Raw genomic sequence first — 71,021 nt, forward strand, 5'->3', positions numbered from 1 at the left:
TCCATTCTGGCATGTTGCTCTATCCGTTCCATCAGTTTAGCCAACGTGGCTACTGGATGTTTATTCAATGAGCGATGCAGCTCTCCCCGAACAGGCAAACCAGTTTTGAAGGTGGCAATTGCATACTCCTCACTGCAGCTTTCAATCTCGTTGAAAGTTTTCCAGTACTTCTTTGCATAATCCCTGATCTGCTTGTTCTCCTCCTGTTTCATGGTGGAAAGACTTTCAAACGTCTTTGGGGCTTTTCTGCTTGTCAAGAATCGAGCAGTGAATTCCTCAGCCAACTGCCCCCATCCTCGTATGGATCGTGGGGCCAGTTTATGAAACCAAGCCAAAGCCACCTTGCCAAGACTGGAGGGGAACATCTTGCTTAAGATGGCATCATCCCCCTCGTGCATAAACATAGCCTGTTGATAATGCTGTATGTAAGCCACGGGATCCGTATTTGTCTCGTAAATTACGAACGTACCGTGCTTCACTCTGCTCGGCAACCTAGCCTCTTGTAGCCTATTCGCAAAGGGGGAGGCTGCAATATTACTTAGGGCCTTGCGTGCTGCTTCTCGTGCAGTCACTGTCCCATCCTCGAGCTCATTCGATTTGTGGGCCGTAGCCTTGACCCAATCAGCATCAAGTCTCTCGTACCTATCTCGATGATGTTTCCTTGTTTCCTCTTCTAGGGTGGAACTTCGGTCTCTGCTCCTTCTTTTTCGTGAAAAAGCCCTTCTCTCCGGTGTTCGGCTTTTACTTCTGCTTCTCCTCTTTCGTGGAGAAGCTTCATATCGTCCAATGATAGGACTCCTGCTCTTTCTCCCTCGTGAATGAGCCTGCTTATGGATTACCAGAGTCCGTCTGTCCTTCTGGGAATTCCTTCGAGAAAGTCCAGAATCTTCTGGGTGCTCTTGTACCCGCTGCAACTCTTGTATCTCGTACTCTCATTTTCTAATCAAACGAGCGTACTCCTCGATTTCCCTTTTCTTTTTATCGAGGACATCATTATCATTGTGTATACTTCTTGAATGGGTGACTGATTCTTCTCGTCGATGAGACTTACTCCTTCTCGTGGAGCCAGTAGCAGTTTTATCTCCTTTTTCTTTGGAGTTGTCTCTGTCATGTCTACCAGTGGGCTTTCTCGGAGCGCCTGGTGAGGATTTATCTCTTCCCCCACCAAACTGGTCTTTTGGACTAAATGGCGTAACTGGATTTTCTTCCATCATGATTATTTTTCAGAAAAATTTAGTTCGTTTCCCACAGACGGCGCCAATTGTAGGGGGATGAAAACAATTGATGCTTCGGATCAATTAGATTGCAACGGCTTATTCGTGCCTTTTCACCAGAATCCTAATTCGTCGTCTGAACCCTAATCTGCAAAATAGACAGAGGGTGAGTGCACCTTTGCCTCTCGTGGCAAAGGCCCTCCGATGGCAAAGTTAGTATCACGTACTTGTCAATAAACCCTAATTATCAGTAGGAGATATCAAATTATGCAACGTATTGCGTACCTTTTGCCTTTAGGTTTTCCTCATATTTATAGATTTGCGTATGATTGCTGTCCAAGCATCCTTACTGCTCTAGGATTCCTATCTCATATAGGAAACCCCGGATATCAAGGATTCCCGTTTTCCTTATCAATTCATTACCTTTAGTCTTTTTAGGACTCTTTTCCATAACTGGCCGAACATCCCATTCTCGTTTGGGTATCTTTTCTAGATCCTATTTCTTCGGGATCTCATTCCTTTACGGGACATGACTTTTCTGGAATCTTCTAAAGTATTCCCTCTGCTCTTGCTCTTGATTAGAGTTCTTTCCTTGTTTTGGCTTTTATCGTAGCCGAACAGTCTGCCTAGACCAGCTACTTCACATTTAACTTGGTCCAATGTAATCGGAGTGTCTCTATCTGCCGAACAGTTAGTTTACACCAATAACTTCTCATGTTATTGGCCTTTATCGCTGTTCAACGCACTGCTCGGCAATAAGTCCTTTTAAATCTTTCACGTGTTCTCATACATCACGTGTTCGGCAACTAGATGTATCTGTTGGGAATACCTCCCTACACCCTCAATTAGACAACAACAAGGCTAGAGGTTGAGGGTAATTGAGTCTATTCGCTCTATCCTATTTTGGTAATTAGGAGTTCATTGGGGGGCAATTGAGAACGTTGCCTTGCCTTACACGTGGTTCACATGCGTCCAATTTCCCCTCCACTTTACTCCTCCTCCCCCACTGAAGTACGCACCAACGCCATTCTTCTTCCTCTTTATGTCTCTCTCTCTCTCTCTCTCTCTCTCTCTCTCTCTCTCTCTCTCAACACCATCAATCAAACGACTAAGAATCTCACCGGCACATCTCACCAAAACCCTTCATCTCCAAGCGCCATGAACGGCCTCCTAGCCGGAGAAGAAGACTAACCCACTACCATGGCCGCTTTCAAGCCATGGAGTAAAGTGCAGATGCATGTGCAGGACCTCGATCATGACGCAAAACGATTGGAAATCCGGACGCAATTAGGTCTTCATCATCTGGTTAATTTTTCTATATCCGTTTGATAAATCTCATATGCCCCTTATTTTGCTTTACATTTGATAGATCTCCAATATACCCCTTGTTTGCCCGATTTGCATGTCTTTGTTAGTGTAAATTTTTCTGGATTTGATGTGTATGTCTGTGATTTCCACTGGAAGTTGTCTTTGAATAAAGTTTGTATTTTTTCTGCTTGTTTGCCCGTGTGAACTGGTGTGTTACAGAAGTGCTCGATTAGGGTTTCGTACCTGTTGATTAGGGCTTCCAAGCCTTAGTGCTCAATTGGGTTGGCTATTTTGATAGGAAATGGAGAAGAACAAAACCCTAACTTTTGAAGACTCGCGTTGAATGTCAAGGCCAAGATTTCGGTATTTTTTCTCTCCCCCATTCGTAGAGGTCTCCCTTTTCGGCAACTCATGCCAATATAACTTTTCTTTTGCTGCATGTGAGTTTTAGGTGATAAGGGGGAAAATAAATGATAGGATGAAGATACTCCAAGCTTTTGTTCCTGGATGTGAGATTGAAGCAAATAGTAGAAATCACAACTTCAGCAAAGAACTCGTAATATTTTCTGAATGTATTTTGCTGATTAAATCTTCAAATGCAAATCTTTTGGATTTTGAAATGCGTTCTTACTTGTCATTTTACCGACAAGATAAAAAGCTTTACTTGTTTTGTTACTCTACATTTGTGGACATATGATTCAATGCATGAATGAAAAAGTTTATTCCCAAATCACTGACTATAGAAAGGATAGAATCAACTCTTAGGTCTTGTGCATTCTCTATTTTATCTTGGATTTGTAACTTTCTTTTGGGGAACTAAATTCACTACCAATTCCAATTTCTTTCTTTCTTTCTTTTTCCTCTTTTGTTCAATCTAATTATAGAAAAAGAATGATTGAGTTTGGTCACATTATTTAATGTTGGAGGTAGTTTGCCAAATCAAAGTAGTTAGCCTTCTATCAATAAAATGTTATTTTGCTTATAGTCTCTGTTACTATAAAACCCTTAAAATATATTCTATATATTAGAGGAATCAAATTATTTGAACTGGAAGTCTTTTATTGAGATAAAGATAAATTCCAAAACTAGTAGTATATGTGCATGTGTGAAGCAACGTGTAGGCTGGGCATGGAGCTAATAAAAAGATTTAAAATCTGTCCATTTCATGGCTTGTACACGTGGTCTTAATAGGTTATGACTTGTACACTTGGATTTGGTTTAAATAGACAAGCAAGACTTCCATTCTGCAGAAAGCTTTAGAGAAAGGAAACATAAGGGAGGCAGTACGTGGGTTTAGAGAACAAGTTCAAGGCTGTGGCCTTTGTTGAAAATCCTAAGATGAAATGATATCCGATTGAGGCGAGATTTAAATATGTGGTTAAGGATGAGTGTGAGATACATGTTTCTTGTACAACATTAATGTTGGGTTCTTGTTAGTTGTGTTATATACGGTGACTGTATGTCGTGAAACTGTTTGGTATGTGATGGGGCGACTAGGCTAATAAGCTATGCCAAAAGATAAGTTGGCCAATGGGCTGTGGTGAGGCTAGTGAGGTGGTACATCACCCATCATATACTGAGGAGGACCGGATATATGGTTCCATTTATGTGGAATGTGTTATATTCGTGGTTGGTGTTATATGCGAAAAAATATGAAAAGTTAAAGTGTAAAGTCATATAATTAGGTTTTGTCGTGGGTTTTTTTTTTTTTTTTGAAAAAACAAAATGAAGGCTTGCTTCAACTCTCACGTGGTATGCAAATGGAAGGCATTACGTATTAATTTTTCTTGATCCGAACCGACCATTCTTTAAATTGTAATTTTTACAATATTTGTAAAAAGCTTCTTCTTTTTTCGTACGATGTTAGTCTATAGGAAAACTGTGTTTGAAGGAGTCACGTAAAATTTAATATCCAAATAGGTCACCTTCCTTTTTCAATTAGTGGAAAAAATTACAAATTTTGTGGCAATTTATGGTCCAAATGGGTCACATTCCTCTCCAATTTGTAGGGGGGAAAAAATTACGACGGGAATTTATGCAAAAAGGAGGGAGAGATAGAGGGTGATTCAAAAAAAGAAAACACAAAAAGGTACCGAAAGAAAGTAGATGGGCATTTGTCAACCCAAAAGGCATTACTAAGAACTCATAGTGCCCTTCATGTATCCTAAATGCCTGTTTTAGGAATATCTGAAAGAAAGACTTTGATTTGGTGATAACCTACTCTGAGATCCAATTTAAAAAATATTTTACACCATGCAATTCATCCAACAACTCAACTATAGCTGGTATTGAAAATTTATCCTTCACAGTGACATTATTCAATGCTCTATAATCTACATACATTCTCCAGGTACCATATTTCTTTTTAACTAGCAAAATAGGAGAAGAATAGGTACTCACACTAGCTTTTATAATTCCATAATTTAACTTCTCTCCACCCCTGGCTTCAGCGGTATGTGATGATCATGAGTTCTTGAAGGTGGCATGCCTTTGGGTTCTTGGAATACCTCCTCAAACTTGGCCAATAATGTCTCTACCTCGGTGTTTGTTGGTATTGAAGGGGCTCGAACTCCCGTACGGCTCCCTAAAGCACCTATCATTGGCAAACTCCTTGGCCAGTCAGACAACTAAGAATTCTGTGTAAACCATCATTTTATTTAAAGCTTCTTGAGTACTAAAAGAAAAATAAAAAATAAAAAAATTGGTATTTTTGAAATGAGGGCGTGCCCCCCCCCCCCCCCCCCCCCCCCCCCCCCATGCAGCTAGTTTCACCCCTGCCTCGAACTCCTCACTATTTTACTCTTCAGTATTTGTAATAGAATACACAAATGCACACTCACAACTGAGCACCTTCTTTCCTTTTATAGTCGTACACCTCATTAATGAATGGTTCAAAATATTTTTATCAAGTGGTCCACATTCTCTTTCTAGAATCTTCCTACAAAATATATTTCATTTTTCACATATTCACGATATTTCAGAATTCTCTACAATACTAGCCTAGCATATACAATCTTGGAGAATATTTCAAAAATTTCGAAACTCTCTAACTTCCTTCTAGAACCTTCCAGAAGGATACAAAACACCCTCCAATATTTTAGACCGTTAGTTTTCTTTCTTCTTGAGAGTTCTTCACCATTCTATAAGACTTTGTAACACTCTTAAACATCCCTAATTTTTCTAGGATTCTCTAATCTATTATGGATGATTATTCTAGATCGAGGGAGAGTTAGAGGTGTTGACTCTCAACAAGAGGTACATATTTCAACGAATGTACTAAAACAAATCTCAAATATTTACGATCAACATATGCAATTAGAAAAGTGCAGACATACAATTGTAGATGCATACAATATTGTACCCCATAGCTATTTCAAAAAAATAAGATAGTAAACATAACATTGATCTTTTTATAAACGCATACAATCTTAATAGGACACTTATGAAACTTTTGAAAAAGAATTTGAATAGACAAGTTTTAGATTTTTTTTTTTAAAACGTTGAGCGAACGAACTAATATAATTTTAACATTAATTCTAAGATAAGAACTGATAATTCTAGAGGAATTTGAAGCTTGGGTAGGGCAATTGCTTGGTCTCATCCACCGTTTGGTCCGTCATTGCTCCTAAGATGTAGTCCGTGCGTCGTGAATGATCGAGGGAGCCTATTAGCAGTGTAAAACGTTAGCCCAGCTAAAATTTGCTTTTGATCCAGGTATCCTTTGACCAATTGATCCAAGCACATCTACAAAAGAGCCGAAAATGAAGAGTTGGGTGGGACCAGAAACTTTGTTTCTAACGATTTAAAACTGCACGTGTTATGATATACTTTTTTTTTTATCAGCAAAGAAAAGATTTTCATATTATTAAAAAATAATACAAAAGAGAAAATTTGTAGTGATACAGTAGGGTGCGTCATGCACAATAGTAGTACCTCATCTATCACTATACTTTAACTCTCTCTTTTTTTAAACATAAAAAAATTAGGAGTGAGCAAAAAATCCGTCAAACAGCGAATCCAGTCCAAACCGAAAGATTTGGTTTGATTTTTTAGTAGTATGGTTTGATCATGGTTTAAAAAATTAGAAACCGTGTTATATGGTTTGGTTTGTGGATATACGTTCACGGTTATGGTTTCAAACCGATCCGAACCATATAATACATACATACATAGTTTCCGATCCGAACCGTATATCGGGACGGTTCAAGGGACACCCAAAAAAACACCTAAAAAAACACCCCAAATCTAAATCTCATAATTTCTGATCAAATTTTTATGATCCGCGAACCGTTCAATGTGTGCAGAATGTGATTTTAAGGGTGCTCTCGAGAAATTAGCAAAAAAAATGACCGGAAAATGCTTGATTTGAGCAATTTTTATTTGAACCGTTCAATAAAAAACTGTTCGGATCAATCCCTTCCCGGTCATTTTTTTTGCTGATTTCTCACGGGTACCCTTAAAATCACGTTCTGATCACATTGGGCGGCTCGGATCATCAAAATTTGATCGGGAACTATGAGGTGTTTTTTTAGGTATTTTTTTGGGTGTCTTCGGAACCGCCCCGTATATATATATATATATATATATATATATAATTTAATTATGATTCACCAAATAAATATGAGAGCCTTAGTTAACTACTTTCCTAATTTTATTGATCCTATTAAATCCACCGCAATATTTATTTTTTCTTTCCTACCAAGATAATTTAGACTAAACTTCTATATATCAAGGGAAATGATATTGGCACTCTAAAAATTGATGCAGGCACTCCAAAATCAGTGTAACTCCAAAGCCACTTTCTTTTATTTTTTGGAGTGCCTGCATTAATTTTTGGAGTGTCAATATCATTTTTCTATATCAAACTCAATCCTAATTTCCTATGATTATTAATTTATTATACACAAAAAACATCATCAGATCAGTCAACTTCCATGGCCCAATTCCAAAATTTTTATACATGAAAACCAATTCGTATTCCTATGATTTCTTCACTACCGAGACTAATTACCCTAAATTTCTATACATGCAAACTGTGGTTTAAAACCGAAACCGAACCGTATTTTAATGGTTTGGATTGATTTGGTTCTCCAAATTCATAATCCATAGGTATTGGTTTGGTTCTTTGTTTACTATAAAATCAAACCAATTCACACCATGCTCACCCCTAAAAAAAACCCCAATATTTGGAGCACCCAACTTGAAAAAAAGGAATCGCTTTGGGTTTTTGGCTCTCTGGTTAGTGCTTAGCATGACAATCCTTGCTATATATCAGCAAGAATCACCATGATGTTACATGAGCAAAACAACATTATAAATTTTTAATAAACAATAAGACTAAAAAGAGAAACAAGTACTACACGTTTTTGGCAACAATTTAATACTATATTTCCTAGCTAGATGAAGGGTCTTGCCCTCGAAGTTAGTGTTAATTAACAGCTTGCTGCAACAATGACCGTGTTTACAGATGGAAAGGAAAGGACTTTATCAATACCAGTAAATAAAACAGCTGCAATGATTTTATTTATGTTAATTCGTAATTACCCTCTTAATCCTTTCTTCATTTTTGTTTTTGTTTTTGTTTTTGTTTTTGTTTTTTTATTAAGTTAGTGTTTAAAAGATGGATTGTAAAACAGTTACTAACGAAATTTATGATGGACAAGACTTAGTTATTGCAGTTAACAAGCCTAATTTTCCTATTTTATTACCATTTACCACCATTATGATTTACCCGTTAATAGGGGCTCCTGTGGAGTATATTAATAGTGGGGATTGTAAATACCTGCGTTTGAAAGTTTTACCGTTTCGCACACCTTTTTATTTTATTTTTTTTGGCATTCGTTAATTATAATCTACTCTATCCTAGGTGACTTGGGGAGAGGGGATGAGTACTTACGGGAATTGAACCATGCCCATGTGCATGGATGGATAGTTTGATGGATTAATTTTGTTGGTTATGCCTATGATATAGTGAACCATCAATAACATAAATAAATCTCCTAACAAAGGCTGTAAATGGAAATGTTAAATATGGCAATTTCTTACTGTTTATGCATATAAGACTAGCTTTAGTGTACCATCAATAACATAAATAAATCTCCTAACGAAGACTGTAAATGGAAATAATTACTATGGAAATTTCCTTATAAAAGTTACAGTATATACTCCCTCCATTCCAAAATGAGTAACCTTTTTGGAAAAATGTGTCATTTTCAATTGTTTATATCTTTCAATATGAGTGTTAAAAAAATATGCAATATAGATCTTGTTTGATAGATTTTAATTAGCTCTATTAAATAAAGTTTCCAATTAAAATCACATAAAACTTCATAAATCTTATAAGCATTTTAAAATGGCATAGAATCCCCAAAAGGCCACTCATTTTGGAACGGAGAGAATATATAACTGGACTAAAAATTAGGGTTCTACGTATTGAAAATGGATAATTCAATATTTTTTTGATCGGCAAAAATATTTATTTATTAAGAAGAACGGGTAATTCAATATTGGAAATGAGGTACAAGAAAAATATCATCTTCCTACAATTAATACTTGAATGATAAAAAATAATACTATGTGGGTGGAAAAAGTATTACTACAACATTAAGGGAAAACACAAATGAACATGAACACGAACACGAACATGCAAGTAAAAATATAAGATTAATGGCCGAGCAAAAAGAAAAAAAAAGAAAAGATTAATGTGATACCACAAACTGATACTATTACGAGCTAATAAGAAATCACACTGCCAATACTTTGGATAAGTACTACAAAAATTAAAAGTGTGCATCAAGTTTTGTTTGTCACCAACGACCTAAATGGAATAATTAATAGTTGTAATTTTCACGCCTGTTTTGTATATTTGCAAAAGTACAAGAATAATGTTTGAAATCTACATGATAAAAAAAAATAGCATTGAATATCATAAACTAAGCAGTGCTAAAATAAACTCACTAATTAATTTTTGTTTAATAGTGGGTGTAATCCACCCGAATTATTAGGGAACAAGATCTTCATACCATGCATGGGACAGATATTCACCTACAAATGTTTCACTGATTCTCTCCCTCTCTCCCTAAAATCTATCATTGAGATACATCTGTTAGCAAATCCCCCTCTCTCTCTCTACCAACCTCTACCTCTTGAACAATAAAATCACTTTAAAACCCATATATATATATATACATATATATATATATATACATATATATATATATATATATATATATATATATATATATATATATATATCACTCATAGCTCTAAATCCTTTAGTTTTAGTTTATCACATGCCACACCCCCACCAGATATACCTTCACCCTGTCTCAAACTCCTTACTATCTTCCGACTTATTAGAGCTTTAGTTTGTGGTCGCCACCAACTACCTTCTCCATGTCCCAAACTCCTTACTATCTTCCGACTTATTAAAGCATATATATATCTCACTCATAGCTCTAAATCCTTTAGTTTATCACGTGCCACAACCCCACCAGCTATATACCTCCGCCCTGTCTCAAACTCCTTAATATCTTCCGACTTATTAGAGCTTTAGTTTGTTATCGCCACCAACTACCTCCCCCTTTTCTCAAACTTCTTACTATCTTTTGACTTATTATTAGAGCCAACTACCTCCGCCTTGTCTCAAACTTCTTACTATCTGCACACTCACAATTAAGCACATTCTTTCTTTTTATAGTCGTACACCACCTTACATCAAGTGGCCCGCATTCTCTTTCTAGAATCTTCCTACAAAGTATATTTCATTTTTCACATATTCACGATATGAGTTCTCTACAGTAATTAGTCTAGCATATATATACAATCTTGTAGCTCTAACTTCAACAAAGATACAGAACACCCTCTAATATTTTAGACCGTTCTATTTTCCATTCTTCGAGAGAGTTGTTCACTGTTCTAGAATACTCTTAAACATCCCCAAATTTTCTAGGATTTTTAATCTATAATGGATGATTATTCATTCTAGATCTATAGAGAGTTAGAGGTGTTGACTCTCAATAAGAGGTACATATTACACCGAATGCACTAAAAAAAAATCACAAATATTTATAAGCAACATATATATGCAATTTTAAAAGTGTAGATCGACATATACAATTATAAAAGTATAGACTAACAATTGAACCCCATAGCTATTTTAAAAAATAAGATACTAAACAAAATATTAATCTTTTTCTAGATAGATCATACAATCTAAAGAGGACACTTATAAAACTTTTGAAAAAAGTATTGAATTAATGAATTTTAGATTTTTCTTTAAAAACGTTGGAACGGACAAACTAATATAATTTTAACGTTTCTAAGACAAAAACTAATATGATTCTAAAAGAATTTGAAGCTTAGATAGGGCAATTGTCTGGTCTCATCTGCCACTTGATCTGTCATTGCTCCCAACCATGTCATAAGATGTAGTCCGTGTGGGTCGTGAAGGGACGTGGGAGCCTATCAGCAGTGTAAAAGGTTAGCCCAGCTAAAATTTGCTTTTGATCAAGGTATCCTTTGACCAATTGATCCGAACGCATCTACAAAAGAGCCCAAACCGAATGAGTTGGGTGGGACCAGAAACTTTGTTTCTAATGATTTAAAACTGTCTTACCATATTCTTTTTTATCAGTAAAGAATTTTGTTTCATATCATTAAAAAATAATGCAAAAGAGAAACCTTGATACACAAGGGAGTATCATGCACAAGTATCTCACTTATTACTATACCTCGCCTCTCATGTTTTTTAAAAGAAAAAGACAAACCCCCCCCCCCCCCCCCTCTATTTGGTGCACCCAACTTGAAAAAAGGAATTGCTTTGGGTTTTTGGCTCTCTGCTTAGAGGATTTTGGGTTGGTGTTGTGCAGTGAAGTGCACACCTCCAAGTCGTCGAATCATGCATCCGACGGCTCGGATCTCATCTCAGCAATTAACAATCGACAGTCGTTCATTATCGAGATGAAATCCGAGCCGTCGGATGCACGATCCAACGGCTCGGAAGTGTACAGCATGCTGCACACACCACTACGCAACACCATCCCCCAATTCCATGACATGTCTCCCCTTACTAGTACCAAGTATCACCATGATGTTACATGAGCAAAACAAGATTATAAAATTTCCATAAGCAATAAGACTAAAAACAGAAACAAGTATACGTTTTCGGTAACAAATATTTCCTAGATCTTCGTCTTGCCCTCGAAGCAACAATGACCATGCTTACAAAAGGAAACGAAAAGACTTTATCGATCGATAACAATAAATAAAACACCTACATTAATGATTTTATTTATGTTAATTCGTATTTACCCTCTGACTCCTTTCTTCAAATTTTTTTATTTTTGTGTTTTCATTAAGTGAGTGTTTGAAAGATGGATTTTATTGTAAAACAGTTACGCACTAACGAAATTTATGATGGACAGAGCCTTAGTTATTGCAGGTAATAAGCCTAATTTTCCTATTTTATTACCATTTACCACCATTATGATCTACCCGTTAATAGGGGGCTCCTGTGTCTATTAATAATAGTGGGGATTGTAAAATACCGGATTGGGAGATGCTGCCAAGCAGAGGTGCTTGGCAGCGGTGCCGAGCGCATCTCGGCCGTCCAAAAGTGTTTTGGATGGCCCGGATGTAAAGGTACCGAACGGATTTAAAAAAAAAGAAAAAGAAAAGGAAAAAGATGTTTCGATTCGGGCCGTTGATTCCGAGATGAACGGCCGGATTGGCCGCTCGGCACCCGCTCGGCAGGGGTGCCGCTCGGCAGGGTCCCCGGGTCCGTAAATACCATGCTGTGTTTGAAAGTTTTACCGTTTCAGGATTTTGAACCAAGGACCGGCTTAATAGACATATCATTTTTTAGAATTGGGGGATGATGCTATGCAATGGTGTGCACCGCACTGTGCTGCGCACCTCCGAGTTGTCAAATCGTGCATCCGACGGTTCGGATCTCATTACGGCAATGAACGGCTCTCGATAATTGGTTGCCGAAATGAGATCCGAGCCGTCGGATGCACGATCTGATGGCTCGAAAGTGCGCAGTACGGTACTGCACAACACCAACCTGAAGTCCATTTTTTATTGGAACGTGTACCTATTAACATAAATAAATCTCCTAACAAATACCGTAAATGGAAATGTTAAATATGGCAATTTCCTGCTGTTTATGCACATAAGACTAGCTTTAGCGCACCATCAATAACATAAATAAATCTCCTAACTAAAACTATAAATGGAAATGTTTACTATGGAAATTTCCTTATAAAAATTATATTATATATATAACTGGACTAAAAAGTAGGGTTCTATGTATTGAAAAATGGATAATTCAATATTTGTTTTGATCGGCAAAAATATACTCCTATTTATTAAGGAGAACAGGTAATTCAATATTGAAAATGAGATACAAGAAAAATATCATCCTCCTACAATTAATACCTGCACGATAAAAAATAATACCATGTGGGTGGAGAAAGTATTACTACAACATTAAGGGAAAACACAAATGACCACGAACACGAACATGCAAGTAAAAATATAAGATTAATGTGATACACAAACCGATCGGTATTAAGAGCTAATAAGAAATCACACCGCGATACTTTGGATAAGTACTACGAAAAATAATAGTGTGCATCAAGTTCTATTTGTCACTAACACCTAAATGGGATAATTAATAGTAGTTGTAATTTTCACGCCTATATTTCTGTATATTTACAAAAGTATAAGGATAATGTTTAAAACCTGGATTAAAAAAAATAGCATTGCATATCGTAAACCTAAGGAGTGCCAAAATAAACTCACTAATCAATTTTTTGTTTAATGGTTGGTGTAGGGAACAAGATCTTCTTACCATGCATGGAAAAGATATTCACCTACAAAACGTTTCTCTCTCACCCCCTGTTTCCTCTTTAAATATATCTCCATAATGATTCTCTCTCTCCCTAAAATCTCTCATTGAGATATATCTGTTAGGAAATCTCTCTCTCTCACCTGTTTTCCATATCCTATTCTACCTCAACCTCTTCAACAATAAAATGACTTTAAACCCTAATATCTCTCTCATAGCTCTAAACCCTTTAGTTTCTCTCTCCCTCTTCAATATCTTTCCGTTACAACAAGCCAATGGATCATCACAGAGATGGTGAAAACAATGATCAAAGAAAAGGAAACCAAAGACAACGAGATGCTACTCAAGATAATCTCGATTGGTACAAGGTAGAGCCTCCTAGTTTCTCTTCTCTTTTGCCAATGCCGGAAAACAGCCAGTTTTCTTTCCCGGCCACCCTCCCTCAGCCGGAAAACCGCCTTCCCACCTTCCCTCAAATCCCATACAACCCATACACCACTATCCAGAAAACCGCTTTCGCGAATACCACCTATGATCCATCCCTTGAGGCTGATTTCGGTCGCCTCAATCTGTCAACTCCCTCTCGTAACTCTCAAGGTCTCGGTTTTGATCGTTCTTTCCTCCGAAACCTATCGGATTCTTCGCTCAACGCGGGTTTTCCCCATAACTCAGGCTCCCAGTTGGATTGTACTGATTTGAATTTGCAGAGACTGAGAGTTGAGTCTGCGGTGAGGGGGCAGACGGGTTTGTACATGGATCCCCACGGGTTCTCGGACTCGGGCGAGGAGCTGTTCGATGGCTTCGGACTCACTGGGTTGAATCCGGGTTCTCTGAGTTACGTTCAGTACAACAATGGATTGGGGTATGGTTTAAACAGGTGGAATAATCGTGTGAACCCAGACGGGTTTTACGATGTGGGTGGGTACGGGCAGGGAGCTCCGAGCAACCCGAGCAGAAACGGGTTTTCATCCCTTTACGGCGCAGGTTACGGAGCTCCGACCGGCTCAAACAACAGAAACGGTTTTCCATCCGCATGCGACATGGGTTACGGAGCTCCGGCTAATACGAGCAGCAGAAACGGGTTTTCATCGGCCTACGATACAGGCTACGGGGCCCCGTCTAATACCAACAGCAGGAACGGGCTTCAATCGGTCTACGGGACGGGTTATGGGGCTCCGGCCAACTCCAACAGAAACGGTTTCCAACCGGTCTACGAGGCGAACAGGAACGGGTCCCGGGCCGACAACGGGTTCCGTCGCCGGGGGAGATCCGGCACCGGATCCGTGGCCGACAAGTCGGGCGGGTCAAGTTCGCCCTCTGCGAACGGCAACAGCCAACTCGGCTCGCTGTCGGAGCGCCTGAGCGCGATGCCGTTCGAGCAGTGGAGGGGCAACATCGTCTTCCTGGCCAAGGATCAACACGGGTACGCGTTCTTGAAGAAGAAGATTGAGGAGAAGAAGGAGGAGGAGATAGAGTTGATCTTCTTGGAGGTGAAGGATCACGTGAGGGAGCTGATGGTGGATCAGTATGGGAACTATCCAATCCAGAAGCTTTTCGAAGTCTGCAGTGAAGATCAGATGACTCAGATGCTTCTCCTGGTGGTCAGTGAGGAGCATTACCTCATGAGTATTTGTGTTGACACCCATGGGTATGTATGCATCTTCTTTTTTTTCGCTATATTCGCTAGACAATGTTCTCACTCTGTCTTGTATTGCTGGTATCGTATTTTATTTTGAGATGTCTCGTATTGCTGATATTGTATTTTGTTTCGAGACGTCTCGGTTAAACTGGTAGTTCTTGCTGTTCGAAAAATCAAAACAAAACTATTTAGTAACCATAATATATAACTAATTATAAAGTAGTTTCAAAGTAAAGATGCCCATTCAAAATCTACAAATGGATGACTTTAATTTGGTTTGAATGCAAGCAAATATCACAACCATGACATTGTTTGGATATTACACAAGATTAGCCTAGAATAGGGTCTTGTATATTTTAGAGGAAGGAGAAGTCAGTCTTGTATATGTTTGTTTGGAAAACATTGTTATAATAATTTATTATTTTTTTACAATTTTTGCAGAACTCGAGCAATGCAGAAAATGCTGGAACATCTCACCGCGCCAGAGCAAGTGTCCTTAGCTATGTCGGTGATAAGCCGCATTGCCCTCGTCTTGACCAAGAGCATGTCTGGTTATCGTGTGATTGAACGTTGCTTGAAATCGTTCACTAACGAGCAAAATAGGGTAAGTCTCAAATTGACACAGCACTATACACATGAATTCTTTCTGGTATTATGATACACATCTTTTTAATACGGAGCATATGCTTGTTCGTGTGTTGTTATTGAAGTTGTGGTTTGAAACATAACAAAAACCTTGGGAGAATGGAATATTATGCATTAACTGGTTTTAAACTTAATGAATGTAGTTGTTGTTTTAAAAGAAAACAGAAAGTTTGTATATATATAGAGGAGATAAAATTCCTAGCATGCATTAGGAGGATATGTAAGCAAATTGCTTGTTTAGGTTAAAAAAAGAGAGAGAAGGGTATCCATATGATTATTGGATGCTATAAATGGAACACAAGAATGATGTCGCGATCTAGTTGACTGGCTCAATGTAACTACTACTGTAGTTGCGGACGCAGAATTTTTTTTTTTAAAAAAAAAAAATTTCTATGAAAATTTAATCATCAAGAGTGTGGAGAGTTTAGATAAGATTTTTTAATGTTTAGAGAGGTACTGAAAATACGTTTACGAACTTGCTAGGCTCATTTTTCATAGGAAATTCATTTATTGAACAAAAAAAAGAAAGAATAATTTGTTTTAAATTGGTATTGTATTGTTTCTTTGCGTTCAGTATTACTAACTTTTTGAAAGCTCTAAATGGAGTGATTAATTAATTGTGTCTTTTAAATTTTTTTTTTCCCCACAGCAACTTCTATACGTAATAGCAGATAATTGTGCTGATATAGCAATGGATCAAGCCGGGTGCTGTGTGTTGCAACAATGTGTGTTACATGCTGAGGGAGAGGCCCAAGAACGTCTCATCTGCGGAATAATCGCGAATACGCTCATCCTCTCGGAAAATATTTATGGGTTTGTCCCTCTATACTTTTTTTCTTAGTTTGTGGAGTGTATATATATAGTCGTAGTTCTTCTATATTTTTCGTGAAAGAAAATTGATACATGATAACTTTGTTAGACAAAGCTTTGTTACCAAGTCAAGATGATAATTTCAAAGATAATCGAGATGATAATCCAGGATGGAGATAGGGGGGGAAACGTAATTAAACTATTTATAAGCCTTAGGTACTTTGACAGAAGCTCTCTTTCAATCATATTGCTGAGAGATGGGTTGCAATCAGAAGGGAACTAATCGTTAACGATCGTTTCGAAGTCTCTAGTATGTTCCTTATAGTTAGGGGTGACCATCGTATCGTGTCATCTCGTGTTCGTGTCAGAATTCTTTCAATCCTAATCGGACCTGGTTAGCTTTCCATGTTGTCATGTCATGTCATATTCGTGTTCCGTGTCAGAAATAGCCGTCCCTAACCCCTGATAACTCCGTGTCTGGTTTGTGCCGTGTTATTGTGTGTCCTTTCATAAATTCTCACCCAGTGTCGTATCGTGTTCGTGTCATCTCTAATTTTTCGTGTCAAAATTCTCTCAACCCTAACCCGGCGTGTTTAGTTTTTCGTGTTATTGTGTCGTTTCACATTTATGTTCTCTATAAGAAAATAGTTAACCCTAACCCGCCAGCTTTGTGTCAGGCTCGTGTCATGTCGGAAATTCCCACCCCTACCTATAGTAATATGACCAGTATATCAAAAGGTTTTCCTTGAGCATTGCACACTCAGAGAGTGTTGAATGAATTTCTGTTTTAAACATACTGATCTTTCCTATCTAGCCCCGGCCCCAACCAACTAATAATCTTCTCTGTGAATTAACAATCGTGTTTTTTTTGGTGGTTTCAGAAACTATGTTGTGCAATATATACTAGGATTGAAGGTGCCACAGTTCACAGAGAAGATAATGGCACAGCTTGCGGGTAGTTATGTTTCTCTCTCCATGAATAAATATGGAAGTAACGTGGTGGAGAGATGTATCAGAGACTCTAACGAAGAGCAGGCCGCGCGAATTATCAGGGAGATTTACGATAGTCCGAATTTCTTGATGGTGCTCCAGGACCCTTTTGGTAACTATGTGACTCAAACCGCGCTGGAGATAGCAAAGGTTTGATCATCTAAACCATGCATGCATGCCTCCATTTATCTCTAGCATATATATTTTCTCACGCGTTAATCCACGTCAACCAATTTAGGTTTTTTTTGTTTTTTGGAATAGCCAAAAAGAAAGAATTTTATTATTCTACGTCAACCAATTTAGGATGACATTTCTGATTTGACATTTGATATGCACGAATTTAAATGTGTTTTGGATCCTTGATATTGGCCACATAAAATGCTCGTTACATAACCTCATTATCTCATAACTAAAATCTGAGACTTGGACTCAAAATCTCGCATGGAATTTAGTACTTTAGAGACAAATTGCTACAATGCACACTAACTTTAAAAACAAATCTTTATGCACCACTACATTTGCATTGGACTCATAGCATTAATTTTGTCACATGAATTTGCACGTTTTTTTCTCTCTTTTTGACGTTGGATTGCAATTTATTTTGTCTTCCTTCCCTTACTCTCCCGCGCTTGTTTCAGGGAGGTCTTCGCCATACGATCTTAACCCTCATTCAGCACCACCACCCTTACCTGCACAGCCACCCCCACGGCAAGAGGGTGCTTGCAAAAACTAGAGGCAACGGAAAACACCACCGCGGGTACGAATACAGAAGGTAGATTTTTTTGAAGGACTTTGTTTTCAAAAAAAAAAATGAAAGCGTTTCAAAAAAATTCGTGGCTAGCTCCAACCCCTATGTCGCATGTCCTAGTATGTTAGTTATGTGTTGTTGCTGTTTTTTTTTTTTCGTTGTAGGGTTGAGTCTGTTTGTGTTTTTCCTATGTTGAAGTTGTCATCTGTTGTAGGGTAGGAAAATAAGGGGGACCCACTAGGGTCTTCCTGCTGTTGCTTGTTATACATTATTATTATTATTATTCGTCTATGTCTGAATTGTGTTTTGTGTATTTTTGGTTTTCATGATCTAATAATCTCTTCTGCATTCTTGTCCATGTTGGGAATAAGAATGTGTGTGTATCCAAATTGTTGGTCACAGATCCGGACACAATATGCCCGGAACCGTTAATTTATGTGCATCAGACGGTTCCTAACATTGTATTCAGTTACGTGCACATAAATCTGAATATGTAACATTGCTTGGTTGGTATTTATAGATCCAATGGTTCATTTGGTTGGCCAAATTCGACTTTGACGAACTTACCATACTCACTAATGGTTGTCGTTTAAACCCATAATTTTGCTAAAGATAACATTTTCTTTTGGCTTTTCGATATTCTAGCTACGCAAAATGTTTGGCAATTGTGGTAGAGGCTAGAGGGACGTGAGGACCACCCTCACTCATTTTTTAAAATTTCTATTTCCGTTATTAACAAAAGAGGTGGTTAATTTCACCCGCTAGATATTAAGTTTGCCTTCCTCTTATGATTTTTCTCCATGGCAATCAATATCTCTCTCTCTATCTCTCTCTAAAAATAATTTGAATCCAACGTTTCTCACTCCCGCACGATACAAGTATCAAGTAACTACAGAGTCGTCTACATCTATGTCTATAAAAGTGCTCTTTTTATTCATTTTTTTCATTCCTGATATCTGTACGTTTGAGTACCTTTGACCTTGGCTTTGTGATTGTTTCCCACGTCCACCAAGTATGTGTCATATTTTTTTGGAACTGTTACTTTTTATGACAAGTCATACTCTCATTTGTCACTTTCGAGTCATATTTCTAAAGCCGAAATCCGGCCACAAGCATCGATTTAAATATCGGCCGCTACATAGCTCATCAACGGTTTTTCAAACCTCCGATAACGCTATATCCCGCTATACTGGCACTATCAAAAATTTACAAATGTATCGACCAATTCCCATTGTGTATCACTTCTTATGGCGACGCTTCGAGTGCTCTGGCGCCAAAAAATGATTTAAAAATAATCCACAATCGCTACACCCGATTCCCGTTGCGTTCCAAAAATGATTTTAAAATAATTCACAATTGCTACACCCGATTCCCGCTACGTATTATTGTTTGATAGTCCCACTACTGCACCACTATTAAAACACGTGTTCAAATGGACATGAAATTAAAATTGAAAGAAACAGGTAAGAAACTTTACGTAATAGTTTACCACAACAAAAAATGATTTGTTAAAATATTTCAATGAGATTTCATAGATGTATGATGAAATCATACATGAAATCCATCTTTCCTTTTCAAATTCATTACAAAGCAATCCTAGGAGAAATACTGCTGGGTCCAACTTTTCATTTAAAACGAATAGTTTAGGATTTGTAGATGAAGAAGAATTAGTGTGACTTGAAAATGGGCATCATGATACATACTCCCTCTGTCCCACTTTAAATGTCCGTGTAATTTTAAATCCCAAAAATACATATTTTTACATATTATTATTTTTAATTTCTTACACCAAATTCAAGTGCTCAATGAACATCATTAGCACTTTAATTTGGTGTAAGAAAATTTTAAAAATAATATGTACAAATATATATATATATATATATATATATATATATATATATATATATATTTTTTTTTTTTTTTTTTTTAAATTTGAAAATGCACAAATTTTTGTAGGGGACATTTAAAATAGGAAGGAAGGAGTATTAAGATCCGCAACCTGTAAAACTGACGGAACTGAAACACTAGCATAATATCCCTCGAAGGAAAAATCCGTAGCGAGACGAGTTGCAAAATTTGAGTTGATAGAAAGGTACAAGGACACAGTACCATCGAAGAGATGGTTTCAAGGAATACGGTGAATCTAAGACAAATGAAGAGAATTTCTGAACCACATCTGGCAGGTGAAAATGCCTGCGTCGAATAGCTGATAAAACACTCTTTTTAAGTTCTAGATATGAAGATGCAATGCTCAAACCTCGTAGTAGACTTCCCGCTAAAGGAAAGAAAGGAATTACGACAATGCTCACTCCGAATCCGAATTGTATGATTTTTTGCTTTGCCTAACGCTTCTGGTTTTGGCAATAGAGTTCGACGGTTTTAGAGACGATTCACCCTCGAGAAATATAACTTGAGCTTTAGCCAATCTCTCCTCCAGTATCTCTGTGCTGAAATCGTCCGTGCCACCCAGCTCATCAAAACCAACCTGAAGTGTATTAAGTAGGATTTTAACACAAATTTTCAAAAAATTGATTTATATACATGCAACACAAGAAGATGAGCTCAAATCTGAGTATCCTTGCAATTGCACATACCACGTAATCATCCACTTTGGCATTCTTTATAAGGGCGAGGGTCGGCAGTACAACAATCTTGAGCTTCTCAGCCAAGAATGGACTCTTTTCAGCATTTATTTTCACGAAGCGCGTCTCTATATGCTGCTTTGCCAATATGCTCAAGTGCTTATCCATCACCTGCAATTAGACCGTAAGCATTAGAGACTATCATAGTGATCAATTATCTGCTCTTTTTTCATTAGGAATGCCAAATGGTAATCTGCTAGAAATTCATAAATTCCTTTCAGATAGCACATCTATCAGCCAACCATTCTTACAACTTAAAGACAAAGCTTAGAGGTGACAATATCAGGTGAAGCTGCAGATAAATACTCAAGCAGTACATTCAGCTAAGTATAAATAATTTTACCCACAAAGTTTGGCGAAACGTCAGAATCTGATTCAGAGAACACTACTTCCTTTGCCCGCAAATACAAATAACAAGTTAGAGCTAAATAGCTGATGCTTCCATGAACAAGCAACCCAAAAAAATAAAATAGTAGACTTATAAATGACATGTGCGATGTTCAGTAAAGCCCAAAATGGTAATAATTTGTCCATTCCCAGGTTTACGACGGACCAAGTGGGCTTTGAAGTTAAGGCCATTCAATAATTCTCCTTTATCAAACCAAACCAAACCGAGCCTTGTGTCCCAAATTCCCAATCAATTGGAGTCGGCTACATGAATCTTGTTTCTCCATTGAGCTCTATCTAGGGCTACCTCTTCACTTAGATTTAGTTAAGGCCATTCAATGATTCTCCCTTGTTAAACAAAATCGAAGTAGTCAATACGACAGACATAAATAATGTGATCCATGCCATCTGGATTTGATAGCACGCTAAAAGGACTTAACATCAGGAATCCAGTACAAATCAACCAACAATACATATACATGTAAAATTGTCCCAGCGATCTTATTCTAGTCCACTAATTTGGCATCAATAGCAGCCTGAAAGCAAGCCGATAGAGGTTTCAAGTAAACATTAATTATCCACCAGAATACCAACAAGAGCATGCATTGCATCAGGGCCAACGAACCAAGAATCAAACTACTCAACATTGTCAAGGTCAACAACAAAAAACAAACAAACTACTCAACATCGTAATTGAGGCAGAACCATCATAAAACGTGACTGGTACAACTTTCTCGAAGCTAGAGCGGCAGAGCCCGAACTACAAATTCATAGGTCCCTTCCCTGCCATTACGATGTTACAAGGGAAAGGTAGTATCTCAAAAAAACAAACTGGCAAATACCAAATAGAATAATTAAAGTGTGTTGCAAGGAAAACTGAAGCAGCTTTTGTCAAGGAAAGGATTATAGGCTATATAGATTATAGCCGATTAGTGATACCACTCTCTTGGTGCAGAAACTTGCAAGATACCATAGAGATGAGTCAGATGACAATCCACTGTGGCATCTATCAAACTAGATCTGATGAAGGCATATAATTCTGTTAGCTGCGATTCTCGGTTTGAGTAAAGATTTGATCTAATGCCTAGCTAGTTCATTGACTTGATCAAAGAGCGTATTACAAATAATAGGTGTTTCTTCTAAGTTCTAATATCTTTCACATTACAAAAAAATTGGGTTTCTAAGCTGTTATGCCCTTTTTAAAAATCAGTCAAGGGACCTTCATTTTGCATTAGCAGACAATTTTTCTTATTTTGTGGAACACAAGAAAAAACTTAAGTAATGAAAGAGACTCTGAGCGAGTTCTATCGGCTTTAAGGCTTTCAGGGCCAAAGATGATCTTGCAAAACAGTTCAGTACACTTCTCAAGATCTCTGTTTAAGTAAAGCTAGATTCTATCTTATTGTAGAAAATTCCAGAGGGTGTTAAGTGTTAACACTCCTTTCATTCTCAAGCCTATGTATAAAGAAGCAGATGCAGTGCTATAAATTCCACCGTCAAATGGAGACTACTCCCTAGAAAAACTGTGGAAGCTATCAGAAAAACCCAACAGCATTCAGGGCCATAACATTCTTTGGTTCCCTCAGAATATACCTACAATTGCTTCTATCTTGTGGATCCTATGCCATGAATGGTTGGCTACAAAGGATAGACTGCTGGAATGGGGCACCAATGGAGATTCATTTATGCTATTTGCAACCAAGCTGGGAAAGTCAGATACATCTATTCTTTAAGTGTAAAAACTCTTCCGGCATGGGATGGAGGTATACATACAAATGAGATGAATAGAAGCCCCCAATATAGGGCACTGAGATTCAAGGATTGCCCAAAATCTTCAGGAAAAGGAATCGTAGATACTAGATATATAATCTGCCGTCCCTAGCTGTCTTTGGAGTGAATGGGAGTCGGGCCTACAGAGTCTTTGGTCAAACTTCAAACTAGGAGGAATGAGAAACCTGTTTTCAATCCCAAGCCAATTGGCTGCCATGTTTGACTGAAAAGCTGTTTCTTGATCAGTTGTTAGTAGTAGATATGTTCTTTGATTTTTGTGTACCGCAAGACACAACTTCTGGGTCTATTTTTACGGTTTGTGATTCTATCATATTCTCTTGTTTTCATGACATTTCACTTATCAGAAACATGAATTGGATAATCTCATTAAAAGTAGTATGGAAACCAAAATGGGTGAAAATGGTTTTTTTCCCTTCTCCTTTCCTCCAATTTTCAGCAACCAAAGAATGTAATAAATAAGAGATTAAAACAAACTCGCAGGCATCTACAGCCTTACTAAAACCTTTGCGCAAGCTCAGATTAAAATAAACAAACCCCAAATCCCTATCCACTCCTTCCTAAAAATTCACATCAAAATGAGCTTTACTCAGGTTTTTAAACAAATCAAAGGAAATTTCATCTTTACTCAAAAATATCAAGGTTTCTCTTTTGGCTTGCAAATTTACTACTCCAAAACTCAAACAGATTCTTAAATCTTATTGTCGACGGGTGCTTCACAGTCTCTCAAAACTCATATCAAAATGAGCATTTCTCAGTTGTTTAACCAAATCAAAGGAGGCTCTTTTCTCTACTCAAAATTTCCAAGGTTTCGTTTGTCGCTGGCAAATTTACAACTGTGCCAATAACAGAGCTTTTATTCGACTCTATGCTTAAATCTATGTTGTCCAAATTCTAATTAGGGTGCTTCTTGGTAAACAGAGGCTGCAATTACGCTCGAATTGAATATAAATCCGAAGTTACGACACCCTAACATCAAAATGAGCTGTTCTCATAGTTTAACTAAATTTCCAACATATCCATGGTTTCTTAAGGGGCTTCCAAATGTACAACATTACCGAGCTTTTACTCAATTTTACGCTTAGATCCGAATTTGTCTATTAGGATGCTTCGTACAAAATAAACCGCCGAAATAGATACTCAAATAGAATGAAAATTCTAGTACATATCTGAAATTGGAAACCTGAAAACAAATAATACCTTGCAAGGCCAATTCTCGCGGTAGAAATGGCAGACGACGCGGTCGCTGGCCTTGACGACGGAGAAGAAATCCTTCTCGGCGTGGATCTCGGAGTAGTCGCCGTGGCCGAGGGCAATCCAACGGCCCCGCTTCTCCGCCATCTTCTTCATCTGCTGGAGCCGTCGCTCCCTCAGCGCCTCGATGTCGTCGAGATCGAGCCGATCTAGGGCCGAGATCTCGTCGTCGATCTTGTCCTCGACTGCCTTGGCTACCGTCAGAACTTGCTTCTCTATTATCTGCGAGATTTGAACGCTCAATCGGCATTGCAAGTTCAGTAAACACAGAGAGAGAGAGATGGGGTTACCTCTTGAACATTTGGAACCTCCATTAGAAGTTAGGTGCGGGAGATCTCCCTCCGGCTCCGAATAGTTCAAACTTCAAAGGTTTCAAAATGTGAAGAGGACGGGGGGGAATGAGTGTTGATCTGTTTAGCTCCTTCGAAGAATTGGAATCTCCGGCCCTTAACTAATTTTTGATCCAGCGAGTCTATTAAGCACGGAATAATTTTTCAAAAAGATTAAAAAAGAAAAAATAGTAGGAGCAACATATCATTTTAGGTATTTTGAATTTTTAGAGCATTTCTAATAGCCTCAATTCAATCCTTGGCAAAGAGACTATCCAAAAGGTCCAAATGGTAGTTTAGCTAGCCCTTTCTAGTGTGAAGCTTTCAATAGCCTAAGCAATTGGCCCTTCAAAAAACTGCAAAAAAACGTTTATTTGTTGCTGGTTTGCCCTGATTCTTGGTCTTTGTTGTTGCAAACAACACAGATTGATCTTTGCCCCCAGGTTGAATGGTTACAGTTTTTTTGTTTGCCAATCCTATAACAACAAACGCATTAAATAGGTACTTCATCATTCAAACCAAAAGAAAAGAGAACCTATAGCAAGCTGGTGTAGTTCCAATTCCCAAACTTTACACCAAAACTGGTGCAGTTCTAGTTCCAATTCCAACAATGGCAGCAATAACAATTCCACCAAAACTTGATCCATGACTGAATTCAGAACCAAACTTTGCAGCAAGAAACATATATTGATAATAGAATTTAGCATATGAGTCAGCCATACACAAATATTCATCAGATGTAAATTTTGCCATCAAAAGGCTTACAAAGTTCGACACTTCGATTACTAACAAACTTAGCCAACAAAAACCAGCAATTGTCAAGGCAACAAAAACCAGCAATCATCTACATTCTTGATGACAAAACTATAACAAAAACCAGCAATCATCGAGGCAAACTAGTTCAACCCCGCCAAAACATGTAGATATCCAAAAAAGGTCAATGGCTAACAATTGTAAATCCTTTTTTCGCGTTGTTGAAGGATTTCCCTTTGTCAGCTTTGATAGTACTCTTGTTGCACATGAGGCAAGACACTTGTATCCACCAACATTATTCTCTCCTCCTCTTTCATCTCTTCCACACGAAGCATTTTTTGCTTTATGGAGATTTTCTCTTCCCCTTGACGAAGTTTCTCTTTCTCAAGTTGGAGTCTCTCCTGCTCTTGAACTTTTAGTTATTGGATGATGTCCATTTTCTTGTCACTTGCTTTTTATGTTCTTCCTTGATATCAGTTAGTATTCCTGCAAGAGGAGAAGTGGAAATTTCAGCTTTCTTTCTTTTTTTCAATCGCTCCTTCTCACCTTTATTACCCGGAGGTCTCTCCAAGTCCACAAAGGTGGCATCACCTTTTCCAAGATCTACCAACTCTGGAGTAGAAGGAGAAGGTACTGTCCAAGTTTTGTTCTTCTTTGGTTTTCTCCTCTCAAAGTCCTCCAACCACTTTGGTTGATATCTCAACTGTTTCCAACAGTGTTCAAACTGAAATGAGCTATTTTTTGAGGTATTTTTTGAGGTCTCGAGTGACTTGTAGTAAGTTTTTACTTCAGAGACCTAAAAACATATTAAAAAAATTACATCAGATGTAAAAACTATGAAGTAATGAGGTTAATGTTGAAGCTCAATACCTTGTCTTCCTCGGTCACACCACTTTGATGCCTCAATTCAATTTGAGCATAGCATCCACAGAACTTGTTAACAGAAAGTTGAATTGCTGACCATCTGTTCATTAGAGAGTTCTCATTACGCTCAGAAACGAAAGACTTGTGCTCGTGGAAATAATCCCACACTCTTCTCCAATATGTTTTACGTTTCTGGTCATTCCCTTGCACGGCATCCAAGCTTATATTCAGCTATGCCGATACAAGCAATTTGTCTTCTTCATCGGTGAAGTTGCCACCGCGTTGCGGTTTCTTAGAAGTGGATCCCATTTGAGCTGAGGTTTGAGATGCTTGGGTGAACTCTTCTGCATTTTGATTTGCATAAGTAAATCCAACTTCATCTTGAGGCTCCATTGAGAGTTCATCATCCAAGATCAAGCCATCTTGTAAGAGATTTGTGAAATATGCATTTTTCTGCGCATCCATCCCTACAAGAACAAGAAGGTATCAACAAAGCTAAGTAATCCAGTGAAATATGCAAAATTCCAGTGCTTGACTAATGGGAACTCCTACTTATAAAAAAAAAAGGGGGCTTTCTAGCATCTAGATTATAAAACCGTTTGGGTTCCAAAGCTAAGTAATCCAAAATTCATGTTTTCTAAATCACAAAAACTTTTGAACTTGAATTCTGGCAGTGACAACATCTCATGCCATTGCATTTGATCAAATTAAGTGGTGAGACAAAGAGAACCGACTGTGCTTTTCTGAAACTAAATCCATCTCTAAGTGTATCCTAGCATCACACAGCAATCACCAAGGTGTGTTTTTTTTATCAAGAACTCCCAGTCTTTTAATAATCACAACCGCAGTTCTGCCAATCCACAGTTCTATCCCTTGTAGCTGGTCCGCCATTGCAAACCAGCCTAAGTATCAAATACCCCCTATTCATTAACTAGTGGATTGAAAATGAGTAAAAATAGATACAGAGTACTTCATTACAAAACAAAAACAAATAATAATGCCAAGTCTCGTTCATTTCAAAACATGTTTCATGCTTGAACTAATTCAACTGTGATGAAACCCAAAGCACTTTCTCCGTGACAAAATTAAAGCAACACTAGCTAGCCTAGTGGACTAGTGGTTGCTTGGTTGCTTTGGCCACATTCGTTGATAACTACACAAAATCAGAAAGCCCTTCAAAAAAATTTAAGAAAACACATTATTTCTCTAAATCACATTGGGAATACTGCTGCACCTTCAAATCATTAGTAGTTCTTTGAATAAGGAAACTAAATGCTCAATGGGGCATTTTATCAAACAGCTAATATACAATCCAAGCAACTTGAACGATTGTTCTGTCGGACTTTATACCATTGAGACCTAATCTTCTCCAATTTCATACCCAAATTGATATGGCTGAAAACAATCCATATTCTAAACCAGAATCACAAGTAGAACATGTAATTTCGAAAGAGGGAGAAGCATACCTTGTCTTTTAGGAGGATGAAAAATCTCAGCAAACCCACCAGCAATGAATCTGCTTGTGGAAATAGAGATGAGAGAAGTAGGAAACTGAGAGAAACCGAGAGAAGTAGGGAGCTGTTGGGCAGGAGAATGGAGATGAGTCATGAGAGAAAGCGAGGGAAACTGAGAGCGGGAGAAGAAATCACCACAGACGAGGGCTACAGAGCCACGCCAGGCCAAACGAGCTACTGTAGCGCAAAACCAAATCCCCAAGCGTGGAGCTAGTCTGCTGGGAAGGGATTTTTGGGCTTTGGCTAGTTATTTTGCTAAAAACCCACATTTGCTTAGCCTATTGGAGACGCTCTTAGGTATTTTAGATTGCAAAAGTACAAAAGAAGCACATGCAGTAGCAGCTTCTTCAAAAGCTGCGGTAAAATGCATTTGTCTACAGTGCTTCGGCACAAGTAGAGAAGCACTGTACATCAGGTATGCAATATTTTACATTAATTTCTCTCTCCTCTCTCCATCCCTCTCTCTTTCTCTTTCTTCTTTTTTCAAAAATCTACGCTTTGGTGCATGTTGAAAAAGGAAAAAAATATATTATAATAGGAAATATGTTAAATAGATAGTGTTGATGTAGTGTTGAAAAAAATATGAGTAGGTAAAATAAAAAATATGCACTGTTCGCAAGTTTGTTTAGCTAATAACTGGTAAACTTGCTCTAAGAATTCAATACTGGTGTCACAAATATCAATGCACCTTGACGGATAGATATTTATGTACTTTTTATAGATACTAAGATTGTGTTCCAGAAATACAATAAAAACTTATTTTTTGTGTAATAAGAAGGCTTGTTCCGAAAAAATAAGAAGGCTGGTACTTATTTTGGAAGAATTTATATAGGTACCGACCGGCCGGGAAGGGAAATCGTACCGGCGGCCGCGCTAGGCCGTCTCCGGCCACCGGATGGCCGATCCGAGCCGTCTAAAAATTCTATAAAAAAAAAAATAAGGGGGCTTACGCGAGAATCAACGGCATCTGAGGTGTGTAGGGTACTTGATCCGAGCATGCCTTTTCCGTGTAGGGTGCTTAATCATATATACACGGAAAAGGGGTGCTCGGATCAAGCACCCTACACACCTCGGATGCTGTTGATTCCCGCGAAAGCCCTTCGGTTTTTTTTTTATAGAATTTTTGGACGGCTTGGATTGGCTGTCCGGTGGCCGGAGACGGCCCAGCGCAGCCGCCGATACGATTTCCCTCTGCCGGCGCCCATTATCACAGCAACAGTCTTATTTTTTGTATAAGACAACTTCAAGCTCAAAAATCATGTGTTTACGCAAATAATTTTCCTACCACTATGGATCTTGTTTGATAGATCTCATTAAGATCTTTAATACGGTGCAACAAAAATTGAATTTTTTTTCATTTACATTATTTTTGAGTTTGAAAATGTGAAATGAACTTTTTATTTGAATTTTGTGGAATGACCCTTCTTATTTTTGAATGAGAAGTGGCAAAATAAGTACTTATTTTTTAAGAAGGTTTTCGGAAAGAAGCCTAAAAGCATTTCTAACCCTTACTCATTTTTCACCGAGATTTGGGTTAAAAACTTGATTTAAGTAAAGCATCTCCATTGCTAAATTCATATTTTTGCCCAAATTAATTATTGAATGGTGCACTTGTACCTAATTAGAGTGAAAAGATGGCTTGAAAAAAATAGGTAAATGTCTGAGTCTCCTCAAATTTGAGTGAAAAAATTGATAGAACTCAAATATGTAGGAATATAAGTATGACATTGAAGATGAGTTTTTAAGCTTTTTACTCAAATCTTGAGTATTAGTAGTAAAATGGGTAAGGATTGAAGATGCTCTAATGTATACTTTTTGTTGTTATTGAAAGCTGAATGGGCTTTAATTAGCATTTTCATCAATTTATTATGCAAATTTTGAAGGAAAAAAAATTTTATAAAGCATTTTAATGGGTAAATTTCAAATCTAAAGTATAAATTTAAGTAACTTCATTAATGACATGGTTGTAAACTTTGAAAGAAAAAATGACTTTAAAAATTTTGAGTAAAGATTTGAGCCACCCTCAATTTGGTTAAAAATTTGAGTAAAACTCAACTTGACATGAATTTGAATCAAGGGCAGGGTGAGGTTGCGAGGATTTTACTCAGATTTTGGGTAAAATGATTGATTACATATTGCCCCCTCATACTATAACTAATTTTTATTTTACCCCTTTATCTTTAAAAAAAGGGCTGCAATCATTTAGGATCACCTAACCTAGGGCTACTCAACGGATCAATCGAATTGCCGAAATCGACCAATCCGCCCAAGCTGATCTGTCTATGAACCAAAATGAGGTATGTGACGGATGGATGTGGATGGAAAAAATAACAATCTGCCGCGAGTAGATCGAATGCAAATTAGATCTACCCAATCCGCTCAAACCGCCCAATTCACCCAAAATAAAAAATAAAAAAAAATGTGAGAAAGAGTTAAGCCCTTCACAATAAACTATTAGCCCCACCAAAATAGTACTGATGAATTTGATAGTACTCCATATACCATGCTACTTGTTATTGACATATAAACTTCAATGTTATGTCAATACGAAAAATTATTGCCTAGTCTTGGGACAATACGGAATAGTATGATGTTTTATTGTGCTACTATACTTTTAAAATTTTTGGTATTTATAAAAAATAAATTACAGACTTAAATTCGCTCAAACCACATCCAAACTGATTCGATCGAATAACGCTCATGGACGGGTGGTGGATGAGGTAAGTATGAATGTGTGTTTTGCTCTCTGATTTTTAGGTTTCAAAGAGCTTTTTAAGGTAGATATGAACAGGCTTTATTTTAAAAAATGTTACTTGAGTAATGTAACATTTTTACAGATGCAAAGTTTTGGAAGCTTTTTAGATTTTTTCGAAAGACTTAGGTTGTTTCAAATCTGCCCAAACTGACCAAGCCAAATCGCCTAAACCGCAAACCAAACAGATCAAACTGTGAAATACTCACGGACGGTTTCGGATGGAAAAAACAACAATTTGGCGGATGCAAATCCGCCTAGGAACCGAATCGATCCGCCCAAAACCAAATCACGAACAACCCTAACCTAACCCCTTCAGTTAACCTTCTGTATAGCTTATTGCCTATAAACTCTCATGTGGCATGCACATGACCCGTAATATTCCTATGCTAGCTAGCTTTCATTTAACAAAAAATCTAATTTCTACTAGGCCATGTGATCTTAGTATTCTAGCTAGATTCGCCTTTGAACAAAACCCCATGCCCTCACACCCACCCGTGAAAGTGGCTCGACCAACCAAGCTAAGTCAAGCCAAGCTCTAATTTGTTGGTCGTCTAAATCTCACGAATAGATCGCTACCTGTAAACATATTTTGAATACATTCATCTCGATCAAATTTTGAAAAGAGTTCGCCGAGATTGCTCGTTGTTATGGTGGTGGGTCAGTTGCAACGGTCAACAAGAGGGATGGGTCAATAAAATGTAGTAATCAAGGGCGAATATGATTTCGCTTACATGGATTTTCGCATCAATTTGAAGCATTAGGCCAAGTGTCTTGACATTATCAGTTCATTGAGGCTCTAAGGGCATGTACACCAGATTAGCAAAAACATCCTTTATAGTCATTTTACCTATTCAAAACACCAAAAGTGCCTACAGCAGTCTAGCAAAACACAGAGCTATTTTTCCTTTCCCAAAAATCCTCTCCAAAACTACCGAGCAACTATTCATCAACAAACCATTAGTATAATAATTCTTCCTCTCTCTCCTCCCTACCACTACCTCATTTTTGGATGGTGTAGATAAAGTACAGAGACTGGTGCAATTTGAGAGGAAAAGATAGATAGGTAAAGTAAAAAAATCTATTGTTCATAGTCATTTTTGCTCACAACTGATGTACATGCTCTAAGCAAGGGTTTCGACTGTAAGCCATTCAGGCTCCGTTCCATTAAAGTTTTTATTTTGTAAGTACTTATCAGTTCATTAAAATGTTTCCTTAGTCAAACGAGGACTTAGGAAACTAGAGGGAAGCCCCTCAAAGCACCTAAACGGTGCCGTCCCAAAGGTCAACACACTCTCCCATCTTAAAGGGACCACAGAGTTACCCAATCCAAGTTCACACTAGTGGCAGATTAGGCTACTGCCAATGGGGGCACGGGCCCCACTGCAGATTTTGAAGGTTTTTTTTTTTTTTTCCCTCTAAAGAATTTATCTCATGAGTCATGACTAAACTACCTTAAACTAAACTACAATTCATTTCCTCCCCACAAACAGAGAATATAAGGCTTGAGAAGTTTAAAATGTGATACTCAATGCTCCTATCATGTGTGGCCGTTGTAGTACTTGAGCAGCTTCAATGCTGGTTGCCGGAACTTGACAACGAAACTATTATGAAAAGCTTTCGTAACATGAAAAACTCGTCGTCATCTATTATACGGTCTTCCTTTAGTAACTTTTGTTCATAACTATGATAGTTTTGTTACAGTAGTATTTTTGCTAATTTTTCTACAAAGGAAGTTCAAATTGACGTATCATTTGTTACAGAATTTTTTTTCTTGAGTTTGTGTTTTCATTGTGCCTCCACTACTCGTTATTCCTGGCTACGCCACTGGTTCACACACTTAATTTTGGACTCCACATAATTGTGTGGTGATAGAGAAACTTGGGACACTACGTGGCGTGGTCCAAGACACTAACTAATTTTGTCTTTGCTGCGTTTGGCATAACCTATATGAGGCTTTCCGTTCGTCATTTTTATATTGTAGATTTGCAAGATTTTTGAAGAAATTATTCGTCTTGACGGGAAAGGATTAAAAAATTAAAAAGTGTAAATAAAACATCCAAAGTTTAATAAAGACAAAAATTCGAAAAACACAATTTTAAGGTCTTTTTTTTGTGCGGCTTTTTTCAAATTTGTTTCATAGTTTTATGATTTTTTGATTCCTTTGTCTCAATCTTAAACATTTGGAAAATAAGCTAATTAAAAATAGTACTAAACTCCAAAAAATAGTCTCTCTTTTAGAAAATAATTGATTCTTGGGCACATTTTTCTTTGTGCTAGGCATTACTGTACTATGTTTGATAGGGAGGATGGCAACCAATTGGATGGTCATGCTTAGAAGGTCGATCGAATGCTGCCAAGGAAGGAGCCCAAGTAGTGCCAATTTGGAAGTCATGATCCATGATATTTCAGCTTTAGCTAGTAATTTACATTCAATTTTTTTTAAAATTTTATTCCTCGTAATTGTAATAGGGTGGCTGATTTAACAGCCAAATTCACCTTATCTCTTTCTTCTCCGCTGACTTGGGACAGGAATTTCCCTACTTGGGCTCAGTTGGAGGTCTCCTTGGATGTTCTTCAATTTGAATACAAGTATCAACCCTACTGACTTGAAAAAAAAAATAAGAAAAGAAACAAGAGGGCTATTTGTATTCACCGCTCAAATCACTTCTTATAATCGCTTGAAAGAGGAAATTTAGTCTGAAAACTAAAGTAACTAGAGCATCTCCAATGACTTACAAGTGAAATGGCTAGTTATTGACATTATTTGCGGACGAATAATGATAATCCATAATATTTTTACAAGTTTCTCCAATGACGCAAAAAACAATCTCTTATGTCCTTCGCAATAGTTAAATTTGAATTATAGACATTATTTGCTGTTTGTATAGTGCAATTTTTTTTTGAAGAGCTTTTGTATAACGCATATCGCTCCCTTAGTCATATCGCTCCCTTGTGCAAGAACCCTTTATCATGGGCTGCAGTATGATCATTACTCTATTTGAATCCTAGTTCCGGAATTTCTACGCGAATTAAGATTGACACGAATTAAGATCTAGAAAATGAAGTTTTTCAATCACTGACTCAAACCCATTGTCGAATCCTAGTCAACGGAATATGGAGGTACTTATGGCAAAAGGGGCCAATTAGTGTGCTTTATGAAGTAGTAGCATTCCTAAAAGAAACTAATCGAGTTCAAGCTTATGCTTCTTCATGTCATAATATAAGGGTGGGAAATTCAAATTTGAAAGCATATACAATAATATCCCATGTCACAATCTCACAATGTGAAGATTTTGCAACCAGTAATGTCTCGGTGAACAAATTTAGGTACTGATTTAGATCTCCAAAAATCTGCAGATATGCACAAGAGAAATGTTATCCCCACCTCAAGTACCATCAGATGCGTTAGCTCCACATTCATATGCATAACCAATACATTTGTGACGGATCATGTGGTGTTCAACCGTTGGTACCAATTTTGATACCACAAACAATCTTGGTTCGTCTGAATGGTACGCAAATTTGGTCACCATAATCCAGTTTCATTAAGTATGATGCAATCAGAGTTTGGTTCTATATATCTCTGACAACCTGGAGAGCAATTCTCCACTTGAAATGTAGGAAAACACATTCAGTATATACAACTCTTTACCGAATGTGGGGATGTAAAGGCAGCCACAAATGAACACAAGATGTAGCAAATGGTTTGAGAGAGGTAATTAAACTTTCGAGAAACATAGTATCACACAGTGCATTAAAGCAAGATAATGTAATAAGAAATTCAGAGCTTGGAAAAGCCCATAAACTATAAACACAGTAATGCTGAGAGATTCAACTCTAACTGTCGGCTTGATTCCTTCTCAACTCTTGGACATTATATATGATATGCTGGGCAAAATACTTACACATCTCCAGTGATCATTTGTTAAAGAGACGCTTTTCGGGAAAAAGTAAGTTTATTATTTACATACAGCATACAAAATACATAATACAGAACATAAATTCATGGCCATTATTACAGTACTCGGCTGATAAATAGAAGGAAACAACACTAAAGTATACAATACATTTCTTCGATATCTAGACCCCAGGATACCCAGCAAAACTATTTACCACTAACCATGAGAAAGAAAATTATAGAATATGCAACAACAATTTATGTACATTTTGGAGTTGTGTGCATACCTATCAACCTCCCATGCTGCAGGACAGGCGAGAATGCAGGCCATCAGAGTCTTCTTTGGCATAGTCGCTTGACGCAAGCAAATTCACCTGCATATTTCAAACTTCAGCTAGTTGAAAGATTCAAAAGAAGATTGAAAAATCAACTCCACAAAGAAGAGGGCAAACAAAAAAAGGCGAAGGCAAAGAATTACCTTAACAATTTCGGAGTTTGAACTGGGACGTATATAGGCTGCTAAAATACTCATATTAAAGTCCTGGGTATAAAAAATAGGAAGCAAATAATCACTAAAGATCAAGAAAAGAAGGAATTTCTTGGCATATAAAGCTCTAAGATGCATATAGACATTTGGTTTATCAATGAAACTGAAAATACACTCCTGGGAAATTGTCTCTTCATTTTTGTGGTAAGTGGTTATCCACTTTCAAGACAACATTAAAGTTAACCCAACAGTAGTTTGAAATTAGAAAAATAATTAAGTGGCTGTTCTTATATCATCTAAGCCGAAATAATCTAAACCAAAGGAGCAGTTCGGCTATTTTATCTTCGCATACCCATCATGCACGTCCGCATATTTATACAGGTTCATTATTTACTATTCTTCGATAGCTACAAGTGTGCACATATGCATTTAAGGAAAAACCTAGACTACAGTCTTTTCTGGTCATCTTCCTCCTTAATAACCTAGTAGAGAGACCTACACCTAGAATCCTCTGTAAGTAATCGCAAATAAACTAATCAAAAGAATGCCCAAAAATGGATGAACTGTACCAGATACCATTTCAATGCCCTAAAGAGACCCAATATCCAAATATAAAAAGGTAAAGAAAATAGAAAAAGACAGGTCAAGTTTCAAGTATATAAAAAATCAAACATCCGTGGAGTAGAAAAACAACGAATCGTGAAAAGACACTTTTAAGTTCTACGATAGGCAATAAGCCAATTTTATATAATCCCCAGTTGTGGCTGATGAAGGCTTAGTGTTCTGTGGACAAAAAAGAGGTAAAAGTTGCAGAAAATGGTATGAAACAAAAGCTGAATAATACATCTTTAAACGTAATATATATCACCAACATCATCAACTAGGAGAAAATTACCTATGAAGTATGAACCATGAAACGAGGCTAGTTCCTTGGAAAATCACATTAAGTTTTGACTATGTTCAAGACAACCATTTGTATTAACCATCACCATTTTGGATGTTGACACTTCCAAGAGGAGCAATATCTTGAGTCAAACGCAAGGAGGTAGAACTCTCATACAAAACATCTTATTCGGAAAAACCATTAACGAGAGACAAAAATGGCCTTTGATCAGAGCAGAGTAATCACCAACCAGTATAAATACAAGCAACAAAGTTTTTGTGCTTCAATAAGTAAATCCATGGAATGGTTTGTGAAAATCCCATCATTCTCAAATCTGTAGCACCTACTACTGGTGCAAGGATTGGCAGTAAATGGAAATGAGGAAATAGAGCAGCAACCACTTCTTGCAAGAAGTACTAGATGAAATTGGGTGGGAGAAGGAGCGGAAGGTAAGGTAAAAAGAAGAAGCACAAGAAAAAAGAAATAAAACTATGTCCGGCAATTTCCTCCTCTAAATATGCAAATCATGGGATGAACTGGACTTCCTTTCACTATATCGCTTTAAAATTTGAAGAAAAGAAAAACCAGAGAGCCTAACAAAGTACAGAACTCACCCTGAAAGGATCACCCCTCAAAGACTGCACAAACATCGAAGCCTCTGCCCCTTTACCCTGCATAACAGCAAAAATACAATCTTTGTAACTGCAGAAATGGTAATGATTTGGACAACAGATCAATATTACACAATATATGGGAGCAAAGTAACATCTAGAATCAACAACTAATCTGATATCCCACCATTTTAATAACATATACTCCATGCAAATGAATTTCCTTATTAATATCAGCACCTCTCTCTCTCTCTCTCTGATATCCCACCATTTTAATAACATATACTCCATGCAAATGACTTTCCTTGTTAATATCAGCACCTCTCTCTCTCTCTCTCTCTCTCTCTCTCTCTCTCTCATGAGCGCACGTTTGTTCATTGGAACGCACGTGCAAGGAAAATAAGGAGATCCCAAGAACCTTAGAGAAAGGAAACTCAATGGGCTCTGCAGAGAAATATTAATAAAATAGCCACATACATTTAGGTGCCACTGCTCGCATCCACCCTTTTGCACTCCCTTTTTTTAGCAGGATCCCTTATCCTGCATTTCCGATGAAAACCTATAAAGTAGCTAGCAATTTCCAAGGGAATTCATGTCTTCAGTTCCACAATGATTTACCCATCTTCATACTTCCAGATGTAGTCCTTCAGCAATTTTTTTTTTTTTTTTTTGTGAGCAAGTAATTTATTAACAGAAAGGCATAAAGGGAATGCTGCCCGTATACAAGAAAGGCCACAAGACAAAAAGGCCCTATACACTCTCCTAAGAAGCTCAAACCATTCTAAAAATTGGGCAATAGAACCAAAAAAAAATTAATTCTAAACAAAGGCTTTTCGACCCCTTCAAAACATCTCAAGTTTCCTTCCCGCCATAAAACCCACATCAAACAAAGCGGAATCAAGGCCCAAACACGCAAAATTGATAAACATTTGAGATTCTTTTTTCTCATGAATATCAACCTTGATTAACTATTTAGATTGTTCATCCATTTTAATAGCAAGATGACATAGTCTCTTGGTAGATTAATGTCCTCATAGAATATGTGGTGATCTGAGAAGCACAGACACGTTTACCAGCCTCACACATCCGTGTCCGACACGTGTCGGTCACGGACCCAACATGACACTCTCCGGACACGTGTTAGACATGCCTAAATATGTCTAATGTATATATTCTATATCTTTTACTCGGACACATTGAGGATTCTCTAGGACACGTTGGGATACTCTTGGGACATGCTAAGGACACATTAGGAAGTTACACTATGTAATTCCTATACCTCCATAGATGCATAGTTCATGAAAACTTATACAGGGACCGTGGATTTGTATCATCATAGTATTAATCTTAATTTGAAATCGACGTGTTGCCAATGTGTCCGTGTCCTAGCTTTTTTACGAAATGAAGTGCCCATGTCATGTCTATATACCGTGTCCTTGTCCGTGCTTCTTAGGTGGAGGTCATAAGAAGGTGGATAATCCACAGATTGCATGGCCACATAGTTTCTTAAGACCTTGAAGGTTGCTTTTCTCATATCTGGGTTCCATCTTTTGAATGAACTCAGCAATGGTAGTTAAGATCACGTACAGAAAGCATTGCAAGAGTGCCCCTTGTCCCTCTTTTAGTAAGAGTTTCTTCCCCATTTTTTTTTCCTTCTTAAATATTATGGGAAACTCGTCCTAGAGCGCAGAGCAAGCAAACTGAATGTTACTCCATTAGAGCTCTTGTTCATGGTCATCACTTGAGCTCCCATTTCTGAGCTTCCTGCATTGTTGTATGTTTTAGGCCCTCACTGCTGGAAGCCTGGAAATATACTTTACCGTATGGTACTATACTAGGCAGTTATCCTTGTTCCACATATTGTACTTATTAGAAGGGTTCCCCAGAAAACAATTGAGCATTGAATTAAAATGGAGAAAGTTTGAGACACTTGTCGTTAGGAGCTCTGGCTGAGAAACATGGTTTCTCTAAATGGCGACATTCCAAGGATTAAAGAAGCAATGAGACAGAAGGATTGCTTGGCAAGAGGAGTCTAAAGTTGATGCTTGAAAAGAGCAACGATTATTACACTACAGAATGCATAGCGCACTAAGACCATTTGTATGGATAAAAGTCACAAAGGTCATAATGCAACTTACATAAGCCATAAAATAGTTATAGGAACTGCACATCACTTTCATTTGATACTGCACCACAACAGCATTTGCAGATACTTTCACCTCTAGCCATCTACAAAAAAGTTCTAGTAACTAAACCACGATAGCCTTTGCAATTCCCAATAACTATAAGCTAGCTGTCCAGACTAAACTTTTCACACTGCACAAATACTTCCATGACATGGCACCGGACACCACACTAATTAGATGGTTCACTTCACTAAAAAATACCTGCTTTAAAGAAATCTCATTATTCAACAGTATGGTGTAGCTTAACTCATTTTCACTATCCAATTTCTGCTAATTCCAACAATCTCTTCTTTTACCCATGTTTTGCAGGACTCTGCAAGGAACTACCACTAAGTACATCAAATTTATGACATGCAACATCTAGACACAACTGCTCCATTTGCTTTGTTTTGTTTTTGAAATACCCAACCATGCACTCCACAATGCCTAGAGCACGAAAAGAGCCACAATATGAAAGCTAAATAATAGAGACAAATTGTGATACAATTTTCATTTCTTCCTATGCTTACAAGCAATATAAAACCACAAAAAGTTAACCACCTAATTAAATTTGGCAACCCAAATGCTCATGGAATCCCTTTTCAACTTGTGGGAACATAAATGGAACATCTTTCTTGTATTCCAGTGCTATTTGGATGTCTATTACAAGACATCATATTTTCCATATCATGCCACACTAAAAAGTGGTAAACAATAAAACAAAAGATGGCAGAGCAGGGATATTTTGATGTTCCACAACCAAATGAAATTACCATACGAAGTTTGAAAGAAACACCTTTTTTATTCACTTTGGAAAACAAAAGGAGGAGATTTTTTTCATTTGTGCATTTAAGCATGCAATATATGCAGCCATGTTTAGACTGTATACATTGTTGGGTGCATTTTCCTAACAATTTAAACTTTTGGGACAATTGGTAACTTAACATGGTATGGGAACTTAGGTTGTGATAGGTCTTGAGTCAAGCCTCTTTGCCTACATTTATTCCCGTTTGCATCATACTTCTCCCCTTTGCATTCTTTTATTATATGTATGAATGTTTGTATCTCCAAGCCCAAGATGGATTGCACGTGAGGGAGGGTGTCAGATAGCTTGATATAAATTGTTGAACCCATTTCCCAACAGCTCTTTTGGGACAATTGGTAACTTAATAGAGACATGAGATGATCTTTCATTCATCATCCAATAGCACAGTTACACATGGACGTGCAACTCAAGAGGAACAAGAAGATTTACCTCCAATGATAAATCCCTCAGGCGTCTTCCAGTTTGAGCACAACAAACACGTACTACATTTTCATCACAGCTTCCACTGATGACATAGTCTCTTCCATTCATGTAATAAGAACGAGTGTAATTTTGTGAGCTTCCTGTTGAAACTATGTTAAAGTCCAGATGAAGCCTCCCATCAGCAGCCAAAAGTTGTTTAACCTGATAACAACTGGAAGTTAATAAATAATAATAATTGACGGCATGAGGCAACACATCATGGTTACACTTGTGCTAAATATCCCAAGTGTCCATCGAGCTTAGCACATTCAATCCAATAAAAAAAAATCATTTTCTAACCCTGAAGAGTAAATGATTTCCACTGGAGATTCAAATTCAAAAAGCATACATAGAAATGACAATTGATGCTAAAAAAAGAAAAGAAACAGAGAACGAAAGAATGGGGGAAAATAACAAGTGGTGATAAAGACAGAGAAAAAAGATGCAAGCTACTATATCCAATTATCCCATCAACGGGGTCATCGTGATTGGTATATGAGGATTAGATGCGAACAATGTAAACTCATGCAGTTGATTCTCAGTTCTCTTAAAATTACCTCATTGTCAACGGCTGACACAAGAAGATAGTGGTCATCAGGGGAAAAGCATACCATCACATTTCCTCGCGAGCTTGCAGCCGTATAGCAAGGGAAAATTGGTTTTTGTCTCAGATCCCACATCTTAACATCCTGATCGAAGGATGACGTAGCAAAAATGGAAGGAGAATGGTTTGCAAACTTAACAACATTAATGTGCTCTCGGTGCATGTCAACGAACACTTGCAAGCGTCTTCCACAGCCAATGTCATACAAAGCAACGTTTTTCGAGTACCCACTTGCGAGAAACCATTCATCCGTTGAGTTTACATGAACAGATGTCAACTGATCAAACTCATCAAAGGTAACAGAATGGGCACTGGAATTGGTTCCCTTGTTTCTTGAAGAAATAGGCTTGATGTCGCACAATTTTAGCGAACCATTGTCCGAACCAGCAATGAGCTGCAATTGATCAACAGAAAAGATAAAGTATACAAAATGAAACTTGAAGTCAACAACAGCAAGGCAAGTACGGATGTCGTTGTATTAATCTGATTCTATCATGAATTAACAAATTTGAATATCCACAAAAAATCCGTCTTCAGAGGGGAATTTTGATCTTAAGTTCATGTCAGGAATATAAAGGCATAAGACTAACTGCATTGGTACTGAAACATTTGTTATGCCAATCACTCCCTTAAGTGATGGGATTTCCCTCTATTTTGCAAGTTTCTTTTTCTAACAAAATCATTGGCCCAACCATTTTTCCATTACATCAAGTTCCATTAAGACAGCCCTGCTTATTGATTCCAACTGAAAAGTCTCTAGAGGTAACTGGTAGACTTTTCTTCCACAAGGTTCATATTCCTATTAGAAGCCGCCAAAAAGCGGCACAAACTGTGTTGGCACTGGGGACCTTAGCTGGAATTGATTAAGACCTAGATGAACATGATACCAGCCGAGAAAATTAACTCAAGTAGCCTCTCACCAGTAGCTATCTTCCATATCCTCAGCAATGTGCATGTTGATTGGACCTCACAAATTTTATCTCAGTTTTTGCGTTTATGCTACCTTTGAGAAAAGATCAAAATGAACAAGCTATTTTCCCGTGGAACATAATTCAGCTGGGGTTTACAGATTGTGTGTGTGCATGTGCGTGGAAACCAAGCTATCACATTCTTGAACCTATCATGTGATGCTTTAAATAACCCTGCACTCGAGACATAAGATGATTGTTTCATACGTGCCAAATGTGTATTTGCATTATTTTGATGGACAGAAGAATTAGGGGAAAAGGGAAAACTACACTAACAAATAATTAAACTTGGGTTATTGAAGAGCGAAGTCGAACCCATAGGGACTTGTGCTTTTTATAGGAAAAACGTACTAATTGAACTTAGGTTAACAAATTTGTGATTTTTTCTCTAAACTAAAAATTAAACTAGCAATGGGAAAAACAAATAACAAAGAATTAAATTATCACGGAAGAGTAAGTAGAGATTACCAATTGAGAAAAGCAACTAAGGTTTCGGAATCCAAACCCATGACCATTTATCAATCAATCTTATGCAATGTGGTGGCGAACCAATACAAGTTTAACTTCCGTTGATTGGATACAGTTTGAAAGATACCATACCTTGGATGGATACTTTTTGAGCCAGCATAGTCCCAGCACACTATTCATTCCTCTCAGTGATGGGATGTAACTAACAATTTTTCCATTTTCATGATTGATGACAACTACTTCCCCATCCAAAGTACCAAAAGCCATAAGACTCGAGTCAGAAGGATGGTATTCAAATTGCCGTGGACGGAAACTTCTGCTTTCATCTCCTGAAATAGAAAGCGGATGCAAGAGAGGCCAAGCAGAAGAACCAACTTTTGCAGCGGAAAGTGACCTGGAAAAGAAACATTGAGACTTTGCCGAAACATACAATGGCTTCCGCCTCCAATTTTGTGAGTTTGAACAGCTAGCTCTAATTTCACGCTTATGCAAGATACTAACAACACTCTCCTTATTCTTCCTCCTGTATGGAAGGTACTCAAAGTGTTGTGAAAAGATACCATTGGCTCTCTCTTTATCAGTTTTTTCAATGGACAAGTTATCGAGAACTTTCAAACTGGGTAGTGAAGCTACCATGTACTCTCTGTAATGTTTCTCATAGCATATTGGTGAAGGATGACACGCAATATACTTCTTTGGCACTGTAGATGTGGTGTGTCTAGAGTTGGAGGACTTTGGGGAGGACCCATCCTCATCTTGCATTGCCAACGTCCCAAAAGAGATCTGCCATGACAAATCCAGAAGTTGCATTACCAAGTACTAAGCACTATTGAGAACTATTAAATCACCAATTGCCCCCAAAGCATTACGAAATAGACCTAACAATGCCTATCTGCTTGCCAACATCCTCTCTCAGGTGCAACCTTTCTTGCACGTGTAGATGCAAACATCCGTGCATAGAGAGAAGCAGGATGCAAATAGAGAAGGAAAAGAAGACTGGATAGACTTGAATCCAAAACCTTGTAGAACCTAAAATTCTGATGCCATAATAAATCACCAATTATAACAAAAGCTAAGTTGTTAGGAAATGAGGCCAACAACGTATATCAAGCTATCCAAAAATCCTACACAGGAGAAGGAGGTTGTTGGACACCACAAGCACACATGTGAAGACATAGTTTCTTTAGAACAGAGTAAGTAATGCAGGAAAACGTCCAACAAAGAATCAATGCCAAAAAAATAGATGAGTTCAAGAAACATAACCATTCTCGAATCCAATAAATAATCTTCCACATGCTACAACATAAATCTGTTTCAATGAATGTTGTACCCCTTTTGTACCCACTACCCAGCTTTACAAAAGGGGTACAATTTGTGGCGGCATTCAACGTTTTCATGTCAAATCATTACGAACCAAATGTATGATTACATATGTTTACCTCAGTTTGCAAATCAACCAACCCATTCCACTGAGGAATGACATCAGAATATGCACCCAACATGCTAGTTTCCCTTGGGTGATTTGTAAAATCCACTTCACTATCATCTGATGTATCCTCATAACCGCTTTCAACTTCATCGAACAAATCAGCCTCTTCCGAGTTTAGATAGTGATAATAATCTTCATCAAAAGAGGATGGTGCTCCAACACGAATTTCACTGTCCATCTGAACTGAATCAATACTCTTCCCACCAGTTGAACCAGGACAAGGCCCTGTGTCATCACAACACAAGCATTTCTGAAAGCGGAGTTCCACCAAAGAAGGAAGCTTCAACAGTGCAGAACTAGTTGTCCAGAGATTTGCGATTCTTGTCTCACATAATGAAAGGCAGTTCAGATTTGGCATACAAGTAAAACAATCCTTCCGCAAACTTGTCAGCGAGCTGCTGAAATCGAGGTTAAGGGAGCGTAAATGAATGAACTTCCCAACCATATTGAGCTTCCGGAAATGGGAGGGCCTCAAGTTTAACACTTGGCATGTCAAACCTCTTTGAGAAAGATCCCTAAAGATGATGGAAAAACAATTAGTGATCATCACACTAGTACATAGAACCATGATCTAAGAAATGTAAGATGCCTTAAAATGCAGACTACCAAATTCTAGAACAGAATAAAACCCTAAGCCTGCAAAGTAACTGTAAAGTGCTCCACAAAGAAACTAACACATCAGAACCTCTACGCACTTGCAAGATGCCAACTGGTTAACTATTCCATGACCTGGAAACTGAGAGTCATTAGAAACTTAGAATAGCAAAAGTAAAAAAGGTTTTTTCACTTTGGACACCAGCATATTAATCATTCTATTTCATTCTCTGTGGAATATCTCAATAAGAAATCCATAATTTTCAGTTCAGTAATAACCACCAAATGAGTGACAATAATGTAATTTTTTGGTAAGTAAAAATATTATCCCCACAACAATAATGCAGATAACAACTCCAGTTAACTTTCTTTAATATAGTATTGAAATGTTATAAAGCAATGAATGTCCACTTAAGCACCACCACATACCGCAAAAATTCCTTCCCAAAGGATGCATCCCTGATATTGACAACTCTAAGTTTTTGATTGATAGCTCGCAACAACAACAAAACATATTCTCCATTCAAGTCACAGGACGAATAATGAAATATATCAACTGCATCAATATCAGAAGTGCCGATTTCCATAAACATATCGAGAAGTGGAAGGAAATCAGCATCTTTCAAGTCATCCAAGAAAACCACAAGGCTGCAAAGCTGGCGGCCGACTTTCTTAGCTTCAGCCTGACTAAGAAAACAGCTTATGTTAGGAAACTAAACATAGTGATACTGATGCTATAGAAAAACAAATAAATAAGAGAACTGTTGTAGTTTTTACGATATCCAGAAAGACCAGAACCAAAACTTCCAAAGTATGCGCGCACACACAGAGAAAGTTAACGCTCAGGAATAACTTGTTTGTTGGATGCAAGTACCAGGACAGATTTGAGAGAGAGTGGACCATTTGATTGATCACTGAAATTTTCCACACACACTACTGCTGACCACAGGTATCTACAATTAGAATAGGATTCAAGAAACTGTTGTATTGACTGTTTTAATTTCATCTATGACTTCCAATTCTAAGTTCTAACTAAACAAAATTGACCAATTTCAAAAGGGGAAAATGCTGTACAAACCTTCGAAATTCCATCCTAACGTCTTTTATTTCTATTTTATTGTTTCTTCGTAAGCCGTTTTCATGAACTTCTCTAGGTGACCAAGACCAACAAGAACAACCAAATTAATAAAAAACTAACAATCATCAGTAGTAGCAGCGAACGATGATGAGACAAGAGGACCATTAATTGCCAGAAGCACAACAATGTGAATCACCAGGGACCCAATGCACACTTATCCACATAACCACGCTCTTACTGCTTAGTCCTCTAATGGAAATCCTTCCCTTTTATTTCGGAACATCAGAAAAATCAAAAGACCTCTTTCTTTTGGTTGCAAAGGCGCAATGAGCTATGAAATGCCAATTTTACTTTTGCAGTAAAATCACTCCTGGACTAAGGACTAATATACACCCAAACTTTTCCAGACAAGACTAATTCAATCTCAATTCAACGCAAAAACTACAAATTAGAATTGGGAAGAAAGTATAGTAATGCAAAAGAATATTGCCAAGAAATGGTTGAGGAAGACAAAGAAAGATGTTACAGTCACAAACCTTGAAGAAAGCTGACAAAAGAGCTTTATTAGGCACCACACCATGCCTCCAACAACAGTCATTGTACCTGGAATGAAGACCACAAACTAAAGCTATTTGGGGAATCATTGACTTAAAATAGCAATCTAGAAAAAAAAAACACGAGAGGTTATATACGCTATTCAAGAAAAGGGCATCCTGGGAGCAACAGAACGGTTACCAAAAGTGACCTAGCGGTCACAGCTTGAGTGGCGGGAACAGCCTTTCCGCTTGCAGGGTTAGGCTGCAATCTGCATACATCCAACCCTTACCAGACCTACAGTAGCGGGAGCCTTGTGCATTGGATAGCCTTTTTATTTTCATTTATTCAAGATGTCAACGCCGATATAAAAATTACTAAACCCCTTTCTCAGCTATAAAAAAAAATATCTATAACATGTTCAGAATTTTCCTTCGTTTCTTTCTGTCTACAACATTAGGAATAAACCGCAATGTGATCACATGCAGAATTCATCAAACTAGCAATAAGAATTATTTTCCGCCCATTTACTACATCTGAAACTTCAAATTCGTCTCTCTTTATCTTGATTTTCTTTTTCCTACCACTGTGGTAGATGTTTTGTAACCTATCCACTAACAAGAAGATTGGGAATACAAGATATTTTCAGCACCTTGAATATGTCTGGAACTTCAAATTTTCTCTCTTTATCTGAATCTTCTGTTTCGTTCCAAAGTGATCAACGTTTTGTAACTTATCCACTTTAAATTAACATCATCGCCAGTAAGATTTATTTTCAGCTCGTTGAATATGTCTGAAACTTCAAATTTCTCTATCTTTCTATCTTTATCTTAACCTTCCTCTTTCTTCCACTGCCGTCTATGCTTTGTAACTTATCCACTTCAAATTGACAGCAATATTAACAATAAGCAGTGTTCTAAAAGTCAGCCGACTAGCCCACGCCTAGGTGCTAGGCGAAGGTCCAACGCCGAGATTAGGCAGCCTAGTTGCTAAGCGGTTGACTAGTTCGCCTAGGTGCAAGGCGCCCCTTTCCACTGACTAGGGACTAAGCGATTTTTAGAACATTGGCAATAACAATTACGCAAACTCTCTCTCTCTCTCTCTCTCTCTCTCTCTCTCTCTCTCTCTCTCTCTCTCTCTCTCTCTCTCTCTCTCTCTCTCTCTCTCTCTCTCTCTCTCTCTCTCTCTCAAACGCACAGTAATCATTCCTATCAATTTCGTCAAAAAACGCGGAAAACACGACAATGAGGAGCTGTTACCTTTGCTCGAATCCAGGTGGAGACAATGACTGTCTACTCGAACCTGGAACACGATCGGCCATGGCAATGCTCGCGGTTTTCCCTTCCGTTTCTCCTCAGTTAACCCTCATCTCCAACGCATACGTACACACGTAGCACGTGTACCGTGTAGGTACCTATACGCATCTGCAACAACAACAACAGGAGGAGAGAGAATCTTTACACGAGCGATTCACAGGAATTACCAGACCAGATTGCGATTTGGGCGGAAATTCATTGAGCTTTATGACCGACGACCACGTGGCCCTCCCACTTCCTCCTCCTGCTCGCAATTGGGCTCTTGCCTCTTGGGCTATAGACCATAGTGAATATGGGCTTACAAGAGTTATAATGCTCTTGAGCTATAGTGAATATGGGCTTACAACAGTGATAGTGCTCTTGAGCTATAGTGAATATGGGCTTACAACAGTGATAGTGCTCTTGGGCTATAGTGAATATGGGCTTACAAGAGTTATATTGCTCTTGGGCTATAGTGAATATGGGCTTACAAGAGTTATATTATGTGGGCCAGACTCACCCGGACCGTTATAGCATAATGTAGGCTAAATGGGTCCTGTTAACCCTGTGGAAATGCAGAATTTGCGACTGACAGAGGCCCCCAACCACATGTATAGTTACTTGGATAACAAGTCAACTACTCCCTCGATTTCAAATTTTTAGTCGCTCGTTGTATCCTAACCGAATAAAAATTGGTTATAATTTTTAATTGGTAATATTTTTTATATGCAATATGAATCTTATTTAATAGATCTCAATTAATTTTTGTTAACAACGTTTTCAAAATCACCTAAAAGGTTATGGATTACAAGAGATAATCAATTAAAAAGTAGCACAAAATCTCCAAAAAGACAAATAAATTAGGATAGAAGAAGTGTATATTACTTTTCTCGACCTTTTGGCTAAGATCAACTATATATTGTTACTTGTGAGGTCCAAGGAAGAGACGAGATAGTATATATGCTAGTACACGCCATATAAGTTCATACAAATGATTTAAAAATGATTGATAACTTGAAATTTTATAGTTTTAAGAAAAAAATTCAATCAAGGGACTTTTAGGGGCCAATTCATAAAATTTTCCTAAATTAACTTGGAAAACTAGTATAAAATGTTCGAATGTTTATAGTTGTGCAAGGGCCCAGTTACCAGTAGCATTTCGCGTTCGCCACTGATTTAATATGGATTAATGCATTGGATCCTTAAAGTGACTTTGGTACTCTACATTTAGCCATTGGCACTCTATTTTTTTGTCTTTATCCTAAATAAAATTACCAAACTATCTGTTTTTGTTAGTGTTCATCCATTTTCTCACACAGAAGCATATTGTTGTATAATTTCAAATAGAAAAAAAAAATTTGAGTGCTTAGTTCCCGAAACAAAATCACTGGGCTTCTGGCCTAGACCAACTACTCTTTTTCCTTTTGTAGGTCAGTTCCCCAAATTTGTTAAAAAAAATTGCATTAGCTGTACACAAATTGTAGTACATACATCAACTTGGCCCTTTGAAATCAAAAAAAAAATTTATAGTTTTGCCATGAGATTAAAATGCTTTTTCCATTAGCCTTTATATATAGAATCTGAAAACAACTTTACCTTATATTATACTACCTCTTTGCAAGATTCAGAGATCCACAACTTATTGGGGGAGTCGTATTTTACAACTCGATGTGAGTCAATACAGACATTTTCGTTGCGCTCTTTCGTCGTAAAATTAAAATTCTTTAAGAACTTTACAGTATAATTAATCTTTATTTTTCTCTCCAAAGAAGGTCATTAAAAGTCTGTCACAAATTATTACAGTACTACTATTATTAAAGGAACAAAATCAAAGTCTACGAACCTACTCCTATCGAAACAATGGTGGTCCGGTCGAAAACAACTGTACACTTTAAATTTCTACTTTAGTGTCAATAATTCAATTCTTTTTTTTTTTTGGGTAAAAAATAATTCAATTCTTTCTTGTCTTATTTTACTATTGTAACAATATTAATAGTCTAGCTTTGTAGCATTTTGCATTACTCTCCATAATAATTGTCAACGGAAATAAACCCTCTCCACCAACCCTATCTCTATGGAATGATCTAGAAATGGAATTTGGAAATCCTGTGGTGATGATGCCCGCACTACAGGGGTGCAAGGCGGCCGATTCGGCCGTTCATTTCGGCGTCGGATTTTATCTGAGATACTATTGATCCGAATCATTTCATTCTTCGGAATAAAATCTGAGCTGTCTATAGCCGAAATAGATGGCCAAATCGGCTGCCGTAAGAGAAACCATGAGAAATACTACTATTGTACAACTGTTTGGGACTCTCTCAGTACACGTTCGTTCTTGAATCATTATCAATCATTTTCACAGTCATTGGTCTCAACACTTGCCAAACTAACTAAATTCCGGTGTGGTAGCTGGATTGAGCATGGTGACTTTTCTCTTCACCAGAAAGGGAATGGAGGACCGCAAGAGCACTCCACAAGTTATGCCCTTCTCGTGAAAGCTGCAGTGGCTCCAATGGGGTAGAGTGGGGAAGATGATAGCGAAATGGATCTGACTCCACAAAATGCTAGGGTCCAGAGTCCAAAAATACTAACAGCTTCAAATTTAGAAATAAAGTAAAAATTCAAAGAAAAGGAAAAGAGAGTATAAAGTTATAGATATTTTTATGACTTTTCAACTTTATGATAATACTGATTGTGCCCTCTGGCCTTTTCGGTCCCCTTGATGTGCTGGATTAGACAGCCCCAACTTCACAAAAAGGGTAAAAGGCGGTCTGATCTCCTCTGTCATCCGCCGAGGGGATTTTCGAGCGTTGAATTTTGTGTGTTTTTTTTTTTCTGTTTTAAATTTAATAGTCAAAAAATTTATTAATACAGAGGCACATATTTCGGTACAAAAAATCATGTCTCGGGTAAAAGGGGTGACCCATGAAAGTGTCTGATGTTGTGTAGATTTCCTATTTTATGGTTTGTATCATTTTTATCTATATTAAAAAGAGAGCGTTTTTTTTTTACCAACCGAGCATCTTCTCCGGTCATTGAATCATATTTTTTTGTTCAGGTTGTAAGAATTCAGAGAAGAAAAAAACAAATTTGGTCACAGCGATATACATTTAGCGGGTTTAGTGAGTTTGTAGTTGTTAGGGGGGATGCGGGGGGGCTGCTGCCCCAATTTTGGGGCCCATCCCAGTCTCGCTCCGTTAATCTGAATCGTTCACTTTGTAGAGCTCGTCGAGTAGAACAACTATGCAAAAAATCAGCTTAATTGGATATCATTAAATACCTTATCGGAGCCCATATAACTCTCAGTCCATGGGTTACAGTGGATTTGATCCAGTGTTTCGGATCCATTCTTTTTAAGATAAAAAGGTTCCGATCAGGTACTTAATGATATCCAATTAAGCTAATTTTTTGCATAATTGTTCTACTCGACGAGCTCTACAAAGTGAACGATTCAGATCATCGGAGCGAGACCGAGGTGGACCCCAAAATGGGGTGCAGCAGCATGCTGCTGTCCCCTTGGGGACAACAGTCCCCCTCCCTCCGTTAAGGGGAGGGGAGGTCATCACATGAGTAGGGCGGCGTGGGAAATGAACTCAGGCCAAACGAATAGGGCAAAGGATGCTCGATCAACTGAGACACCAAGCACATTCAAACTTCAATAATCCATTTCATTAACAAATCCCCCCTCTCCCTTTCATTTTTAGTAATATCTACTCTCGGGAAGTTGTGGACAATTTCTTGTCCTTACTTTATAGTCAAATTGTTTCCACTAAACTACATGTTGGAAAACTTTTTTGTACTGTTTTGGGCCTTGGATGCAGAGAATGTATTAGGTGTTTTGATTTAGTTGAAAAAATTTAACTAAAGACAATAAATTGTAGGGGGAAAAGAAAGTGAAACAAGGTCTCAATAATCGCAATCATCTCTACTCATATCCTCACGTTTTTGTAATATCACCAACGCTATGTTTCGGGCTTGGCCCATTAGGTGTTTTTGGGTTTTGTCTCATTACGTATTTTTTTTCCACCTAAATTTTAGTTGAATCCCCCTCCTCTCTCTCCCGACTTGATGTACCATAACCAATAACCATTTGTCAAGTTTTCTTCAATAAACTTTTTGCCTATAAAAAAAAAACTCAATCAAAAGCTCAACTTTATGTTGGTCTCTTTTCTGCACTAAACTCGACTAACCCATACACCTTTAAAATCTACGATCATGAATTAAAATGGCTATTGTGTTTGTTTTTTTTGTTGGATGAGCAGCTATGTGAATCGAGGACTGGGGGATTGTGCTATGCAGTTTCGTGTTGCGCAGTCTCCGGCGAGGCTTTTCCAGCATCGGTCCGACGATCGAAGATGTTCACCGCGTAGAGCTCGCTGAGTTCTACATGAGCACCAAAAATCAGCTCGATCAAATATCGTTAAATGCCTCATCGGAACATCTATAACTTGAAAAAAAATGGATTTAGTGATTTTGATCCAGTGTTTCGTATCCATTAGGATTCATTTTTTTTCAAGTTATATATGTTCCGATTAGGCACTTAAAGATATTTGATCGAGCTGATTCTTGGTGCACACGTAGAACTCGACGAGCTCTACGCGGTGAACATCCTCAATCATCAGACTGATGCCGGAATAGCCTCGCCGGAAGCTGCGCAGCACGCTGTGCTGCCCGAAGCTGCACAGCACAGTCCCCCAATCCGTGAATCGATCTTTTTGTTCATCAAGGGAATTTTTGGTTTGGATGTTTATGATTATGGGAAAGTATCAGTGAATTTCGAATTTGAATATGAAAGAAACTGAGATTACTAGTAATTACGGCAATCCCTAGTCCGGTTATATTTTTTAGAAAATCAGTATTAGGTCCATTACTTTTCTCCTACCTACATGGAAAGAAAAAAAAAATACCAATAGTCCTGTTATCGGAAGTCAAATATTCTCTCTGTCCCTTTTTAAGTATTCTTTTTTCGTAATATAAACTTATTAAAGAGACATTATTATTATATCTTTCAAACCAATTTTTATCTCCATTTTCCAAAATTATCCTCCGCTTTTTCTTTTCTTTTTTTTTTGGAAGGCAAAAAAAATTTCATTAATCTTTGAAAATATTACAAAAATTAATAGGAACAAGGAATGATGACATCAAATTCCTAACTCGAGACCCATTAACAAGGAATGTTACAAAGAAATTTTTTTTTTTGATCCGCTCGAAAGCCATTCATAATTAAAAACGCCATACGGCATCTATAAATTTCAATCAAAATCACGAAAAGGGTACTACAGGAATTACCGAAAGGACTAATTGAAGTCTGGGAGCAAGGACATCTTCGCACCGCCACATACTCAAAGGCAGGGTCGGGACACGTGGAGTATGCAACCAGACAAACAATTCCCTTCAAAAATCAAAACCCTAATCGCAGTAATCAAAGCAGCACAGAGAAATCTGTCTTCCCCAATACAGTAATCTAAAGCCAAAACGCCGGCGAAACCGCAAAACAAAAACACAAAGTGTTTTTCCTTTGCCGGTGAGGACGCCACTCCAAAGAGCAAACTCCCACTGGCACGCGGAGTTTTGGCCGCGGAAGGGCAACCGTTGACAGTCCAACGCAGCTCCGAAGCCACGGCGGGCAAACCACTGATCAGAGGCAACAACCAAACCAAACCAGACACAGAAAAACTAGACGCAAAGTTATTTGTCCACCACCGCACCCTCCGGATCTAGGGAAAACCCAGACCGTAAAACAAAAACCGGACTGAAAAAACAGCCGGAGAAACAGGGCTGAAGACAGCCAGAGAAACAAGAAACAAAAAAACACTCCAACCCAACCGCACACCTTATTACTCGCCGCCGCCCCTCGAGAACTTCAGATCTGGGAACTCCGGCTGAGAAGACAGGCAGGGGAGCCCCAAAACGCTGCCAAGGCCGGCGTTAAAACAGCTCCTCGCCCGCTGCTACAACACCGCCGCCCCAAACTGGGGATCTCAGAAAGAGAACGAACGGGATAGAGAGGAGAGGCGAGGAGGGAGGAGGAGGCGTGGTGGCCCCCCCCCCCCCCCCCCCCCCCCGCCCAAAACCAGGTGCTGTAGTCTGAGAAAAACCAGGGGCGAGAGAAAGTTAGAGAGAGAGAGAGAGGTCGGTTTGAGGACCATTGTTTTGGAATGTTATAAAGATTATCCTTCACTTTTACCCATTAACTTTTTAAAAGGATAAAGTGATGATTGAATAAACTTTTACTTATTATTCCGTAATTTTTTAAAATGGACACTTATATATTAAGGGATAACAAAAAGTGAAGTACTATTCTTTAAACTATAGGACATGAATTTTGATGCCATGCACATAATTGTGCACAGTGGGGGAGCTACATGGACCAAACTGTTGAACCAAAACTGCTGGACCAAACTTTTATAGTATTTTTTCTGACAAATTAAAATAAACTCCGCGATAAAGGTTAGTTATATAACTTTAGACTTTCATCGTTATACTTTTATTATGAATAAAATAAAATACAACAAGTAGACTATCATCGGACTATGCCAATGCAAATGAGGCGAGCTTTTTATAGTGTTCCAACTCGGCCCGTTTATTAGATGAGCCTAAGTTCTAGTTCGGCTTGTTTGTAAATAAGTCGAGCCCGGTTCATGTACCAAACAAGCATCTATAAACGAGTTGACCCTGTATAAACAAGTCAAGCTTTAGTAATGTTGAGCCCGACTCATTTACCACACGAGCCTAAAAACTCAAGTTCGAACTTGGCTCATTACTAAAAGAGTTAATCCAAGTCTTAACCAGTCAAGCCTCGAATTGCTTGTGAGTAACTTGGTTTGTTTGCGGCCCTAAATACCGATACTACCAAAAAAAATTATTCAATTAGGTAGGTGCCTCAAGCTCCCTTCTCACCACATATTTTTGTGGAGCCCATCACAAAAAATATGAAGCGCACATAAATATGTAGTAAGAAAAGAGTTGGAACACCCACTTACCATGCCACGATACCGAATAATCACTCCAATGCTGCAATGAAGACGAGAGCACACCACTGAGTAAGGGTCATCATCGGGCCGGGCCGGCCCGCCAAGTCGCTGCTCAAGCCCGCCCACGGGCCGGGCCAACCGGGCTTTTTCTTTTTGGCGGGCCGGGCGGGCCGGGCTACCTACCATAAATTGAAGCCCAAGCCCGGCCCACGGGCTAGCCCAATTGGCGGGCCGGCGGGCCAAAAGCCGGGCGGGCTTAAATTTCCTTGGGTAAAATTAAATCAAGGGAAAAAAAAAAAAAAGGATTTTGTGGGATTTTGGGCTAATAGGCGGGCCCGTTGGCGGGCTTTTGGGCGGGTACCACGGACGGGCTACCGGGCGGGCTCACGGGCCGGGCCTACGGGCGGGCCGAGTAAAAATTCATAGGCCCGAGCCCGCCCATTACAAACTACGGGCTCGGACCGGATAAAAGTCCTGCGGGCTCGGGCCGGGTCGTGGGCTTCGGGCTAAATGATAACCCTTACCACTGAGCTACATCTTTTTCACAGTGTCTCTATCCAGGTGTATGCACATCACGTGCTATGCCGCGTAAATTAAAAGGTTGTCGGATGGGTTGATTTGAAATGGAAAAGGTTCTTGGTTTGGGACCCATAGAAGCCATTCCCTTAGCATCGTGCAGACTCTGACTTTTCACTTTCAGCATTCACATCTCTCTCTGCTCCCTCTCTCTACTCTACGCTAAAGAACATTCACAATATAATAAACAAAATCGAATAATCAAAAGTTGATACATCATTTTTTAATTAGTTATTTAGAGGTTAATAAAATTAATAATGTCAAATTCCACATTATTTACTTTTAGCCCATAATCAAAATGGGTTGGCAAAAATTTAAATCTAACGGTCAGTTTTTTCTTCTTCTCAATCTAATAGTTTACCTTGAATGGTATTCTAGTTAAATAAGTGAAAGTAGAAAGCATTTGTTAAGATTCATAAAGTGATCAGTATTGTTAAATGCGCAACCACTTGCCAAAGTGAAGAGTGAGTTTCACCTACCAATAAAACATTTGCTTTATGGAGAGTGAGTTTTACTCTCTCATGATGGATGTACTTGATTGAGAAGATGTGGGGTCCAATAAATCTGGTTATTAGCAAAATATTGCTAATTTTGATTATCTGAAAGCCAAAATTTAATGAAATGTTAAGAAATTGCTAAATTTGGTTATTACAATGTTAGTACTTTTTTGAGCACACATTACTAACTTTAGCAACTTTTTTGATATTGATTATTACACCGAGGATGCTCTAACGAGCCAGCCCCCAAAAAACCACCAAAACCCGGCTTTACCAGTCTCGTGGAAATCACGTGAGAAGTAGCAGGACCTACGTTCCTAGTTGAAAGACACGAGGAACTGTTCACTCACCCCAGCCCCTTCCTCCCGCCCATTCAACTGGTCGAGAGAGAGAGAGAGAAAGAGAGGGGTTTCAATCTTGGGGTTGATATTCCAAGGTTCGATTTTGGGGGTTGATCTTCCGATCAACGGAGAGGGGCCATAGATGTTTTTCTGCATCTCAATTGCAGAAGAAAAAATAATTGAAGAAGATGAAGATGGACGATAGAGAAAGGGGGCAAATCGGCGGCGGTCAATTTGGTGGTGGATTTGTGGAATTTGGGGGCGGTGGGGCTAAAGTTGGAGAGAGGAGTAAAGTGACAGATGGGTTTAGACCGCTGGTTTTGCTGCCTTTTTTTTAATAAAGAAAAAATATTTTTAATGGTATATTTTTGATATAGAAATTCTGATACAGGAGATATTTTAAAAACGAGTAACTAAAATAATAAAGTGATTTTTTAAAGTGTAATTTACTCCAAAATATAGAGATTCTGACGTGGATGCTCCTCAAAAGCCTTAGCCAAAATTTTAAGATCGGGCCATTTTTGCTATACTGTTATAAAGGGTATTATTTTAGTTAAATTAATTAAAGCTCGATGCGGCAACGATGAGTATATGACGTGCAATGGTCTTATTTGGGTCAAAACCCATTGTGACCCATTCATGATTGACTGGAAATTGGACCATAAAACCCAGTGTGCTTAAACGTCGCTGGTGGCTTGAGGAATTAGTCACGGAAATTGGGCCCACTAATTACTTGCTTTGAAAGAACTAAAATGAGGGATTGGGAACCGACAACGGGATTAGTCCACTATATAAAGAAGAAAAGAAAGGGGTTTGAGATATATATTCTCCCACGGCAAAAAGAGAAAGGGGGCTGCCATCGGGACTGTTTTTCCATGCAAAAAACGGAGAACGCATAACTGTGACAAGAGAACGAGACCACGGTGGCAGCAGAAACTTCTTGACTAGGGTAATGAGGAGGTCTCTCCAAGTAGCGTAATTGTTAGATTTCTAGGGTTTTATATTCAACTTGATTGTGTGACTTGATTAATTCATAACTTTTTATGAAGTTTGGTATTTTTCCAATATTCGAATGTGTTTGTATCCATGGTTTCAAGCACAGTCATGCAATGATTTTGAATGTTTCGAGATAGGCTTTGAAATAGATTATACGACGTGAGACGGATTGTGCCGTGGTTAAATCCAATGAGACGATCCGTGCCGTGTTGAGATAGCCTATACGGAGTACGAATCTTGATTATATTTTTGGGGATTATTGATAGGAATTGCTACCCTACAGTGATCTGGTTGAATGATGAATGTGAACCCTAGGTTTCGAAATAATTGCGTTACAAGGAGAGACTGAATCGGAGTCCCATCTCTCATCAGTTTACAACTCCTTTTATCTGCTTTCTAGTTTAATTTTAGTTTAAGCAAATCCAAATCAAAATCCAACTTCTCTTTACTTTCCGAATTAAATTAGAAATTAATTGAAACTATTGCAACTCAACTTTTTACTCTCTGTGGACGATCCTGGACTTAACCGCTATACTGTTATAAGGGGTATTAAATTGAAAGGCGCCTTAAAATTTGAAAGAAGCCGCTGCTTCAACTTTAGTTCAAGATCAACTCTGTTTGGACAAATTTTTAAGTGTGCATAAACCAGTAAAAGACTAGCTAAAAACCAATGGATGTTTCAAGCCAGCACGCCATGCACTGCTTAGAGAGAGGCCTTGGGCCATAAACAAATCAAGTAGCTTGTAAGTTCGGCTTAGCTCGTTCAGTGAATGAGTCGAACTCGTTGGACAAAAATTCGGCTCGTTAAGGGAGGCTCAGTTCAATTAAAGAGGCTCGTTTAGTAAATGACTAAGCTCGACTCGTTAAGACTCGAGCTCCAATTTTTGGCTTGTTCGAGCTCGAGCTCGACTCGGCTCGGTTTGTTCACAACCCTAGTCAACCTAACCGCATCAAAGTTGGGCCGGAACTTAGATTTCACCTTGCGCTCTGACCAGGACAAAACAAAAGGCAAACGTTAAGTGAGAAAATCCAAATAGTTATCTATTAAACTAACTAGTACAACAGCAAAAAAAAAAAACTATCTATCTAGTAGTATAATACTATTAGCAACATGCCTAAAAGTATGAGTATTTAATTTTGCAACTGTAGAACACAGTGGGCGACAAATCCCCCAATTGATTAGTATTCAATTCAAAGAAAGACAAACACAGGGGCATATCCTTACACTTGGTGATTTGGTGGTCAAAATAATTAACATAGTGTCTCAAGAGTAATTTAAGTTGATAAGTACCTAATCTTAATGAGTTAACAGCAAAAAGGCTTGACAAGGATCCTTTGTCCTGAAGCAAAGACCAATCCAACAGGAAACATGCCCCACCCTGGTCCAGTTGTACTGGAGGGTGAGTTTTGCTAAAAAGGTTATTTGAATTAAAGCTTATTCTTTAAATAAATGAGAGTTTTTTTTTTTTTTTTGACATGGAAATAAATGAGAGTTTAAAAGCATTAAAATTGATGTTAACCATTATTGATTTTTTTTATTATTAGTCAGGCGTTCGGACTAACTTACGTGCATCATGATTAATTTTGGAGGCTCAATCTCACTGCCCACTTGTTGGGAGCCCAATTAAAGAGCTAGAACAAAACTCCATATATATAGACTGGCCCTACAGGGGTTAATAGCACCTGTGATACGAGCCTCTCCACATAAGAGTGAAGTTTGAGAGGCGTAGACTGGAGGGGAAAGTAAAGTGATTGAGGACCCTAAACCCTTCAATTTCACGTATATATGCTGGGGTTAGACTATAATATAGGAAACCTCATGGCTAAAATTGTGAAGAAAAAAAAAACTATATGTAAATGTTTTGGGTCAGGGTCGGGCCGGAGTCCGGATCGGATGATCACATAATCGAACCCAAACCCAAAAAAAAATTAAATTTTCCATTCGAATCAGATCCGAAATCCAAAAGTAGTAGATTGGGGATCCGCCCCGATCGGAGCGGGTACGGAGTGGAGGCGGATCGGGTAGATTCCAAATGCCATTCCTATTGAGAGATTTCGAACCTGAAACCTTAAAAAGGAGGAAACTCATAAGTCTCAAAACTTGACCACTTGACCAACCTCTTGGAGTTAACCATAATCGAAATTTAAGTATTTTTACAGCTATTTTTTGGCCGAAAAAACAAATTGAAACATCCCCATTTGCCTGTACACTTGCTATATACATATATGCAAGTATTGTGAACCTCATCATCACAAATTTTTGTATTGAAAAGATATTGAATTGGGTGGATCAGTGGATGTGAACAGAATATATGTATGTATGGATAAGATAGATATTGTTGCTTTGAGGATGAAACTTTACTTGCGCAAGTAGTGCAACATTAATTCCAGATCAGAACAAAGATATGCTTGAAAACAAAAAAAACATCAATATGGAGTCTGGGATGTACTACTACTCCCTCCGTCCCATAATATTTGTCCGGTCCGCAAAACGGAGACGTAAAAATAATACAATTTTTGTAAGAAAAATTAAAAAAAAATTCAACAATTTACTAGATCTTGACGAGTTCTTTTAACTTATGAAAAAAATTTGAATTTTTTCTTGAAAAAAATACATTATTTTATAGTTCTCGTTTTGCGGACCGAACAAATATTATAGGACGAAGGGAGTATATTTTATCTATTGGCAAAGTTTGATATAATTAGTATATACTGCATGCCTCACACACAAAAGCATGATGATCACATCATGCATGCCAACAACTAACAAGGAGTTGGTGATGGACCGGACATGTAAAGGGGTTCCTACAAAAATATTTGAGATCGAGGACTGGTCGTGTCGCCAGTTGTGAACCCTTCGATGACTAAGTTAGCCAGAGATGAATTGTATCAAAGCTCTAGTCAATTAATTAGTTACTCGAAGCGTACCTCCAAAAGCTGTTCCGCTTCCTCTATATATGTAGGGCCTATTATGGAGGAAATTAAGGGATTGGAATCCCCTAGTAAAGCGCCAACGGTTAATGAGATCACAAGAACGTGATAGACATTGAGAACGGATGCTCGACGGGATAACATGGATGTGATTGACGTTGAGATCGAATGTCTGAAACTCTAGGCCAATTGCCGCCGATTGGTTGCTATGTATGACACGCGGTAGTTGAGATTGGGCTCAAATAACCGAGCCAATGGTCCTTTCGAACGATTTGTACATAAATTATTGTACTTTCTCTATCCTAATATTGTACTTTTGGGGGGTTCATACCACTTTCTAATCGGTTATACCTTGTAATCGATAACCTTAATTTTAGGTGATTTTAAAAATACGGTTAAAAAGAATTAATTGAAATTTATCAAATAAGATCCATATAACATATAAAAAATATAAAAAATTGGTGGGAGATCCACTATAGCATATTTGTAACCTACTAAATCCACTTCTAAATTTCATAACCCATCTAGTCCACTAATATAGTTATATAACCTAATAACTCCAATTTACTTAAAAAGAGATATTTTTCAAGACCAAAAGACCCTTCTGTATAACATATAGAGAGAGAAACCCTAGATCACAAAACAGATCTGAGCCTCTCCTCTCCCCCTCTCTCTCTCTCCTCCCCTTCCCTGGTGAACTGTCCGCCTGGGAAAAGAATAAGGGCGAGGACGCAAGCCTCGGAGCATCAGTCGAGAGTATCACAGACCCAATGGAGTTGGCTATGATCAAATCCTCAGGGTGGAGGAACCCAACTTATCTGTGGAACAATTGAATTTAATATTCAAATTTCCAAAATCGAAATCTCAGAGGGAGACTTTGGTTTACCCAACAAAGCCCAGTGGAGCAATTATCAGACCCCAGTGGAGCAGTTCTGTTGATTGTCAGACCCCAGTGGAGCAACCATCAGATTTGAAGGTTTTTGAATAAATACATAAGATTATATGTGTGCTTTTCCTAAGATTAGAGATTTGAAATTTTTTGAATAAATATATAAGGTTGTATTTGTGTTTTTCATCAATCACTTATTGATTTGGTCCGCGTAGCGGCCTTTACAACTTGTTTCCGATATATTTAGAGTTTTTTGAATAAATATATAAGGTTATATGTATATTTTTTCTGGTGCTAGACATATAAGATTGGAACAGGTTGTATTTTTTGAAAAAATATGTAATGTTATATGTGTGTTTCTTGTGTAACACAAAAAATATATTTTTTTTGTGTTTTTGTTGTTATTTAATGTCATTTTTTTAAAAACATTCTTAGTTAGAGAAAGATATAATAATATATAACGTTATATTGTTATATATAACATTCTAGATTAGAAATATTTTATGTTATTTAATAAAGAGAACATATAAATTTATATATAACCTTTTGTACCGTATAACGTTATATATGAGCTTCTGTCATATATAACGTTGTGTATGAGATTTTGTCCTGTAAAAAAAAAAAAAAAAGAGAGGAACTAATAACGTTATATGTTCTCTTATTAAATAGGTTTGTGCAGCGGCCTCTCAAAAGCACATATGAACATATCAATATATTATCAGAAGCAAGTCGAAGAAGCCGCTGCGCGGACCACTTCAATAAGTGATGGACAACGGAGCATATAACGTCGTTATATGTGAACTTCTGTCATGTGTAATATGTGTTTTTCCTTTGGTTAGACATATAATATTATATCTCGATTTTGAGATATATTAATGTTGTTTATGTTGTTTTGAATATGTATATATGTAGATATAGATGTTATGAGAATGCTATTCGAAGGTAGAAAATCACAAATTTTGAAGGATTCGATGAAGAAACGGTGAAAAAATGAAGCTCGACTCCCTGTAGCCTCATCAACATTCAACTTGGGATTCAAGGCGCGACTGAAAATAAAGATAATGGTGGCATGATATGTGAACATATAATATTATTTTTTGAGATATATAATATTGTTGAAAAGATATGATATTGTTGTTTTGAGAACATATAATTTTATATGTCATGTTTTGTGAGACTTAGAGCTACAGAAGCTCAGACATAATATTATATATTCTGTTTTTTATGAGATTTAGAACTACAGAAGCTCATATATAATGTTATATGTTCTGTTCTATTTTTTTGTGAGATTCATAGTTATAGAAGCTCAAATATAATGTTATATGTTCTGTTTTTTTTTTTTTGCGATATTTAGAGATTAAAAAACCCACATATAATGTTATATGTTTTGTATGGACGAACATATAACGTTAAAGACTAAAAACAAGAAAAATCAAAAAGAAATATTGCATGTTAGAAAATTTTTACCACACATATAATATTGTATGCTAGAAAATTTTTATCACTCATATAATGTTAAAAAATCAATACAAGAAAAATAGGAAAAAGCAAAAAAAGAAATTTGTCACATATATAACGTTAAATGTTAAGTGTAGTGGGTTCAATAAAAAAATTCGAGAAAAATGAAAAAATACGTTTTTTGTTACACATATAATGTTATATGTGGCGTGATGGCGGCGGTAGTGACAGCGGTGGTGACAGCGGGGCAGTGGTGGCGGCGGTGGAGGTTTGATTGCAACAAAAATGAAAAAAAATAGAAAAAATATATTTTCGTGTTAGCCAAACAAGGCCCTTGTTTCTTAGATGGAATATTTTTGTCATTAAAATTATTAGTGGACTTAATGGGTTATGAAACTTAGAAGTGGATTAGATGGGTTTGAAAAGTGCTATAGTGGACTTATGAAAAATTCTCCCTAAAAAATATTACTCCCTCCGTCCCAATTTAGTTCACTTTTTGGAGTTCGTGCCACTTTTCAATTGATTATATCTTGTAATTTATAATGTTTTAGGTGATTTTGAAAACATTGTATTATAGAACAAATCGAGATCTATCAAACAAGATCCATATTGGATATAAAATTCATTACCAATTTAAAGATATAATTAGTTTTTTTATCTGGTTAGAATAGAACTGAGACAAGTAAATTGGGACGGAGGGAATATCAATTTTTTATTCGGTTAATTAGGATACAATGAAGGACTAAAAAATGGGGAGGGGAGAGTATTTTAAAGAACAAATTATGCTCCAGTATTTAGTTATGAGATCTAAACAAAGCACAGTGATAGACGTTGAGATCTAAACAAAGCATATTAATACTGGGAAATGGTTTATTATTTATTCGAATTGCACTATTATCTTGGTCAGCGTCTTCTACAACTTGTTAGGAGCAGGCAGAATTTAACTACTACTAGGATTTTACTCCTATATATATATATATATATATATATATATATATACACTTGTGTTTGTTTTGGAGAACACACATTAACCTTTGGATCAAATCAATCTCAACCCTTGGATCAACTTGTCTTGTGTGGAGGCCCACACCCTTGTGTTTTATTAGGTAGATACATATATATATATATATACATACACACACACAGTCAGTCTCAAATGAGAGAGTCATTATTTTAGTTAAAATGCGGACCTCCTCATTTCTTTCATTTTCCTATCGAATTTTGATGATCTGAGCCGCTCAATGTGTTCAGAATGTGATTTTAAAGGTACTCGCGAGAAATCGACAAAAAAAATGACCGGGAAGGGCTTCATCCGAGCAGTTTTTGTTTGAATCGTTCGATAAAAAACAAACAAAAACTGCTCGGATGAAGCCCTTCCCGGTCATTTTTTTTGCTAATTTCTCGCGGATACTCTTAAAATCACATTCTGAACACATTGAGCGGCTCGGATCATCGAAATTCAATCGGAAAAGGAAGGTCTGCATTTTATTAAAATGAGGTGGTCTTTACGGGAGACGGACTGTATGTGTGTGTGTGTATATATATATATATATATATATATATAAATGCAGAAAGAATATGAATCAAATCAAGAACAATCACCCTAGATTTATGCCATTCACTTGATTAGGGCTACGCCGGCCCACTTGTCTGATTGATAAAACATACTTACATCCAGGGTGGACAGAAGGGGTGACGTCATGCTGGGAGGGCCTGAGCCTTTGAACAACTCTATATTATCTTTAATTGCACTGGTTTGTCTTTATCCGGAAATGCTAGGGATACAAAAAAACTTATTCCGAAAGTATTTTGAAAAAAACAATAGTTGAGAATCACTTTGATGATTGGATCACACACATCAAACTGAATCTCAACCATTAGTTGCTCTTTTCGAGATACTTTCAGAATAAGTTTTCTTTGTCTCTAACATATCTTTAATCCGACTAGTTTTTTAGGTTCGTTTCGAAAAGTTTTGTGAAATTGGTCCTTGTAAGTCCCTTTCATGATTCTTTTATTTAAAAATAGACAAATATGTATGAAAAAACTCTATGATTTTAAGTGTCGCACGTGTAAAATAAAATGACGACCACGTATATATACACAAACTTAGATCTACCAAGCAGCAATATATAAAGATATATATATATATATATCATCGTTGTAGCATGTAGAAATACACTTATGTGGGCTCCTTTCTCACCATGTAAAAATCCAGCGTCCGCTACTAGTTACACTTGAACTAGAATTATTTAGAGAAATACTAAAATAACCTTTACAAAAGTTGTCCTAACATGAATGCTTTGGACATGATATCATTTGCAATTGAGAAATTGGGGAACATGATATGTGGAGAAGATGACTTTATTTTAAGGTCTTATTAATAACTAATTAGTGGATCACGGTATAATTAGCTGTACCAAAACTCGGTTCTTCGTGGGTCCCCAAAACACGGAAGCTATCCTTCGGCATTGCAAACGAGATTAGTTGTTTATTAATTAGTCCCACAAGGACGCGGGGGCTGTTGTCCCATTGGGATAGCAGGGTGCTGCTATGCCCATTTATGAGCCCACTCCGGTCTTGCTTCGATGATCGGAAGCGTTCATTTCGTAGAGCTCGTCGAGTAGAACAACTATGCAAAAAATCAGCTTAATTGAATATCATTAAGTGCCTGATTGGAACCCATATAACTCTCGGTCCATGGATTACAATGGATTTGATCTAGTGTTTCGGATCCATTCTTTTCAAGATAAAAAGGTTTCGATCAGGCACTTAATGATATCCAATTAAGCTGATTTTTTGCACAGTTGTTGTACTCGACGAGTTCTACGAAGTGAATGCTTTCGATCATCGGAGCAAGACCGGAGTGGACCCCGAATTCGGGGACGGCAGCGCGCTGCTGGGCAGCAGCCCCCAGCTCCCCGTCCCACAAAGTTGTTTATTAGTCCCACAAATAATACTAATTGTTTATTAGATTGGAACGTACAAAATCCAAAACGAGATTAGTTGTTTGTTAGTCAAATTAATGTTTAAGAGATTCCAACGTACAAAATTTAACGTATGATGCACGCTGGAACATAATCACATTCGTTTGACATGGAATCTGATAAAGATGTTTAGTCGTGTTTTGTTTGAATTGTTTTGGAAGGAGGACTACAATGTAATTAATCACAAAGAAGGAGGATGGTGCTGTGCGAGTGGGGCACAACACCATATTGTGTACCATCTGAGCCGTCTGTTCGGCAATCCAATGGTCTAAATCTCATCTCGACAATGAACGATTCGGTACACAGAAGAGATGGGATTTGAACCGTTGGATTGTCGAACAGACGGCTCGGATGGTGCACAACATCATTCCCCGAATTTTGAACAAACTACTACTCACTTCCATTTTAGGTGTCTCACTTCGTAAATTAATATGTTTATAGAGACATTCATCATCAAACTCTAAAATTTGAGAGATGTTAGATGGAATTTGATAAAGATGTTTAGTCGTGTTTTGTCTGAATTGTTTTGGAAGGAGGACTACAATGTAATTAATCACAAAGAAGGAGGATGGTGCTGTGCGAGTGGGGCACAACACCGTATTATGTACCATCTGAGCTGTCTGTTCGGCAATCCAATGGTCTAAATCTCATCTCGGCAATGAATGATTCGGCTGTTACACAGTGGAGATGAGATTTGAACCGTTGGATTGGCGAATGGACGGCTCGGATGGTGCACAACATCATTCCCCGAAGTTTGAACAAACTACTACTCACTTCCATTTTAGGTGTCTCATTCGTAAATTAATATGTTTATAGAGACATTCATCATCAAACTCTAAAATTTGAGAGATGTTAAGGGTACATCAATTCATCACACATCAACCACATCTCTCTCACATACATGTGGGTCCCTAGCATTTATCGTGGAATTTCCATATATGCATGTGAGAGACGTGTGGTTGGGGTGTGACGCATTGATGTGTCCCTAGCATTTTCCCTAAAATTTATTACTTTTTAATTTTTATATTTACGTAGAAGATACATCATGGTTACACTTTTTACCCTTTAATTTTTCAAAATGAAATTTACTTTTAGGGGCAAAATGAAAAATCTATATACCAACTTTTACACATTAACTTTACAAAATAGACACTAAATTAAATAGTACTAAACACTGAAAAATGGACAGAAGGAGTATTAAGTAAAGGTTAGTTAGGTCATTTCAAATGCATGAATTAGAATGTTGAAAGGGTCCCATGGTCAAATTAATTTCTTACCGCACAAAAAGAAAATCAAAGGTCACAAGAAGTTTTCCCATTTTCACGTTTACAAGTCATCATCGGACTCTAATTTAGTTGAGATGCATGTAATTTGTCCTGAATACTTGAACTATAAAAAACAAAAACAAAAATCAAGCCATAAACTTCGTTTTACATTAGGAATAACTTCCTCTTTTGTTTTTGTTTTCTTACGCGCCCCACATTGATCGCTTAGATGTAGTAAAAGGAGTTTTATGTGAGGATGAATCAGAGCCGGTCCTGACTTTTTTGGGGGCCTGAAGCAAAAATTAAAAATATGGTCTCTTTTGTTGAATTATAGTAAGGGATAAAAAAAGCAAGAGGGACTCTTACAATTCAAAATTTTTTGGAGGCCTAAAGCAAACACAAATACTTACTTTAGCTGAGAGCCGGCTCTGGGATGAATGACTTAAACGTTGTAACCACCAATTTATCTTTTCAAAACCACAAGGCAAAATTATGTTCTCTTCTCGTTTTTCATGTTCTTGTCACATTAGGCGCAACCCCTCCTCATTTTCCATGTATTTGACTATTTGAGGGTTGTAGCTCGCTTCCATATCTCTCTCCAACTCTTCAAACTCTCTCTTCATGTGTTCATTTTGTAGGTCTTGTAAAAATAAATAAATTTATGAATAAAAATTAATTTAACTTGATATACGTAGATATAACTAATACTTATTTGGGCATGAAAAATATACAATGGTAATGATTTTAACTTAAACCATTCATTTACAAGACAAGAAGTTGTGCTTATGTATACATACCAAGTCCGAATCACAGCAATGACATTTTCGCCAAATATTTTTATCTGCATAGGTCAGGTTACCAATCTAACTCGCAATTGGGGCCGAAAAAGAGAAAAATTATTCAATGCCCCGACGTGCTCCTCAGAGTCAGAACCCTTATCATCACAAATTGAAATGTAACTCAAGAGCAAGTGCATGGGCTTCACATCAATTGTGGAAAATGAGAATTGAATAATTTTAAAAAAAATAATTAGGGATTTGGTAGAGGGAAGGTGAACCCGTATTCGAAGTCCATTTCCGAGCTCAACTATGGGTATCGTTCTATACTGCACAAATTGTGCACGTATGGGTATGTAGGGCCATTTTTGGACCCATACAAATAATTCAAATTGTTCATGAAAATAAATTTTTGAGTCATCTTGTAAAAAACCAACTCAATCAGATAACTGTAAATATTTTCAATCTTTCAAGTTTTATTTAGAATTTGGGATCCTGAATTACGAATAAATTTTGAAAATAGTTAGACAATTAGATCAAATACTTCAGTTATCCGATTGAGTTGATTTTATACAAGATAACTTGAAAATTATTATAAATTAATGAATGATTAAAATTATTTATGTTGGACCCCGAGAGTGTGAGATCCCACATCGGAAATAAAAAAAAAGTTAAGGTATTATGTAAGGAAACACAAGCAGTTATTGTATAACTTGATATTAACTTTTTGAGCGATATAGTTAGGCTAAAAATTAGCAAATCAGGTGACACAAATTGTTACATGAAGGGATCCACGTACTCATTTGTGCATAATTTGTGTACTGTGGGTACTAATCGGACCCATAGTTTTTTTTTGGGGAAAATGACAGCCAAGGACGTGTTTGATAATTAATACCCTCCAAGGACATTTTCAGCATTAACAAATGTTCTTAAATGTTCTTAGCATGTCCTTGACGGGTATTAATTATCAAAACACGTCCTGGGCCGTCATTTTCCCTTTTTTTTGGCACAAGTCTTGCACAGTGGGCTGCAAACAAACAAGTCTTGCACAGTGGGCTGCAAACAAATAAACCGAGCCACTGGAGGCTCAATTTATCTAAGCTATCCAAGCTATCCAAGCTCAAATTATTTATTTATCAAGCGGAGTTTTATTTTTAAACTCGTGTAATAAACGAACCGATTTCTAACGTTTTAATATTTGGTTTGTTTAGTAAATAATAAAGCCCAACCCATTAGAGCAAGTACATCAGCTTAGTTATATGGAAAATATTAGGTAAAATGGGGAAGGAAAACCATAAAGAGCTTTGCACCAGAATAGCAAAAGGGCCAAGGTAAAGTAGCTCTAGGGGAATGGTTCGGTAGTTTTATCGAAGGACTGTGCATGAGCTAACCTTTATACAATTATTCACTTTACTTGGTTCACCATTTTGAGAGTAACTTTTACTTTCGACACAGTTTTCAATATATTTCTCTCTCTATCTCTCTCCACTCATTACCACTCAATTCTAAAAAATAACTTTCTAAAACCTCAACCAAACAAAGTGATTGTTTCTCTCTCTCACACTCTCTCCTATGGAACCCAAGTACAAGATGAAGAGTACTTTTGTTTTATAGTTGTATGTTTTATTAGTATAGAGATGGTAATAGAGAGTGTTGGTGTGAGGTTGAGAGAGATTTGAATAGATAAAATGAAAAAAATAAACTATTTGGTAGCTAAAATACATAACTATTGGTGTACATGCTCTTAAACTGGGCTCTTTCAAGCAAGACTCACACAAGGCCACTGGCACATCCGCCCACACATTCTCTCTCTACACTCACACTATTCTCTCTCTACAAAGCCTACTCGTATAATCCCCAGACCCCAATACACGCTTGTCCCCACTAGATTCTCTCTCTCTCTCTCTCCTCCTAAAACCCACCACTGCCTTGAAATCTTCGTTCTAACCAGTTTTCCTCGTTGTTGCTCCGCATTAAAACCACTCTCTCCAGAAACCCAAATTTCCTCATTGCTATAAACCAAACACCACCTCTACTCGAAAAAAGCTTCTTCGTCGACTACGAGGATACCTCAGTCAAATCCCTCCCTAGAATCCTCTGCATAGAAATGTCTATATAGAGAGAGAGAGAGAGAGAGAGAGAGAGAGAGAGTACTATCGTTTCTCAGTTGCAAAAAAAATCTCAGTCAGTACCTTGGGTTTTCCAAAAAAAAAAATGGAGAAAAAACAGGGCTTCTTTTCGGCACTCAAAGAAGAGGTAGTCCGGGGGTTGTCACCCGCGAGGTCACGCGCGAAGAGTCCGGCGAGGAGCGCCTCGCCGATGGCGGCGCTGCTCCGGCGGCGGAAGAGCCACCGCCACGCGGCGAACCCGGAGGCGCTGCTGATCGGGAGGTCCGGGAGCCTGAGGCCGGTGATGGAGGGTCCGGATCCGGACGGAGGCGAGGCCGGGGACTCGAAGCGGGTCGGGTCGGGGCTGGGGCACTGGGTGAAGGGACAGCTGGCTAGGGCTCCGTCTGTTGCTTCTTCGAATAGTAATAATGCGTACAAGAGGTCTGATCTGAGACTGTTGTTGGGTGTCATGGGCGCTCCTCTCGCCCCCGTGCACGTTAGCTCTAGCGACCCTTTGCCTCACCTTAGCATCAAGGATACTCCCATTGTAAGCCTCTCTCTCTCTCTCTCTCTCTCTCTCTGCACTAAACACAAATCTTAGCTCAAATTTGAGTAAAAGCTTCAATAATGGCAAGATTGTAAATTTGGGAGGTGGAAAAAACATCCTTGCAAATGCTGAGTAAAAATTGGAGTATCTTAATTTGAGTAAAACTGGTATAAATTTTAGCAGCCAAGGGGTTGGTCTAGTGGTCAAGGTTTGGGACTTACGGTTTGCTCCATCTTAAGGTTTCAGGTTTGAAACTATCGAAAAAAACTGGTACTATAAACTTTGAGTATGAGTGAAAAAAGGGTAAGGGCTGGAGATGAACTTAGTAATTCAGCTCGACTCGTGTTTGGCTCGTGGAAAGCTGATTTGACATCGGTTTTGTTACATGGATATAACCCAATTTTGAACGTATGTTAAAAGGTTATAGAGCTTTCAAACTAAGCTTAAAAATTTGAATAATTCTCCACTTAACTTGATTATTTAGCTTTATGGTTTAGAAAGATATGAGTTATTCTAAGCTTGGCTCGTGAATTGCTCAATTGATTGTTTAGCTTGATGGATGGAAAAATCAAGTATGAACTTATTTTATAAGCTCCTTTTAAGTTTCCAACCAAGCCTGAGTAATTTATGTTTACCTCTTTATCCATTTTAAAAGCAAACTTCGTCCCTAACATGTTTTTGAGTTATTGTGTATGGCGTTATCTCCTTCTAGTAAATTTCTGTGGTGTTATTTGGGTTTGGACCTTAATGGAAAGATAATTTAGTGGACTTGATTTGAGTAAATTATCCATTTTGTAACATCATTTGTCATTTGTTTTCTGATTGCGGAAGTGTATTGTAGATTTTCTCGATACTGGCTTGATCAATGAGTATGAGCGTCATTTCTATGAACTTCAGAAGCAAGAAAGAGTGTTCCTTCGAATCTTTCACCTTTTTTCTTTGATTTTTTCATGAATTGGTTCCGACTCTCTGTTTGGTTGCTTTGAGAGCTGGTAAAGAGGAATAAATCAATTTTGTTTTCCATTATTCTTCTTTCTCAGAAAAATGCGTCAGTAGGTTAGTTTGGTCTAATTTTAGTGTTGTATACTGTAATTTATAAGGATCCCAAAGTTAACTTAATTTAAGTTCATATGATATTTTTCGACATCAATCGAATGAAGGCATGGTTTTTAATGGCACAAAGTGTCTGTTCTTGAATTCAAACCCAAGTTTGGCTTTTGGCTGTTGAGGGGTAAACCTCATACCTGAGGCCAAATTGTTTGTTCAACATTCTACTGACTTATTGGGCTCTTCTCTTATCACATGGTGAAAAAATGAGATTTTGTGTGCTCTGTCCTTGCGTTACTGCAGGAAACTTCATCAGCGCAGTACATATTACAGCAATATACTGCTGCATCAGGAGGGCAAAAGTTGCAAAACTCCATTCGGAATGCATATGCTTTGGGAAAGGTGAAGATGTTAGCTGCCGAATTTGAAACTGCTGGAAAGGTAATGAAGAACCGGAGTGCTGCGAGAGATACCGAGTCAGGTGGATTTGTCCTCTGGCAGATGAATCCAGACATGTGGTACGTCGAGCTTTCTGTGGGGGGAAGCAAGGTTCATGCAGGCTGCAATGGTAAGATTGTCTGGAGGCACACCCCATGGCTTGGGGCCCATACTGCTAAAGGGCCCGTTAGACCCTTACGCCGTGCCCTTCAGGTGAAACCGTGTTCCTCTTCATGTTCCTCTGATTCAGCTATTGACTTTTAGACTGAGTTTGGCTTATTTTTGTCTTTTTGGATTTGTTTTTAAATTTGGTCTTGATTTATTACTTTTCGAACTCCTC

The 71,021-nt window shown here is 37.8% G+C and overlaps 6 protein-coding genes and 1 long non-coding RNA gene across 12 annotated transcripts in view; 3 read left to right on the plus strand and 4 right to left on the minus strand.

Moving 5' to 3' along the window:
* Window positions 1-2,267: 2,267 nt before the first annotated feature.
* Window positions 2,268-3,511, plus strand: LOC131326603 (uncharacterized). The gene is made up of 3 exons (XR_009200061.1): window positions 2,268-2,505; window positions 2,821-2,885; window positions 2,974-3,511. It is a non-coding gene; the product is annotated as an uncharacterized LOC131326603 (long non-coding RNA).
* Window positions 3,512-13,634: 10,123 nt separating this feature from the next.
* On the plus strand, window positions 13,635-18,519 carry LOC131326676 (pumilio domain-containing protein C6G9.14-like). Its single transcript, XM_058359532.1, has 5 exons — window positions 13,635-15,022; window positions 15,455-15,617; window positions 16,308-16,471; window positions 17,350-17,608; window positions 18,097-18,519. The coding sequence occupies exons 1-5, from the start codon at window positions 13,650-13,652 to the stop codon at window positions 18,232-18,234; spliced, it is 2,097 nt and encodes a 698-aa protein (XP_058215515.1). The 5' UTR covers window positions 13,635-13,649; the 3' UTR covers window positions 18,235-18,519.
* Window positions 18,520-20,273: 1,754 nt separating this feature from the next.
* Window positions 20,274-24,758, minus strand: LOC131326899 (thioredoxin domain-containing protein 9 homolog). Its single transcript, XM_058359807.1, has 4 exons — window positions 24,568-24,758; window positions 24,224-24,499; window positions 20,801-20,959; window positions 20,274-20,691 (listed from the first exon to the last, which is right to left on the minus strand). The coding sequence occupies exons 1-4, from the start codon at window positions 24,589-24,591 to the stop codon at window positions 20,512-20,514; spliced, it is 639 nt and encodes a 212-aa protein (XP_058215790.1). The 5' UTR covers window positions 24,592-24,758; the 3' UTR covers window positions 20,274-20,511.
* Window positions 24,759-25,774: 1,016 nt separating this feature from the next.
* Window positions 25,775-26,331, minus strand: LOC131327566 (glutathione S-transferase T2-like). The gene is made up of 2 exons (XM_058360718.1): window positions 26,230-26,331; window positions 25,775-26,155 (listed from the first exon to the last, which is right to left on the minus strand). Exons 1-2 carry the CDS (start codon window positions 26,329-26,331, stop codon window positions 25,775-25,777), a joined length of 483 nt encoding a protein of 160 aa, XP_058216701.1.
* Window positions 26,090-28,107, minus strand: LOC131327567 (uncharacterized). Its single transcript, XM_058360719.1, has 4 exons — window positions 28,068-28,107; window positions 27,690-27,980; window positions 26,230-26,690; window positions 26,090-26,155 (listed from the first exon to the last, which is right to left on the minus strand). Exons 1-3 carry the CDS (start codon window positions 28,105-28,107, stop codon window positions 26,455-26,457), a joined length of 567 nt encoding a protein of 188 aa, XP_058216702.1. The 3' UTR covers window positions 26,090-26,155; window positions 26,230-26,454.
* A 6,238-nt stretch (window positions 28,108-34,345) lies between these two features.
* On the minus strand, window positions 34,346-47,067 carry LOC131326568 (protein DWD HYPERSENSITIVE TO UV-B 1-like). Of its 6 annotated transcripts, XM_058359396.1 has the most exons (11): window positions 46,819-47,064; window positions 45,562-45,628; window positions 44,377-44,630; window positions 43,304-43,868; window positions 41,997-42,647; window positions 40,382-40,822; window positions 39,792-39,986; window positions 36,375-36,431; window positions 34,869-34,931; window positions 34,678-34,764; window positions 34,346-34,597 (listed from the first exon to the last, which is right to left on the minus strand). In XM_058359396.1, the coding sequence occupies exons 1-10, from the start codon at window positions 46,878-46,880 to the stop codon at window positions 34,681-34,683; spliced, it is 2,439 nt and encodes an 812-aa protein (XP_058215379.1). In that variant the 5' UTR covers window positions 46,881-47,064; the 3' UTR covers window positions 34,346-34,597; window positions 34,678-34,680. The 6 variants fall into 6 exon arrangements, with proteins under 6 accessions (XP_058215379.1, XP_058215378.1, XP_058215380.1 ...); XM_058359395.1 differs by having other exon boundaries at window positions 34,346-34,764; window positions 46,819-47,067; XM_058359397.1 differs by having other exon boundaries at window positions 34,346-34,764; window positions 44,377-44,634.
* Window positions 47,068-68,353: 21,286 nt separating this feature from the next.
* The window catches only part of LOC131325056 (uncharacterized), a 4,043-nt gene continuing 1,375 nt past the window's right edge, over window positions 68,354-71,021 (plus strand). Inside the window, exons 1-2 of the mRNA XM_058357099.1 lie at window positions 68,354-69,196; window positions 70,547-70,894. Coding sequence (XP_058213082.1) covers window positions 68,756-69,196; window positions 70,547-70,894 — 789 coding nt within the window. The 5' untranslated portion in view covers window positions 68,354-68,755. The remainder of the gene's footprint in view (window positions 69,197-70,546; window positions 70,895-71,021) is intronic.

Source organism: Rhododendron vialii, chromosome 5a, assembly GCF_030253575.1.
Source record: "Rhododendron vialii isolate Sample 1 chromosome 5a, ASM3025357v1".
Lineage (NCBI taxonomy): Eukaryota > Viridiplantae > Streptophyta > Magnoliopsida > Ericales > Ericaceae > Rhododendron > Rhododendron vialii.

Excerpts from the sequence above, each read along its gene's own strand:
- LOC131326676 (XM_058359532.1), top strand. The coding sequence starts at position 13,650 with ATGGATCATCACAGAGATGGTGAAAACAATGATCAAAGAAAAGGAAAC. Across the intron at positions 15,618-16,307 it reads TCACTAACGAGCAAAATAGG|CAACTTCTATACGTAATAGC; the intron begins GTAAGTCTCAAA and ends TTTTCCCCACAG. Across the intron at positions 16,472-17,349 it reads CTCTCGGAAAATATTTATGG|AAACTATGTTGTGCAATATA; the intron begins GTTTGTCCCTCT and ends TGGTGGTTTCAG.
- LOC131327567 (XM_058360719.1), bottom strand. The coding sequence starts at position 28,107 with ATGCATTTTACCGCAGCTTTTGAAGAAGCTGCTACTGCAT. Across the intron at positions 27,981-28,067 it reads TGAAGAAGCTGCTACTGCAT|CCAAAGCCCAAAAATCCCTT; the intron begins GTGCTTCTTTTG and ends CAAAATAACTAG. Across the intron at positions 26,691-27,689 it reads TCATCCTCCTAAAAGACAAG|GGATGGATGCGCAGAAAAAT; the intron begins GTATGCTTCTCC and ends TTGTTCTTGTAG.
- LOC131326899 (XM_058359807.1), bottom strand. The coding sequence starts at position 24,591 with ATGGAGGTTCCAAATGTTCAAGAG. Across the intron at positions 20,960-24,223 it reads GCGAGAATTGGCCTTGCAAG|GTGATGGATAAGCACTTGAG; the intron begins GTATTATTTGTT and ends GTCTAATTGCAG. Across the intron at positions 20,692-20,800 it reads CCAAAGTGGATGATTACGTG|GTTGGTTTTGATGAGCTGGG; the intron begins GTATGTGCAATT and ends AATACACTTCAG.
- LOC131327566 (XM_058360718.1), bottom strand. The coding sequence starts at position 26,331 with ATGAACAGATGGTCAGCAATTCAACTTTCTGTTAACAAGTTCTGTGGA. Across the intron at positions 26,156-26,229 it reads GTGTGACCGAGGAAGACAAG|GTCTCTGAAGTAAAAACTTA; the intron begins GTATTGAGCTTC and ends ATATGTTTTTAG.
- LOC131326568 (XM_058359395.1), bottom strand. The coding sequence starts at position 46,880 with ATGGCCGATCGTGTTCCAGGTTCGAGTAGACAGTCATTGTCTCCACCT. Across the intron at positions 39,987-40,381 it reads TGTCAGCCGTTGACAATGAG|GTTAAACAACTTTTGGCTGC; the intron begins GTAATTTTAAGA and ends AGTTGTTATCAG. Across the intron at positions 36,432-39,791 it reads TGAGGGATTTATCATTGGAG|GGTAAAGGGGCAGAGGCTTC; the intron begins GTAAATCTTCTT and ends GCTGTTATGCAG.